Here is a 65,726-nt window from a genome sequence, read left to right as displayed (position 1 = left end):
AGCGGGCGGGTTAGGGTAGGATGTGTGGGTTGAGGGGGTCAGTGACCGCCATTTGAAAGCTGGAAAAAGTCAGAAAAAGAAAGCAAATAATTAAAAAACTATAACAAATAACAAATGTTGCTAAGAGTAGGGCATTCTATAATATCCTGAAAATTAACCACCCTTTTTAAAGGAACAGTAACACCAAAAAATAAAAGTGTATAAAAGTAACTAAAATATAATGTGCTGCTGCCCTGCACTGGTAAAAGTTGTGTGTTTACTTCAGAAAGTCTACTATAATTTATATAAATAAGCTGCTGTGTAGCCATGGGGGCAGCCATTCAAAGGAGAAAAGGCACAGGCACATAGCAGATAACAGATAAAACACTATTGTATTCTACAGAACTTATCTGTTATCTGCTATGTAACCTGTGCCTTTTCTCCTTTTTTCCAGCTTGAATGGCTGCCCCCATGGCTACACAGCAGCTTATTATATCAATTATAGTAGAGTTACTGTAGCAAACACACCAGTTTTACCAGTGCAGGGCAACAGTGCATTATATTTTTATTACTTTAAAGCTCTTTCATTTTTTGGTGTAACTGTTCCTTTAAGGGAGCTGAAGAAAGAATGTTTGGGCAAAGTGGAACATGCCCAGCTGCATTCTCATTCCCTCCCACAAGGGGCTCAGTACCAACATCTATTTGTTTTTTAGAAAGTGAATAAAGTTTGTTTTATCCCTTTATCCATTCCAGTCCAGACTGAGATATAAAATAGGCCCTGGCATTTCAAGTACACAGAGGCCCAAACAGCCCCCCAGCAGCCCAATAAATAGTGAGTGTCTATGGCATCTTACAGCAGCCCCTCTGGCATTTGCCAGAAGCCACAGATTGCCAGTCCGTGCCTAAATCCAACCAATGAATGGCACACTGCATCATCCCCATACTGTATGGTTTTGTCAGCTGCACTGAATCTGAACATGCGATGTGGGGGTTGGATTTGATGCATTACCTTTACCCCTTTTGTATGTTTTAATCATGTAACAAATAAAAATAAAGACCTGTTTTAAATAATCTTAAAATGATCATTGGCATTAAAGACCACTTATTTAGGGAAACTGCCTAAAATAGCCAGCCAAGTGGTTGGTCCAACTGGGCTGATCCAGTTTTTGGCCTGTGCATAGGGCCACATTCATTCACCCAACAGGATTCTCCAGTCGGTCCAACTGATAGATATCACTTTGGAATATCTACATCTTTATATTGCCATTGTCATGGTAACACATCCCATAGGTATTTCAGAATATAATGTATTCCTTCCTAGCCTGTCAGTGTAAGTATTGAGTTGTATGCTGGTGCCCAGCACATACACATACAGTATACAGAGCAGGCAGAGCTCTCCGGCTCAGAGTGGAGCCACAATAGAAGTGTTGACTCTCACAGAGGCCTGGGCTGGCAATCTGTGGGTCCTGGCAAATGCCAGAGGGGCTGCTGTAAGATGCCATAGAGGGTCACTATTAAGGGGGCTGTCGGACCTTTGGGTACCTCACGTGCCAGGGCCTATTTTGTATCCCAACCGATGCCTCTCTCACAGGGGCTTTTTTGACAGTCACTGCTTTCTACTGGGTGACAGTGCTGGTCAAAAGGCCCACGTGCCATAGACCTTAGGGTTTCCACAACCATCAGAAAAGATCAAAAGATATATAAAATAGTATACCCACTCAGCCCATCTCCCAGCAGCCTCTGGGGGAGCTTGTATAATAGACAACAGCTGGAGGGCTTCAAGTCTGGCACGTGACTACGGCCCCATGCTCCTAATATATATCAAGTATTGTCTCCCCACAGTCGTCGGCTATAGTAGTGAGTTTTTTATTAATATAAATTACATACTAGGAGTGAGAAATTATAACCATTGATTGTAAATAGGATTCATCTTAAATGTCATTTTCCCACCTGTCCACTGAAGGGAAACCAGTTGTGGCTCTTGGAATAAATTCACAATATCTCATTGTTCTGCCAGGGCCATAGGTAATACCTGTGCTCCCCATAGCAACATGGTATAATAGAAGTCAGTGTCCCTGCTCTTCTTTCACTCTACAGGGTTCTGTTAGCTCTGTCGGAAATCCGGGCAGCTCTTGTTTGCAATGGCTTCTGGCTGCAGTGGGTAAGAGAAGTACTGACTTGACACCAGGAATGTGGAGGATGGGTTTAAATGGATGGAGTGTGCTGAGGAGTAAGGGGGAGGTGGGGATGAAACCAGGTAGCCGGGGTCGGCTCGGGAGGAGGACAGTCTCCGCACAGAGCCACCAGTGGAGGTGGAGCTGGTCGCCGTGCTGGATTGCCTGGATGGAGTTCGCAGGTTGCCACTGGTTAGAATCATAGGGAGAGTCTCTGGTGGGTAACTGCGCAAGGTGAACCTCATTGGTTGCTGGGAAGTCTGCTTAGGCCTGAGGCACGTGCAACAGTAAATGGCCACCAATGATCCCACGATGATAAACGCAATAAATATGGAGCCCACGATGAGAAATGGAACATAAATAGGCTCTGCAGGAAGAACAGGCACAGAATCAAAGTCATTGTAACCTTTATACCAACCCTCCATTCATCTCACACTCTTGTGGCTCTGTACCCAGTCTAAGCCTTACTAACTGTCAGTAAGCCATGCTGCCACTTACCTGATAAACTTCTTAATGCTAATATTAAACCCACCATGCTTGTCTACTATGTTCCTTGGCATCAGACCAGGCAGTGAGTTGAGGTGGATAACCCTACACTCTGACATGGCTAGAGATATAGGCTAGGGATAGGCTAGAGATAAAGGCTAGGGATAGACTAAGGATAGGCTAGAGATATAGGCTAGTGATAGGTTAGGGATAGGCTAGTGATATAGGTTAGGAATAGGCTAGAGATATAGGCTAGGGATAGGTTAGGGATAGGCTAGTGATATAGGTTAGGGATAGGCTAGAGATATAGGCTAGGGATAGACTAAGCATAGGCTAGAGATATAGGCTAGTGATATAGGCTAGGGATAGGTTAGGGATAGGCTAGTGATATAGGTTAGGGATAGGCTAGGGATAGGCTAGAGATATAGGCTAGTGATATAGGCTAGGGATAGACTAAGGATAGGCTAGAGATATAGGCTAGTGATATAGGCTAGGGATAGGTTAGGGATAGGCTAGAGATATAGGCTAGGGATAGACTAAGGATAGGCTAGAGATATAGGCTAGTGATATAGGCTAGGGATAGGTTAGGGATAGGCTAGAGATATAGGCTAGGGGTAGGCTAGAGATATAGGCTAGGGATAGACTAAGGATAGGCTAGAGATATAGGCTAGGGATAGGTTAGGGATAGGCTAGTGATATAGGTTAGGGATAGGCTAGAGATATAGGCTAGGGATAGGTTAGGGATAGGCTAGTGATATAGGTTAGGGATAGGCTAGAGATATAGGCTAGGGATAGACTAAGTATAGGCTAGAGATATAGGCTAGTGATATAGGCTAGGGATAGGCTAGTGATATAGGTTAGGGATAGGCTAGAGATATAGGCTAGAGATATAGGCTAGGGATAGGTTAGGGATAGGCTAGAGATATAGGCTAGGGATAGACTAAGGATAGGCTAGTGATATAGGCTAGGGATAGGTTAGGGATAGGCTAGTGATATAGGTTAGGGATAGGCTAAGGATAGGCTAGAGATATAGGCTAGTGATATAGGCTAGGGATAGGTTAGGGATAGGCTAGTGATATAGGTTAGGGATAGGCTAGAGATATAGGCTAGGGATAGACTAAGGATAGGCTAGTGATATAGGCTAGGGATAGGTTAGGGATAGGCTAGTGATATAGGTTAGGGATAGGCTAAGGATAGGCTAGAGATATAGGCTAGTGATATAGGCTAGGGATAGGTTAGGGATAGGCTAGTGATATAGGTTAGGGATAGGCTAGAGATATAGGCTAGGGATAGACTAAGGATAGGCTAGAGATATAGGCTAGTGATATAGGCTAGGGATAGGTTAGGGATAGGCTAGTGATATAGGTTAGGGATAGGCTAGAGATATAGGCTAGGGATAGGGTAGAGATATAGGCTAGGGATAGACTAAGGATAGGCTAGAGATATAGGCTAGTGATATAGGCTAGGGATAGGTTAGGGATAGGCTAGTGATATAGGTTAGGGATAGGCTAGAGATATAGGCTAGGGATAGACTAAGGATAGGCTAGAGATATAGGCTAGTGATATAGGCTAGGGATAGGTTAGGGATAGGCTAGTGATATAGGTTAGGGATAGGCTAGAGATATAGGCTAGGGATAGGCTAGAGATATAGGCTAGGGATAGACTAAGGATTGGCTAGAGATATAGGCTAGTGATATAGGCTAGGGATAGGTTAGGGATAGGCTAGTGATATAGGTTAGGGATAGGCTAGAGATATAGGCTAGGGATAGACTAAGGATAGGCTAGAGATATAGGCTAGTGATATAGGCTAGGGATAGGTTAGGGATAGGCTAGTGATATAGGTTAGGGATAGGCTAGAGATATAGGCTAGGGATAGGCTAGAGATATAGGCTAGGGATAGACTAAGGATAGGCTAGAGATATAGGCTAGTGATATAGGCTAGGGATAGGCTAGTGATATAGGTTAGGGATAGGCTAGAGATATAGGCTAGGGATAGACTAAGGATAGGCTAGAGATATAGGCTAGGGATAGGCTAGTGATATAGGTTAGGGATAGGCTAGAGATATAGGCTAGGGATAGACTAAGGATAGGGTAGGGGTAGGTTAGGGGTAGGCTAGGGATAGGCTAGTAATATAGGCTAGGGATAGGTTAGGGATAGGCTAGAGATATAGGCTAGAGATATACAGTAGGCTAGGGATAGGTTAGGGGTAGGCTAGGGATAGGCTAGAGATATAGGCTAGTGATATAGGCTAGGGATATAGGCTAGGGATAGGCTAGAGATATAGGCTAGAGATATAGGCTAGTGATATAGGCTAGGGATAGGCTAGAGATATAGGTTAGGGATAGGCTAGAGATATAGGCTAGTGATATAGGCTAGGGCAGGGGTAGGGAACCTATGGCTCGGGAGCCAGATGTGGCTCTTTTGATGGCTGCATCTGACTCGCTGCCAAATCTTTAATAAAAAAAATAACGGGGGGCATGGCCTGTGCTCGGCTGATAGAAGACGTGTTCTAAGCCTTAGAACATGTGTTCTATCCGCTGAGCGCAGGCCACGCCCTCCTCTGCATCGCATCCGGCATCCTTGGGACCCACCCTACCTTGCCCCGCAGTATCAGCGGCCAAACATATTGTATGGCTCTCACGGAATTACATTTTAAAATATGTGGTGTTTATGGCTCTCTCAGCCAAAAAGGTTCCTGACCCCTGGGCTAGGGGTAGGCTAGAGATATAGGCTAGTGATATAGGCTAGGGTTAGGCTAGGGATATAGGCTAGGGATAGGTTAGGTCTAGGCTAGAGATATATGCTAGGGATATAGGCTAGGAATAGGCTAGAGATATAAGCTAGGGATATAGGCTAGGAATAGGCTAGAGATATAAGCTAGGGGTAGGCTACAGATATAGGCTAGGGATAGGCTAGCAATAAGCTAGGGATAGGATAGAGATATAGGCTAGGGATAGGTTAGGGTTATAGACTAGATAAAGGATAGGGTAGGGTTAGGGATAGGTTAGGGATCGGCTAGAGATAGGTTAGGGATAGGCTAGAGATATAGGCTAGTGGTATAGGCTAGGGATAGGTTAGGGATATAGGCTACGGAAAGGCTAGGGATAGGTTAGGGATATAGACTAGAGAAAGGATAGGGTAGGGTTAGGTATAGGCTAGGAATAGGCCAGGGATAGGCTAACCCCACCATATCACTGCCAACACAGAGTGTCATGAAAGCCTTGGATGGAAATGCAGAAGAGCATTCACCAGTGGTAAATATATGTTCTACTAATAATAATGTGAGTATATTTAAGGCAGGTTTGGTGCTACTGCTCAGGGCCCAGTGAATGTAACATGGGGCTGAGTGGGTAAGAGTGTCATTAACCCCTTCCTTGGTGAGAGCACTGCACTCTACAGAGACAGCTGGAATAGGTTACAATGTGAGTGCAACTCCTAGCGCCAGACTTTCCGGTAAAGGAAACAGTCCCATTCCGCATCCATGGGATGAGCCTAAATGTAAGGCTGAAAGGTGAAGAGCAGAGAGCGCCGGGGCTAATAGTGCGCCGCTCAATTCCCGCACAAATGTGCTGAGAGACTGGCACCCCCGGCACCCTGACTCGCCCATACACCCCCGGCACCCTGACTCACCCATACACCCCAGCACCCTGACTCACCCATACACCCCCGGCACCCTGACTCACCCATACACCCCAGCACCCTGACTCACCCATACACCCCAGCACCCTGACTCGCCCATACACCCCAGCACCCTGACTCGCCCATACACCCCCGGCACCCTGACTCGCCCATACACCCCCGGCAACCTGACTCGCCCATACACCCCCGGCAACCTGACTCGCCCATACACCCCCGGCACCCTGACTCGCCCATACACCCCCGGCACCCTGACTCGCCCATACACCCCCGGCACCCTGACTCGCCCATACACCCCCGGCAACCTAACTCGCCCATACACCCCCAGCACCCTGACTCGCCCATACACCCCCGGCACCCTGACTCACCCATACACCCAGATGCTAATCCCCCGGCACCCTGACTCACCCATACACCCAGATGCTAATCCCCCGGCACCCTGACTCACCCATACACCCAGATGCTAATCCCCCGGCACCCTGACTCACCCATACACCCCCGGCACCCTGACTCACCCATACACCCCCGGCACCCTGACTCACCCATACACCCAGCTGCTAATCCCCCGGCACCCTGACTCACCCATACACCCAGATGCTAATCCCCCGGCACCCTGACTCACCCATACACCCCCGGCACCCTGACTCACCCATACACCCAGATGCTAATCCCCCGGCACCCATACACCCAGATGCTAATCCCCCGGCACCCTGACTCACCCATACACCCAGATGCTAATCCCCCGGCACCCTGACTCACCCATACACCCAGATGCTAATCCCCCGGCACCCTGACTCACCCATACACCCAGCTGCTAATCCCCCGGCACCCTGACTCACCCATACACCCCCGGCACCCGGACTCACCCATACACCCCCGGCACCCTGACTCGCCCATACACCCCCGGCACCCTGACTCGCCCATACACCCCCGGCACCCTGACTCACCCATACACCCAGCTGCTAATCCCCCGGCACCCTGACTCACCCAGATGCTAATCCCCCGGCACCCTGACTCACCCATACACCCAGATGCTAATCCCCCGGCACCCTGACTCACCCATACACCCAGATGCTAATCCCCCGGCACCCTGACTCACCCATACACCCAGATGCTAATCCCCCGGCACCCTGACTCACCCATACACCCAGATGCTAATCCCCCGGCACCCTGACTCACCCATACACCCAGATGCTAATCCCCTGCAGCCTGAGAGCAGGAAGCGAACCCTCTCACTCCATAAATACTGAGCCGCGGCGCCTTCCAACATCAACACTACAGGGCGAGCGGGAGGGGAACGGCATGGGGGGGGGCATGGAGACAGGGGGGGGCATGGGGGGGGCATGGATACAGGGGGGGCATGGATACATAAGGGGGGGGGCATGGATACATAAGGGGGGCATGGATACATAAGGGGGGGCATGGATACATAAGGGGGGTATGGATACATAAGGGGGGGCATGGATACATAAGGGGGGGGCATGGATACATAAGGGGGGGCATGGATACATAAGGGGGGGCATGGATACATAAGGGGGGGCATGGATACATAAGGGGGGGCATGGATACATAAGGGGGGGCATGGATACAGGGGGGGCATGGATACATAAGGGGGGGCATGGATACATAAGGGGGGGCATGGATACAGGGGGGGCATGGATACATAAGGGGGGGCATGGATACATAAGGGGGGGCATGGATACAGGGGGGGCATGGATACATAAGGGGGGGCATGGATACAGGGGGGGCATGGATACATAAGGGGGGGCATGGATACATAAGGGGGGGGCATGGATACATAAGGGGGGGCATGGATACAGGGGGGGCATGGATACATAAGGGGGGGCATGGATACAGGGGGGGCATGGATACATAAGGGGGGGGCATGGATACATAAGGGGGGGGCATGGATACAGGGGGGACCGAATCTGAGTGGCCACACAAGAACCAACTGTTTTCTCATATCTCTCCTCCTTTCCGTTCTCTTGCTTACCCCCCTGCCCCTGATAAACCCGCCTTGTAATAAAGAGTAGCATTATTAAGGGACATAATATTTATTGTCCAGCCATTATCTGGCGCTGCACTACAACTCCCAGCATCCCCTTCAGCTCCAGGGAACTGGCCGAAATGACCGCCGTTTAATATAATACTTTATTCATTCTCTGTTCCATTCCGGTTACAGCCGGCACCGCGGCAGAACATAGTGCGCTCCTCCTGCCCGGCTCCCGCCTCAACTGGCCGCTTGGCTACAAAATGGCCTTTGCCAAACTACATCATATTATTCCACTACGGAACAAGTGTTGGATGGATTTTGTATTCACCACCCAGCAGCCCCCAGTTCCCTTACAGCTGGAAGGAGGGGTGATAGCTGTACAGCCTTCCTGCACTCCGTGCTCATTTACTAAATGGCGCAATATGCAACATTCTTTTCCCCGAAATCCCATCACAGTAGCAGGAGCACCAGTATCCATCTCTCTCTAGTTGGCAATAGGATTGGAATAAAAGCTTGTTCCATTATTAAGATGGTGCCAGGTCCGGTTGGACTCATCATGTGGTACTGCCTGTCTGCCTAAACTATGCACCGATATTTTAGAGAAAAGTGTTAATAATTCAGTATTTAAGCCGCACACTGGGAGCCCCTGCCCGATTTCACTCACCCCCAACAGTTATGAAGCCAATGATAATGCGCATCCCGATCTAGAAATGAGTGAGCGCAGCCCCCTATGTACAGCCTTATGGGTCTGCGGCCCAGTCTGCGGGTCCATTAATGGGGCACAGGGCACTAAGTGGGTAATGCGCCAACTGTAGCACTTGTACCCACTCAGTACAGGAGCCTCCCCCTGCAATCATGTATTATTCCAGCACAACGCAAAGCCCTGCCAGGGAGCTTCCATCGGTACCAGGGAGCTTCCATCAGTACCAGGGAGCTTCCATCGGTACCAGGGAGCTTCCATCGGTACCAGGGAGCTTCCATCAGTACCAGGGAGCTTCCATCAGTACCAGGGAGCTTCCATCGGTACCAGGGAGCTTCCATCAGTACCAGGGAGCTTCCATCGGTACCAGGGAGCTTCCATCAGTACCAGGGAGCTTCCATCGGTACCAGGGAGCTTCCATCAGTACCAGGGAGCATCCATCAGTACCAGGGAGCTTCCATCGGTACCAGGGAGCATCCATCAGTACCAGGTGGCTTCCATCGGTACCAGGGAGCATCCATCAGTACCAGGTGGCTTCCATCGGTACCAGGGAGCTTCCATCATTACCAGGGAGCTTCCATCGGTACCAGGGAGCTTCCATCGGTACCAGGTGGCTTCCATCGGTACCAGGGAGCTTCCATCGGTACCAGGTGGCTTCCATCGGTACCAGGGAGCTTCCATCGGTACCAGGGAGCTTCCATCGGTACCAGCTGGCCAGTTCATCAGAATGGACACAGCAGATATCATTAGTGCTCCCACAGGTATTTAAACTTTAAATCTGACATTCTTGGGTGCCTACAAATGATATCTGTGACTTGTCACTATAACGCATAGGTAACACCCCTCTCTCCCCCACCCAGGTTACTGGTATTACCTGCCTGCTGTGCCCCCCCCCCCCACTGGTTTATAACGTGACACGCAGAGAATGCGCCCTAATCTGACAACTCAGTAATTGCACCAGTGCAGTGAATTTCAGTAACCAATCAGCAGTTAGCTTTCACTCTCTAATTTGCAATAGGCTGCTCAAAGTGAATTGCTGATTAGTTGCTAGGGGTTAACAAGTTGTGTAAATTCAATACTTCCCAGTGGCTTCCAAAATGTACCCAATACCTGCCCCTGGGCAAAGGAGTTATTGTGCAAGATGGCAGGGCACCATGTACATAAGCTCACATAATAAAGCTGACCAACTGCAGGAGCGCACAGGTTTGCAGAGACCGACTGTAGGGAAACTTTCTGTCATCCAGTCTCCTGGAAGTATGGAACCAAGTAAGTGGCCCTTTAAAGTGGCCCTAAATAAGAATCCTTTATGCCAAGTAGGGTAAATACAGGGTAAGTCCTAATGCTGTGCCCTTGCATTCTGCCCTACCCCCCCCCCCCCCCACACACACACATTCACTGGGATGAGACTTACGAGCACTGACTCCAGATTTCTCCAATTCGCGATCGTTGGTGCAGCTGCCCTGTTCCAGCCGAGCGTCCGCGGCCGCGCAACAGTAGCGCAGGGCGCAAGATCCGCAGCAAATCGTGGCGTCTACAGTGTCAAAGTCCTCCGGGCACTGGAATCCGGCTTGGTAGTTCCCTGCAGCGTCCAGCCAGCCGTGGCAATACTCTCCCTGCGCCCTGGCGCTACTCCATGTCAGAAAGCCGAGCAAAAAGTAACTAATGACCCCCATTGTCGCTTCTCTGTGTTCCGTCTGTCGCAGGTTATGCCTCCGTCCTTAGGGATCCCAATAGGATGTGCCAGCCATGGTGTGCCTGACCCAACCACCCATACACCTGGCAGGAGTTGGCTCCTAGGGCAGTGGGAGAAGTAGAAGGGAAGCCATTGGGCACTGAGGCGCCTCCGCTACAGCCCTGCACACCGCCTCAGGCTAAGCTGCCTCCGTATCAGTGCCAGGCTGTGCCAATTAGCGCCTTATTCGCTGCCTCCGTATCAGTGCCAGGCTGTGCCAATTAGCGCCTTATTCGCTGCCTCCGTATCAGTGCCAGGCTGTGCCAATTAGCGCCTTATTCGCTGCCTCCGTATCAGTGCCAGGCTGTGCCAATTAGCGCCTTATTCGCTGCCTCCGTATCAGTGCCAGGCTGTGCCAATTAGCGCCTTATTCGCTGCCTCCGTATCAGTGCCAGGCTGTGCCAATTAGCGCCTTATTCGCTGCCTCCGTATCAGTGCCAGGCTGTGCCAATTAGCGCTTTATTCGCTGCCTCCGTATCAGTGCCAGGCTGTGCCAATTAGCGCCTTATTCGTTGCCTTCGTATCAGTGCCAGGCTGTGCCAATTAGCGCCTTATTCGCTGCCTCCGTATCAGTGCCAGGCTGTGCCAATTAGCGCTTTATTCGCTGCCTCCGTATCAGTGCCAGGCTGTGCCAATTAGCGCCTTATTCGCTGCCTCCGTATCAGTGCCAGGCTGTGCCAATTAGCGCCTTATTCGCTGCCTCCGTTTCAGTGCCAGGCTGTGCCAATTAGCGCCTTATTCGCAGTCCTTCATAATAAGCCACATGTGTTCCCCCAGCCAGGGATGCTTTGAGCCGCGCTATAATGATCCCACGGAGTCCCCCGATGTGCTGCGCTTCTCTGTGCGCTGATACGGTGCTGCTGCCTCAGGGGCTGCGCTTTATGTGAGTCGGTCAGACACTGGCACTGCCCTGTAGCTCCCCCTTGTGTAGGCTGCAGCCTGTCAGGGGCAAACGCACGATTCCCAGGGAGGGGGCTCACTATGGGGAATTTCAGCTTCCAGCCCTGCAGCCTCTAATCATACATTCAAGTCTTGCCCGATGCACAAGCGCAAACACACGGGCCATTAATATCGCACATAGCGCGTATGTATCACAGGGCAGGGCACTCCCGCTGTGTATCAGGGCTGTCTGAGCCGATGTGCGAGTCGGATTTCAGTCCCAGCAGGAGGGCCCCGGGGCCCCGATATCTCTCTCCATATAATGCGCCTATTTCCCCCACACTGGGGCATATTGATATTAGCCTTTGATAATTGTGCCCCTAAAATTCCTATACAAGTAGCTGTGGGGATCGGTACTTATTTGTCAAACGAGTTTAATTTCCCCCTTTTGCCATTGGGGGCAGTCATTGCTGGGGTTTAGGGAAAAGGAATTTGTACTTCTGTACAGTAAGGTATTGGGGGGCCCATGCCCTACACTTGTATTGGGCCCTACTAGATAAAAATGGTTCCTTATGGTGGCCCTACACTTCTCCTGGGCTCATATTTAGATTGTACCATTCAGGTATCATTTGGGCGCCCAGGGACTGGCAGTGAGATATAAAATGCATCTCAGGGTCACATCTGGCTTGTGGGACAATCAGTTCATAAACTTGATTTGGAGCATCTGACTTTAACTGTGGCTCCCAAGTCCCAACACTGAACTACAACCTTCTGTTCCCCTATCGGATAAAGGATGCCCTTCAGCAGGATCTGGGGGTGGGAGAAGACAATATATCAGAACTACAGCTGCCCTATTGATTGTAGCACATGGGACTGCCTGTGAAGTGCCACCTGCTGGTAAAACATGGTATAGCGGCAAATTTCCTCCCCTCACTTTGTTACCAGCCCTAGAGCTGTTTTTGCCCCCCTCTGTGCCTCTGGTGGTCTTGCCTTGTCCATATCTGGCAGCCTTTCTAGAGCCTGCGGCTGTCACTCCCAGCCCCTGGGGTCACAAGGCAGCTAATGAGGGGAGCTCCCTGCCACTCACTGCTCTCCATTGTCCCCAGCACAGAGGCAGCTCAGAGCCTCCCCAGGGAGCAGGCACACAAGGGACTCCAGCACACAAGCCCCCTCTCATTAGTCACTATTTATTTTTAAAATCAGGCTAATTGGAAGTGGATTTTCCTGCTGCAGAGCCAGGCTTATTCATCACCAGCAGCAGGCTTTTTCCATACGGTTTCACAGGCATTTGAATATCTATTTCTGGCCTTGCTCTCATCAGAATTGGATAGTGATGTCAGCCGAGCCCCCTGCTATGAATGTTTAGCTAATCCCCTCAATGCAGTTACTATGCACCCTCCTAAATGAAGCAGCGAGTTGATATTGGGGCTAAATAATTAATGCCCCCTTGGAATTATAGTTTGAGTGACCACCTGGTGTCAGATTAGCAGCAGGGGCCTGCCAGCTTGGATTTTATGCTTTTCAATCCATGTATCCCCCCTGTTAGGAAACAGCCAGTTTGCACCTACATTGCCTGGCCGAGTGCTGGAACTGCACCAATTGAATTGGTTGGGGAGCAGGAGGTCATTATCATGATGCTCAAGTGCGCGTTGTCCCTATAATAAATGAGCCCCTTTGCATTGCTAATCCCCCCCTCTTTGGAAAGGAGGCTATGAATTCCCCTCCGTATTCCATCATTGCGGAAGCTCGGTGACATTTCCAGCGCACAAGAGGTGCCTTGAAGCCTGGAGTACGGAGTGTGCTTTCTGCCTGGCCCAGCTGAGCAAAAGTCAATATGATAGATTCAGATGGGAAACTCGGTCACGCCATGTCTTTGCATTTCATTAATAACCCTATTTAGCCATAACTGGCAGCGTTATGTTGGCTTGCATAACATTATGGGCTGGCTCATACGCCTCAGAGCAAAATGTCATAGAAAGTGCAAACATTTTCCCAGGTGCAGTAACATAACAACCAATCCACCATTTGCTTTGTAATAATTGACCAATAAAAGATTCATGATGATTGGTTGCTGTAGGTGACTAGACCAATAGCAAATTTTGCACCTTTTATTACATTACTCCCTTACTGACACGTCTGGACTGAGATTTAAAATAGGCCCTGGCATTTTAAGTAAACAGAGGCCCAAACAGCCCCTCACAGCCTACTGAACAGTGACTGTCTATGGCATCTTACAGCAGCCCCTCTGGCATTTGCCAGAACCCACAGATTGGCAGTCCAGGCCCACTGGCTTGTGTATAACATTCTAATGTCCCACACCAGTCCCAGTCACTTGGCCAATACTTATCAGTGGGCCTTAGTGGGTGACAAAACTTTTTCATGCACTGTTCCTTCCCATAATTCCATGTGTTCTCCTGGCAAGTCACATACTGTAGGTATGTTAGTAGGGGGTGAGCAAAACAGTACTAGCTGATAACCAGGATAACCGGAACATAGGGACTGTGTGTGTCAGAAAAAACAAAGGACAAAGTGGAACTGTCAAAAATCATTAGAGGGAATGTCCACGTACTGTTTGTCATGTAGCGTGTGTATTGAGTATGGCAGGGGCAGTACTGTGGGGCTTTTCTTGGAAGGGGTTGTTGGGGGGTGAAGGAAACATGGATCCAGAATATGTAGCACCAGGTGGAAGGAAGGTGTTTTCTGGGTAAGTTACAAGTAGGTTACTGGAGATCTATTTGCCAACTAGAAAAGAGTTTCTCTAAGAGATTTATGGAATGGAATGCACCCCCTTGGAACACACCCACATATGCTATGCCATTTAATGTCAACAGTTGAAGGGTCATTATTTCTATAAATATATGATTTCTATTTATCAGAGTGATCCTTCTTTTACACTATACTATAATAATGTATCTTTACATTTTTCTCCATTTCCTCCAGCTTAATTACACATATTACTGGTTTAACTGCACTTTAGCCTTGTCTAATCAACCTTTATCTTACTGTCAGGCTGGCTCCAAGCTTTATACCACATTGCAGTGGGGGGTGTGGCCTAGACATTTGGGGCATCTCTCGTGATATCATTTGGGGGTGTAACCTGCTGAATGGACTATACAAAGCACTCTCCATGGTAGTTTTTCTGTATAATCTGTAATCTGGGACACCGGAATCCTATGTATACCCCTGTAGTATAGACAGTTATACTGGGAAATGGCTAAGGGTAAGATGGATATTTAAAGGCCACTATCCCAAGCCACAGACCTGACACAATGGGTGAATGGTGGTGTGTTGTGCAGTGAGCCCAGAAGATGTTTTGGGAATGATTTAGTGTAACATTAGTGAGTTATAGTGAGTTATGAGGACTTGTTTAACATTACACATGTTCCTGTTTTAGGTTCTGAGGTTGAAAAGAGGGTTTATCAGCAGCATATGTCCCACCTGTGACCCTGTAACTGTTCAACCACAGCATCCAGCACGTTCCATAACAGATGGAAAGCTTTACATCAGGATGGTTCTGCCCCTTCTCACTTCTCAAAAAAGGACCACATATTTATTATACAAGGGTTGTTGTATCTACAGCCCTACAAACATTTTGAACTACAGTCCATAGCCAGCGGGATGTGGAACCAGCGTTGCCTGGCTGCTCCACACCTCAACACTACCTAGCTGTTTGGACCAACCAAACCACTTCTAAAGATGGTTAAGACTGAGGGGAAATTTTCTCGCCCTCCTAAAGTAGTGAGAACCAAACTTCTTGCTTGAGCTGAAGCCACTCATGTCTTTTGGCTCCCTTCCAGCAGTACCTCTTGAGGCTTGAGGACTGGTTTATGGCTAAAATGAATCTGCTCACAAAGTGTCCAGAAAAAGCTTTCTGCTGCTTGGATTTCAGGGCCCAGGAGCTACAAGACCTTTGCATTCATGCATTGTACCATTCCAGCATTGTAGACAATTCCAATAAAGCTGAACACTAGGCAGCGCCCTGTTGCTTATTGAATCAGCTGGTGGTCCCAGTGTCCCATCAGAGTAATGGCATCTCTACTTCTTCAGCAGCGAATATAAGCTACACTAATGGTGATCAAATAAAGCCCCCCCTAACAAAGGACTCTGTTTGGCCAATGAATGTTCCATTCCGCTTCTTGGAATTACTTTGGAATGAGCCCACTGAGCAGTTCTGACTTCTGACATCCCTAAGCTCTCTGAAGGACACTCCAGGCCTGAGTGCAGGGAAAGGTTAACTATTATTATTTTGTATGTTATTGCAAATCAGTTTTCCCATGCATGTAAGCATGAGTGTAGCCTTTGTATGCAGCCCCACTAATGAGCCATTCCTTCGACTTAGAGGCTCGCTATTATCCTGCTGCAGAGAATGGGTCACAAAGCGCATGGGAACAAATGTCACATTTTCTCCGGCCTCTCCTCCCACACGAGCTGCAGGCTGTAGGTAACTCGCCATGGGCCCAGCTATCTAAATGTTTCATGTTAAAGTGCCAAAAACACAACAATTGTGTAAACTTTTAATGTTTGGAAAACAAACTGAAAATTGTTTATGCATTAAAAACTGCCATACGCTTCCATATACCCTCCCATCCATATACCCTCCCTTATAACCTTCAATATACCCACCAATATACCCTTCCATATACCCACCCATATACCCTTCCATATACCTATCTATGTACTCTCCCATATACCCTTCCATATACCCTTCTTATACCCCTCCACATACCCACCCATATACCTTTCCATATACCCACCCATATACCCACCCATATACCCTTCCATATACCCACCCATATACCATTCCATATACCCTTCTATGTACCTTCCCATATACCATTCCATATACCCTCCCTTATACCCTTCCATATACCCACCCTTATACCATTCCATATACCCTTCTTATACCCCTCCATATACCATTCCATATACCTACCCTTATACTATTCCATATACCATTCCATATACCCTTCTTATACCCCTCCATATACCATTCCATATACCCACCCATATACCATTCCATATACCCTTCTTATACCCTTCCATATACCATTCCATATACCCACCCATATACCATTCCATATACCCACCCATATACCATTCCATATACCCTTCTTATACCCCTCCATATACCATTCCATATACCCCCCCCATATACCATTCCATATACCCTTCTTATACCCTTCCATATACCATTCCATATACCCACCCATATATCCTTCCATATACCATTCCATATACCCACCCATATATCCTTCCATATACCATTCCATATACCCACCCATATACCATTCCATATACCCACCCATATACCATTCCATATACCCTTCTTATACCCCTCCATATACCATTCTATATACCCACCCATATACCATTCCATATACCCTTCTTATACCCTTCCATATACCATTCCATATACCCACCCATATACCATTCCATATACCCATGCATATACCATTCCATATACCATTCCATATACCCTTCTTATACCCTTCCGTATACCATTCCATATACCCACCCATATACCCATCCATATACCATTCCATATACCCTTCTTATACCCTTCCGTATACCATTCCATATACCCACCCATATACCCTTCCAAATACCCACCCATATATCCTTCCATATACCATTCCATATACCCTTCCATGTACCCTTTAATATGCCCTTCCATATGCCAAGGGCATATTAAAGGGTACCAGAGTAGCAAACTTACCCGGCCCCCTGCCTTCCCATCACCCTGCCCACTCACATATAAATCCCTGCTCCCTGTCCTACCTTGGAGCCAGCATGGACTGGGGGTTTACATGTAAAATGGAGACCCCAGAGTCTGAGCCCCCCTGTGCCCCAGGTCCCCCCGCGACTGCTCTGAAATTCCTAGCCACCCTGCAGTAGCAGCTCCTGCTTCCCCATGGTCATGCCCCGTAAGAGAAGCTACTAATTCCAGCTTCCATTTAAATACAAGTAAAAGCAAAGCAAAAGAAGGAAGAGAGAATTCTTTTATAACTACATCAACCAATATATATTTATATATATATGTAAGTGATAATGGAATTCCTTTGAGCCCTGGTGTGTTTGCTCTCAGCATCCCTGCAGCCTCCTGTCATACACTGCAACAATGTCCAGCACCTGCCCTTCTGCCCCGATCAAGCCCTTTCCTAAATCTGCCCCCACTGCTTAGCACTGACTGCCTTTTGAAGCGAGGCGTCATAAATCATAACACTATGTGCTGGGAATGACAGGAATGCAGAGCAGATTCATGGACCTCTCCTGCATTCTTCCCTGTTCTTGTCTGTGCAGATATACCTTATCTCAATATATGTTCCTCTCAGTGTCTGCTGTAGCCATACAAATAAGTTACTGCCTAAAGCAAGGGAAAGTGTCTGTCACAAGAGAGGGGCTAAGTGCTGGCAGCAGATATTATTATTGTAATATATACACGGTGCAGCACTGTTATTATAACAGAATTTCGACAAAGGAAATGATGCAGATAAGTCTGCGTCAAATGATCAGGCCATTGGAGTGCAACATGTGGTGCACAGGGATCCTAATCTTCCCCTTTAATTGGGTCTTTTGTACATCTACCAAGTCCATTTTATAGCCAGAGGGCCCTTGTGCCTCTGTGAAGCAGTAGTGTCACATCTTTCTCTAACACATGGAAACCCTCTGTCTCGGGAGGAATGACATTGTTCTGTATGGAGCCAGAGGAACAACATTGCCTCCTGTAACAGTGAGATGCTAATGGCAGTGCTTATGAAGTGCAGTGAGAATGGAAATGCAAAATCTGGCTCCTTTGTCAGCTTTGACCACTTAATTCAATCATTTCCTCTGTCGAAATTCTGTTATAATAACAGTGCAGCACCGTGTATATATTACAACAATAATATTTGCTGCCAGCACTTAGCCCCTCTCATGTGACAGTTACACTTTCCCTTACTTTAGCCATTATTTAGCCAGCTTATTCATAGTAACCCAATTCTAGAACTGCGCCTGCCGTGCGGGATTAACCTACACCGCATGTATGAGTTTCTCTCCTTGGTGTCATTGATAGATAATTATGCTGATATTTCACTTTCCAGTAAATTCTATGTCCTTAAAGGGGTAGCTCTCGTGTAAAGGTCCCCATACAGGGGCCGACTATAGCTGCCGATATGGGTCCCTTGGACCGATTCACCAGCTAATCGGCCCGTGTATGGGCAGAACAGAGCTGCCTGGCCGACCGATATCTGGCCTGAAATTGGCCAGATCTTGATCGGCCAGGTTAGAAAATCCGGTCGGATCGGGGACCGCATCGGCTCGTTGATGAGGTCCCCGAACTGACTGCCCCATAAGCTCAAATGTAATCCAATCGTTTGGCCCCAGGGCCAAACGATCGGATTATTTTTTTTTAAGTCCCTTGCTACCCGATATCGCCCACCCGTAGGTGGGGGATATCGGGTGAAGATCCGCTCGCTTGGCGACATCGCCAAGCGAGCGGATCTTATAGTGTATGGGCACCTTAAGTTAACTTTTAGGGCAAAGACACACGGGGCGATTAGTTGCTGTGACTTTTTGCGTCAGTCGCAATGACCAATCACAGCGATTTAGCTGCTATAGGTTAATATACGTGACCAATCCTGCACCCAGTTGCGGTGTGGCAATTTTTTAAAAAGACGCACCGGCTGTGTTTTTGCCGTTAGGGGCAAATTTATAAAAATATCAGATAAGAGGTTACTACGGAAAAGCTCACCCATTCATTTTATTCATCCGCCAGTAATTAAAAGTGTATTTATCAGTGGGTTAAAGTTAAAGTTCACCATTTGATAAAGACGCTTCTAAAAATCCCATAGGAATTAGGAGTAGAACTTGGGTGAGTTATTCTGTAGCTAGCACTTATCTTACATTTTAATAAATCTGCCCCTAAGTATATTATAGAATGCCCTATTCTTGGTTACTTTTCAGGTTAATTTTTTGCTTTCTGTATTATTTGCCTTGCCATGTTCTGTCTCTGTTCAGCTTTTATATGGGGGTCACTGACCCCAGCAGTCAAAACACAACTGCTTTTTGTGTCTACAATTTTATTGTTATTATTACTTCATATTACGTATTTTTCTATTCAGGCCTTTCCTATTCATCTTCCAGTCTCTCATTCAAACTACTATCTGGTTGCTAGGGTAAATGTAACTCTAACAACAAGAGAGCTGCTTAAATTCCCAAAAAAAGCTAAATAATTAAAAAGCCACAAAATATTCAACTGAAAATTGTCTCCAAATATCAGTCTACATCATACTGAGGGATAAAGGAGAACTATCCCTTCCTATCTCCTGGATATGTTTTACTGTATGGTAGGAAGTTCTAGAATGTTCAACCAAAATATTATAAATTGTTTTATTAATATAAAGAAACTGGGTGAGCAGCAGCCAGGGACAGCAGCGGCCAGTTACACATTGGTCAGATCAGGCCTTTCAGTATTTGCCCATATGATCAGGGCAGGCAGGGAAGTTCTACGATCATTTACAGGGATTTACAACATGGACAGTGCAATTCTAAGTGGATTTTAATTGGAGAATCTCTTAAGGTCCCCATACACGGTAGTTTATCGGCCCTTGTAGGGGCAGAACGGAGGGGTCTGGCCTGAAATTGGCCAGATATCGATCGGCCAGGTTAGAAAATGCAGTCGTTGATGCGGTCCCCGAACCGACTGCCCCATTGCCGTGTGCAGAATTCGATCGTTTGGCCACAGGGCCAAACGATCGAATTCCCCTACATGCCTCCCCGATATCGCCACCCGTAGGTGGGGATATCGGTCGCCAAGCGAGCGGATCTGCCGTGTATGGCCAGCTTTAAAAACTACAAGTCCCAGACTCCTCTGCCAGCCAAAAATATATACTGTTTTATGCATAGGTAAATATGTATATGTTAGTAGAAGCAGCAATCAATAATCAGTGCTGAATATAAACTGCAGTCTGGGTCTCATTATCATGCATGTAACAGGACACTGGGGCACCCCTGGAAAGAAAATATCCAGACCTCGCTTTAACAAGACTTTACTGTTAAATTAAAATTCCCATATTTAGACTCAGTTCCATTTAATGTAACAAATCCATTTAGATGTACCAAGCATTGTGGAATGTTCCAAGGAGCTCCAGAGACACATCTCCATGGGAAGTTTGCTCCATCCGCATAGAATTCCCTGGTAGCATCTGGAGGGTGGGCAGTTGCCTTGATGTATAGAAAGGAAGGAGCAGAGAACATGATTGAAGAAACAGAGAGGGCCCCCATAATGATAACAGATGATCATATCTCCATGATGTAAGTGTCTGCTTAAAGCATGTGCGTGAATAGAAGCTTCGTACATTAGTGAAACATTAAATCATTTTCCCATAAGAAAAAGCACATGTTTGCCAAAAACAAGGCAGATCCCAGAAAGCCATTCATGTTAGTGAACTCGATAATCACTGTCTGTGTGTAAATAGCATAGGGGATGATACACAGCTGCCCATGGCAGGTTACACAGCGGGTGGGCTGCCATAAGGATTACAGTCACATGTTTACATCTGCACTCAGGTTCTCTCATTGGGGGGAGCCACGTCCTTTCCAGGGTCCTGTCTATCAGCAACCTGATTGGTCAGGGAATTGATTATCAAGTAAGTCTACCAAGTTGCTAAATCAGGAGTCTAGAAACAGATGCAACGTTGCCAGACACAATGTTCCCAACTGCAACTTATTCCAATCACTGACCCCCAAACACAAGTTAGTTTCACCTACACTCACATAATCAGTGGAACCCTGGATGGAACAACTCTTTAAGGCAATGCTTCATTTCATGGCTTCCCTGTAACCTACACAGTTATGCAGAGTTCTTAAAGAGACTTTTATCATGACCCCCAACTAGAGTTGCACCTTTACCAGTGACTAAACCCCAACAAAGGGCTGATGGTATCAGGGGAGGTGCAGTGATGCTGGGGGTGGGATTAAGACATCAGGGGCGGGCACCATCTCAGCTGGGGTTATAACGATGGGGCGGGGTTATTGCATCACTTGGATGCAACTGCCTGGATTTATGTCCAGTTTTCTCTATACTATTCTCTATATTCTGTCTGATAAGTAAGTAAAATCATTTAATTAAAAATATGGGCTCTATTACTCAGAAACCAGTTATCCAAAGCTCTGAAATAGAACAATTCTAATTAAAAAAACAAAATTCCACATTTTTCATTAATTGCTTCTTTTTCTGTAATAATAAGGAATTAACTGTGCTTGATGATAACTAAGCCGGGTTGATAGAAAAAAATCATGGTGAATATAAATATATTTTTAATTTATTGGCTCAATAATTGTTTGGGTCAAAGCTGAACAGGTGGCAACCCTACTCCCAACAGCTCCAGGTTTAGTAAAATCTGAAATGAGTGTTTGGCTTCCCTTCATGTTTCATGCTAGATTTCTACAGCAGTATAGTATAGATATTTATCAGTAAGGCCTTACAACTATGATACACATATCTTTTTAACTCAGGTAGGTCAGCCAGCAGCCTTAGTTCTCTAACACCCACTAGAACGTGTTTTCAAACCACAACAGCAGGTGCCAAGTGACCCACGGTGCTTTCTATTCATTCCCATATCAGGCTTCGCTATTCATGTCCCAGGCTCTCTGCTCCATTATTTTTAAATATAAGAATGGAAGTCCAAGAAAGCAACTACCTGGAGCCCTATGCCTATCTGCCAGTAGGGGAAGTGTCTACCAAACCAACTACCTGGAGCCCTATGCCTATCTGCCAGTAGGGGAAGTGTCTACCAAACCAACTACCTGCAGCCCTATGCCTATCTGCCAGTAGGGGAAGTGTCTACCAAACCAACTACCTGCAGCCCTATCCCTATCTGCCAGTAGGGGAAGTGTCTACCAAACCAACTACCTGCAGCCCTATGCCTATCTGCCAGTCGGGGAAGTGTCTACCAAACCAACTACCTGCAGTCCTATCCCTATCTGCCAGTTGGGGAAGTGTCTACCAAACCAACTACCTGCAGCCCTATGCCTATCTGCCAATAGGGGAAGTGTCTACCAAACCAACTACCTGCAGCCCTATGCCTATCTGCCAGTAGGGGAAGTGTCTACCAAACCAACTACCTGGAGCCCTATCCCTATCTGCCAGTAGGGGAAGTGTCTACCAAACCAACTACCTGCAGCCCTATGCCTATCTGCCAGTAGGGGAAGTGTCTACCAAACCAACTACCTGCAGCCCTATCCCTATCTGCCAGTAGGGGAAGTGTCTACCAAACCAACTAGCTGCAGCCCTATCCCTATCTGCCAGTCGGGGAAGTGTCTACCAAACCAACTACCTGCAGCCCTATCCCTATCTGCCAGTAGGGGAAGTGTCTACCAAACCAACTACCTGCAGCCCTATCCCTATCTGCCAGTAGGGGAAGTGTCTACCAAACCAACTACCTGCAGCCCTATCCCTATCTGCCAGTAGGGGAAGTGTCTACCAAACCAACTACCTGCAGCCCTATCCCTATCTGCCAGTAGGGGAAGTGTCTACCAAACCAACTACCTTCAGCCCTATCCCTATCTGCCAGTAGGGGAAGTGTCTACCAAACCAACTACCTGCAGCCCTATCTGCCAGTAGGGGAAGTATCTACCAAACCAACTACCTTCAGCCCTATCCCTATCTGCCAGTAGGGGAAGTGTCTACCAAACCAACTACCTGCAGCCCTATCCCTATCTGCCAGTAGGGGAAGTGTCTACCAAACCAACTACCTGCAGCCCTATCCCTATCTGCCAGTAGGGGAAGTGTCTACCAAACCAACTACCTGCAGCCCTATCCCTATCTGCCAGTAGGGGAAGTGTCTACCAAACCAACTACCTTCAGCCCTATCCTTATCTGCCAGTAGGGGAAGTGTCTACCAAACCAACTACCTTCAGCCCTATCCCTATCTGCCAGTAGGGGAAGTGTCTACCAAACCAACTACCTGCAGCCCTATCCCTATCTGCCAGTAGGGGAAGTGTCTACCAAACCAACTACCTGCAGCCCTATCCCTATCTGCCAGTAGGGGAAGTGTCTACCAAACCAACTACCTTCAGCCCTATCCCTATCTGCCAGTAGGGGAAGTGTCTACCAAACCAACTACCTGCAGCCCTATCCCTATCTGCCAGTAGGGGAAGTGTCTACCAAACCAACTACTTGCAGCCCTATCCCTATCTGTCGACACACTCGTGGCCACAGGAAAATCCCAAAGTCCAGCCACTCATTCAGCCTCAGTAAAACATGATCATAAGAAGTTCCACAAAGAGAAAACAGCAGGCAGGCACTTCTGGTATCCACAAAGTATCAAAAAGTCATAAGAAGCAGCTAAATGTATTCATAAAAAAGTCAAAATTTATTTAATCCATAAAAACAGACAGAAGCCTTACGCGTTTCGTACCTAGGGGTACTTAATCATAGCCTATGATTAAGTACCCCTAGTACCCCTAGGTACGAAACGCATAAGGCTTCTGTCTGTTTTTATGGATTAAATAAATTTTGACTTTTTTATGAATACATTTAGCTGCTTCTTATGACTTTTTGATACTTTGTGGATACCAGAAGTGCCTGCCTGCTGTTTTCTCTTTGTGTACTCCTGTATGGCTCCCTAAGCTGAAGGTCTGGGGCATGAGCACTTGGACCCACCTGATTTGGGGGTAAGACTCTACAATCAATTGCTATATCTGTGATAAAAATTTGTATATTCAGCATAAGAAGTTCCAGCCTTGCTCGCTCAAGGTTGTTCATTTGCTACATCCCTGCAAAATCTCGTTTGGACCCCTTAGATTGAAAGCTGTATGGGCAAGGAGCTCTTTCCTACTGTATCACTTAACACTTATGCTCTGATATTTAGATATTTTATTTCCTGTTTATTGCATCGTCTGTAATTCAATATTCTATTTGACTTTAGAGCAGTTTGGATAATTCACTTATTCACTGATTCAACCTCTTCGACCAAAACATCTCTGGAATGAATTCACCAGCAGTAACCTGCAAAACTGCACTATTTCCAGTGGGAGGATAATAAACTAAGAAAGGGATTTTCCCAACATTTTGCTACTCTGACTTAATAAAAATAACCGTTACTACACTAACAACTACTGCAACTTCAACAGGAACCAACAAAGTGTGTAGTTATATATTTTACTGGATTTTGTATTTGCCATAATCTACATCCAAGTTGGCAGGCTGCACATAGTGACATAGTGACTATTTCTCATAGTTTCTCATATTTCTTATACTTATTGGAAACCAGAATACATTTAATGATGTCATAAAATGAAGTTTATGGAGGCATTGAGCAGACTGTGGGTCTTGAAAATCCCTTTGAGGGACACATTTGTCCCTGGAGGCCCAGTTTAGCTGGTCTGCTCTAGACTTTGGTCTTTTTATTGACAAATAGCTCAGGTGGATCTTTAATTAAAGGCATAATATCATGATTTTTATGGTGTACTTTTTATTTCTATATTATATTGTTTCCATTGCAAATTATTCACTTTACCATTTAAACTTTTATTCTTGAACCAACAAATGTATTTTTTTAGCTGTAATATTGGTGTGTAGGCAGCCATCGTGCCTGATTGTGAGCTTTCAGAAGGAGCCAGCACTACACATTAGAACTGCTGTCATGCTCCCATGTAACTGGAGGAGTCCCAAGCCGGACTTGGATTTCTTACTATTGAGTGCTATTGTGATACCTACTGGGAGCTGCTATCTTGCTGCCTTGCCATTGTTCTGCTGATCGGCTGCTGGGAGGGGGAGGGGTATCACTCCAACTTGCAGCTCAGCAGTAAAGTGTGACTGAAGTTTATCAGAGCAAAAACAATCTGGAAAAGCACCACTTTTGCCGATGGGAAGTGGCCATTGGGGAACCTGCACTATTCCAGAACAGAAACAAGGTGTTGTGCTGACTACTATCTATAAATTTTATCAGAGCACAGGTCACATGGCTGTGGCACCCTGGGAAATGAAGAATATGGCTAGCCCCGTGTGAAATTTCACAATTAAATATAAAGAAAATCTGTTTGCACTTTTGAAAAACAGATTTCAATGCAGGATTCTGCTGGAGAAGCTCTATTAACTGAACATGTTTTCCCATTACAGTATTCCTTTAAGGTTTAAAAAACAAAAGTTATTGCGACCTCAGAATGCCAGTAGCATATGACATGTATGTTCTGCAAGTATAGTCCATGTCTATATACAGGTAAATAAACCATAGATATACCTTTGTATAATCATATAAAACTCATTGCAGAATGGACCAGTAACTCAGGAGTTGTACGAGGAGGCCCCAGGCCCCAGGCAGAGTTGCTCCATGACATCTCCATGATTGAACTAACAAGTTGCCCCAATGTAGGGGCCCTCCAGCTGGTAACATACAATTAGTTTGCATTGGTTCTCCTATGTATTCTTTTCTTCTTTTTCCTATTGTTCAATTTAATTCATTTTTGCTTTTCAACCCTTGGCCCAGAAGAGCTAAAGAAACAACACAAAAACATGAATGCCGCAGTGCTCCCTCTTTGCTTCTGCTGCTTTCTTGAGTGATTTTATAAATACTGATGGGATGCATTGACTTTCGCTGGGGGGAACGGCAGCCATTGTCTCAGGCTCAGCCTTCAATACTTCAATAACTATCAGAAGTCACAGATGAGCGAATACACGGGAAACGCCTTCTATTTGAACCTTTTGAATATAGTCTGAAAAGCCTGCCTCCCCCCAGCCTTGCTACATACATCCCCTTGCCCATTGCATCTGAATAATTGCACATCGTGGCGACTGCTTCCTATTGATAGCGTGATGGCATAGTAACACTTACTAGGCTTCTCAGGGATAGAAAGCCCTTTTCTTTTCTGCAAAAATACACACTTTAACTGACGATCTCCTTTTCTTTCCCCAAAAGTGGAACGATTAGAAAGGCCTTTTGGGCAGCACACATTTATTTTTTGTCTGTATATAGAACGTTTAGCACATAATTAGCTAAACATTAGGGACATGCTGATTTATAGGAGCGGAGTGGGTAAGTCAAACAGCTGATGTCATGGAGCAAGAAATTAATATTTATATATTAAGTCAGATTTTGCTTAAGTAGCAGAAAATTACTTCAGTCATATGTGCATTGAATGCTTAAATATTGACCAGCAGAAATGGCAATATAATGTACAAGTGCCCTGAATAATCAGTATAATATCAAAAATGATGTACCCTGAGTTCCACAACCTGCATAACAGCCTTTATGACCTATAAATAGTCAAGGAACTCTAATATCAATAAAGGGTGCATTACTGCCTATATAAATAGTGCTAATTTATGACATAAAATGAATCTGTATTTAGAGGTATTATTGAGACTAACAATATTAGAAGTCATCACAGAGTTCCATATCCTTTTCTAGATACCTTGGCCTGTAGTTCATGCCTTTATATAATCATGGAACTCTTCAAGATGACTAAAATCTTTATGTTTTACAGTCTGATTACATTATTCTATCTCCCTCTCTCTAAGATGGAAATGCTTGAAGCCTTGGTCTCCCATCTGTTGAGGGGAAAATTATACAAATCCTACCTGTGGCTGAGAGTTGCAGTACAGGTATGGGACCTGTTATCCAGAATTCTTGGGACCTAGGGTTTTCCGGATAAGATATCTTTCTGTAATTTGGATCTCCACAACTTAAGTCTGCTAAGAATCATTTAAATATTGAATAAACCCAATAGGCTTGTTTTGCCTCCAATAAGGATTAATTATATCTTAGTTGGGATCAAGTATACAGGCCACCCCCGTGCTGTGCTCCCCTACTCCTCCCCCCCTGCCAGCGCGCATGCGCGAACATTTAAAATTCCATAAGGAGCAGTAGGGAGAGGTCCCGATTGCTCCGTATGGGAGCAAAATTTCGCTGCGACGGGACAGCATGTTGCCCCTAAGTTTGTGCCGCTCTAGTGCCGGGCCTTTGTGGCAGGGTGCTGATATTTTGTGTCTCTCAGCCCTATACTGCATTTTCTTATTCAACTTTGCAAAAAGGGTCTCCTTCTTATACCAGTATTTTCAAGTCCATAATACACTCTGAATGTTCCAGTTACTGACATTGTGCTTCTAGCTCTGCCTTGCCAACCTCAGGATGGTAAATGTCTGTGTATGTAACGATCATACCCCATAATTCAAACAGTGAGGATTTTAAGGTGTGATGGAGTTGGTTTAGGTTTTATGAAGCTTTCTGGAGCCCCCTAGTGTCAGCTTGGACCAAAACTCAGCAACAGTTTTGAGCAGTGTTTACATAATTCTTTTTTTGTTGTCATTAAATGATAGTAAAATTTGAAGGCAAAGAACAGATCCCAATAATATTTATTAGGATGTAGATGTGCGTTCAACTTTCTTTCATACTGAGTATCCAGTATAATTATGATGCCATTCACAGTTATTATAACTTGTGGGCAAAGTGTGGGATATAACAGACTGTTGGAAGGCAGCACATTGCCCAGGGGTTTACAGGTGGGCATTCCTGATTAAAAGACATTTAAATACATGGAAGTGGCACAGTGGTATGTAATGTAAAATTGTGCGTGTTTAAAATTTAAATATGTTTTTAAAAAGCCATATAAATCCCACCTGAACCATTCAAACTAGTTCAATAAGCTATTGGTTTCTGTATGTAACCTATACCTTCCATATATACACCCATTTATTGTACTGCACTACCAAATATGTTGGTGCTTAATGGATAATAGCAATATTGTCAGCAGACACTTGTGAAATACACTGAGCAGTGTAACCAGAGGCCCATGGGCCCCCAGCACAATATACAGCCTCCCAGTGCCCCAGGATTTGCCGAATTTCCAATTCCACCTTTTTAATCCAACCATTTACCTTAGACTCCAGTCTGGGGGCCTTTGTGTAGTCCCAGTGCCCAGTTTCATTACACCCCTGGGCACAGCAATGTGTACTCATATGAGAGTGGGAATTTACATTAATGTGAGTGCATTGCTGAATAAATGCTGTTCTTTATCCATGGATCATAGAGTTAAATAAAAAATTCACTCAATATCCTTTTCTAAAGTTGCTTAATAGCCTTCCCCTGGGACCTTTACACAACTACATATCATTTGCTTCTATTAAGGAGCCCCTTCAAATAGGGGATGTGTGGTTAAAAGTGAATTATGTAAGCGTCAGATCTGCTCCTTTCAGCCAAAAGCATTTGAACTGATTTTCTGTCCACTTGCAGCAGTAATCTATATTTCACCAAATATATATATATATTATGCATTCAATTTCAAATACTAATAAACCCAAACAGGAAGCTGTAAGTCAGTCTATTTAATAAAAAATCCAGGCAGTGGCCCCCAGTACTGAGGCGCTGAATGTCTGTGGTTATTCGTCATGTTTTCATGAACAGCGCAGCAGATGGATGGGAAGGGGTCCTTACCGCCACTTTCAGGCAAGTACTTAACCCTCTCAGCGAGGGTCAGTATTTTATCCTGGATCTTAATGAACAATGTGAAACAATATACTAAACAATAATATGACTCTGATTGTACTTTCCTACATTGCACATGTACAAAATGAAATATTACAAAGAGGATATAGAGATATAAAGTTACAAACAGTAACAGAAAGGCGAAAGAACACTCAGAAACCCTATCCATACATTACTGGTTAGGAATTCCCTCTGTGTTCCCCGATGGAGGTCTTCACTCAAATGAGGGCTACAGAGACAGAAAAGTATGGATCCAACTCCTGGTATGGCCGGAACAGCTAAAATACCATTATCCATATTCCCAATAAAATATCATGTTTCCTCAAGCTGCTGATGATTTTTCTCCATTAACATTTCTGTCCTGGTTTAGAATAAGACATGGGCCCTAATCTGAGTGTGTGTGTGGGAAATTGCATAAATAATGAATATCTAATTGCAATCCTCTTGCTGTGTATATATATATATATATATATATATATATACACAAGCACAGGAAGCCATCTCCCATAGCCTCCATAATAATAAAACAGTGCCTTGTACTTGATCCCAACTAAGATATAATGAATCCTTATTGGAGGCAAAATAATCCTATTGGGTTTATTTAATGTTTAAATTATTTTTTTTAAAAGCCTTAAAGTATGGAGATCCAAATTACAGAAAGACCCCTTATCTGGTAAACCCCAGGACCCTAGCATTCTGGATAACAGGTCCCACACCTGTACTGAAAATATCTTAAAAAAGTATTACAAAGTGCACTTGTAATGCTGGGGGCCGGGCGCTATGCCCCTAATGCTGGTCCTGTTATTAACTCTGGACTGTACCAGCTGATCTCTGAATGATGCCAGTCTGTCTCTGGGCATATCGCTGATGAAGAAAAGCTTATGAAGCTCTTGGAGATGGTGAGTAATGAGCTTACATATGTGGATCTCTGCTCTGTACATCAGGCTGTATGATTACTGTACTGGCATATTAAAAGGAACGATGTACAGATAAGGAAAGGGCCTTCCTTTGCATGATGTGCTGGATGAAGAGATACAGAGCTGAAGAAATTAGTTACAGATGGACAGAATGGCTAAAGCACTGCAAGCTTTAGAAATGAAAACTCACTTTGTGTATAATTGCTTTCTGAGTTCCAATAACTACATTGTGCTGATAAGCTTATTGTGCTCAGGGATGTTCCTTTTCATTCATACTTAGGGCTGAAAATTCCCTTTTTTATTTACCTTATTGAAAGGATGTTTATCTTAGGAGCTGGTTTGGTGTTTTTTAGTTTTCATAACACCCTCTATTCAGTGGGCCAACTACCTGTAACATGTCGGACAGCACTATGCAGTGTCGGACTGGCCCACGGGGATACCAGGGAAACTCCCGGTGGGCCCAGGTGTCAGTGGGCCCTCCTGCTTCTAACCATTTAGTCTAATTCAGTGCTGTCCAACTTCTGTGGTACAGAGGGCCGGAATTTTTCCGACCTACGTGGTAGAGGGATGCCAGTTTTGACCACTCCCCTTTTTGAAACTGCACCCACTTGAAACCACACCCATGTTATCACATGACCATACCCATATTAATGGTTGTAGTACAGCAAAAACCTGCCATACTCTGCCTTCCCTACCCTGCCTGTGTGTGCCATACTCTGCCTTCCCTACCCTGCCTGTGTGTGCCATACTCTGCCTTCCCTACCCATCCTGTGTGTGCCATACTCTGCCTGCCCTACCCTGCCTGTGTGTGCCATACTCTGCCTTCCCTACCCTGCCTGTGTGTGCCATACTCTGCCTTCCCTACCCATCCTGTGTGTGCCATACTTTGCCTTCCCTACCCTGCCTGTGTGTGCCATACTCTGCCTGCCCTACCATGCCTGTGTGTGCCATACTCTGCCTTCCCTACCCTGCCTGTGTGTGCCATACTCTGCCTTCCCTACCCATCCTGTGTGTGCCATACTCTGCCTTCCCTACCCATCCTGTGTGTGCCATACTCTGCCTACCCTACCCTGCCTGCGTGTGCCATACTTTGACTGTGTGTGCCATTCTTGGCTGGTTTGTGCCATACTTGGCCCATGTGTGCCATACTCTGCCTGTGTGTACCATACTCTGCCTGCCCTACCCTGCCTGTGTGTGCCATACTCTGCCTGCTCTATGCTACCTGTGTGTGCCATGCTCTGCCTGCCCTACCCTGCCTGTGTGTGCCATACTCTCTCTGCCCTATGCTGCCTGTGTGTATTGCAGTGACACAATGTTGGCACTGCTCCTACAGTCTGCACAATAACTATATATTAAAAAAAAAAAAAAAAAACTTTTTAATTGCAGTACCTCAGTATATGTTCTTTTTGTAGTGTGCAGGGTTTATTTGTGGGTTTCTACTGCTGTCTGAGGTGTGAACAGGGGAACAATGGGGGTGATTACAGCCTGAGCCTGAGGTGTGAACACTGCAGGGGTTGAACAATGCAGGGATTGAAAGGTGTGAACAACACAGGGGATTACATATTTAAACAATACAGAGGGATTACAGCCTGAATCTGAGGTGAGAACCATGCATGGGGCCAGTTAATCACAGTACTGATACCATTCAAAGCTTTCACAAGAGTAAGCCATCAAAGCAGCCAGACAGGTGGGGGGCCACACAGAGGGGGGTCACGGCCGCATGCGGCCCGCGGGCCGCCAGTTGGACAGCACTGGTCTAATTTATAGTTATTCCCTATTTCTCTATGGGAACAAAACAACTAAATATACAGAAAAATAGATTATAGTATATAAAGATAAAAAACTAGGAAAATACAGAGCCTGGATGAAAAATAGTTTGGAGAGTGGGCTCCTGGGGTCCCAGTCTGACACTGGCACTATGTTAGTGGATAAAGTAAACACATTTCCATTTAATACACTAGATTAGATGAACATTGTCCACTTTATCCTCTCACAACTGGAAAGTAGACCATCTGTCCTTGAAAAGTCTATACAGTAAAGCCTCAGCATTCCCGGTTGGTCAAATATTAGTACAGTGTGGGCATGAGTAGCACTGTGTGAATGGGAGCCTTCTCTTGTGATACTCCCCCAATTATCTTATGACTTGGCAATCCAATATGATATAGTAGCACATAAATTGCCCCTGAGTTTGTGGGCCACTAGCACAATAGAGAGAAAGTTTTGGGATAACAAAAATAAAAACGTATAAGAAAAATGGCATAAAGTGGGATTTGTATATTATATCAAGAGGGCTGGGTGCACATTACTAGGCATTAGGCAGCCAAGCTTGTGATCTAATCACTCATACAAAGGGAAAGTATATTTCAATGATCTTTATCTGCAAGGTTAAAGCTATCCCATAATATCAATGACTCAATAACCTTATGCTTTCTGCTCTGGATCCTATCAGCTTATCAGTTATATGCAGAGAGAGAAATGAATCAGGTTAAAACAGAATAATGCGGATGATCTCCCATACATAAATATGATGGATATACACATAGAGCAGCCATTGCTAATGATAAATCTGTTTGGCAGATGCTTAGGGCCTGTACCCCAGAGGCTTTGGGGTAAATGAAACGTAAGTCGTGAGGGTCTCATGTACTTCTGTGTTCAGTGCATGTATCCTCTAATGATATGTTTCTAAGGCCATTTAACCCTTTCACTTCCAAGCAAATTGTATAGTTCATTTGTGTTAACTACCAGACAATTGTTCAATATTTTGTGGTGAGTTTAGGAGCATTTCCTAGGGGCACTTTTAGTTTACCAAGTAAAACCATATTGTATTTTATAGCTCAACCTTTTAGAAAATGAAAATTTTCATAAACCTGTGAAATATTTCGGAACTATTATATGCGTAAACGTGAAGCAGATTCGACAAACCCAGTCTCTTCTAAGCGCCTCGGGAACCAAATATGCTTATATTTGTGGAAATTCCTGACTTTTTCAGAAAATATTTAAAGCACCAATTCAGAAATAAGCATACCACTAACAGTAAGCGTACCCCAGAAAATCACATCATTTAGTATATTCTGATAAATTCAAAATGGGTTGAAGAAATTGACTCAAAACTTCTATTTTACTACATCTAAGGGCTCATTTACAAGTTTAGGGGGTGCAAATGCAAGAGCACTAAGGGGTGCACGAGAGCCTACATAGGGGCAAAGAGAAGGGCCTACGTTCCACCCCCCCCTCCCTATTAAATCCAGCATGGCTTAACACAGGCTGCACTATATTCAAACAACAGTCCCCAGGTCTCTATGCTGCAGTTAGACTGTTGAACACTAGCCCTGGCTCTGACCCTCCCCTATACAAGTGCAGGTGTGCCCCCCATGACCCGTCCCAAGTGAAGGTAGCAACCCTAGAGTCAGTGGTGCTGTACAGCAGACCCCCTTACTTATTTATATGGCTGACACTTTATCTACAGCAAAAACAATACCTGCTTTTAAGGATTCAGATTTGGTTTGGCCAGGAGCGTGGATTTGGCTGAATCAGAATCCTGCCGAAACTTGGCTGAATCCCGAACCGGATCCTGAATTTCAGTGCATCCCTATTTATTTGCTTCCAACAATGTTTGGATATCCCATTTCCTTAAATTTAGTTACCAAAATTTGAGCTCCCTTTTCATATTGTTCCACCAAAATGATTCCCTTTAAACAATTGCTCATCACCATTCCAAATTCAAGTATGAAACTGTTTATGTAGTGGCCAAAGAGGATGAGATTATGCTGTAGGGCACCAGGAACTATCTACTGAATGGTAGTGTGTTGGGGGTATCCTTAATGGAGAAGGATCTGGGGTTTTTTGTAGATAACAAGTTGTCTAATTCCAGTACAATCTCGGGTATACGCTACTGCGCATGCACAAACAGGAATTCGCACAGGGAATGCCCAATTTTTTTTCCAAAGGCTAGTGCAGTTTGCTCCTAACAGAAGCACCAGCCTGGAGAAAAACGTTGCGATCTATTTCACTGGGGAGTGCCTACATTTTGGCACCGCCCAGTGAAATAGACTTTACATGTCCTTTAAAGGAAAACTAAACCCTATCCATTCTCGACCTCCCCTCCACTGCCTCCCATTTAAGCTCCCTCCCTGCAAGAGCTATTGTGTTCAGAAGTCACTCTGTGTGCTCACCTGTAATAAATCTACAAAGTTTAATGGCGCCATCTTCTGTCAGTTCTCCGATACAGATCTTGCAGGAGCATGCAAAGTTGACGCTCCTCCAAGATCCATGTTGGTGCTCTAACAGAAGAGGATCACAAGACAGACAGAAGATGGCCCCTTTGAACTGCGCTGCTCAACTCTACTCTTTTATGGTAGGTCAGGACACAGGGAGAACAGAAAAGAAAAGAAGAGATTCTGTGGGGAGGGAGATTTGAGGGGACAATGGAGGGGTGGGGGGTTGGGGGCTGGGGTTTAATTTAAAGACAGACCTTTAATTCCTTGGCATTGGGTTCAGTTGATCCAATGCACATTTGTAAATTACATTTACAAATACCTATATGGTGTGGACTTATATTATACCTCTATTATTTAACACCAACTAAAAATCTGCAAACACCCACCTGACCACACATATAGCACCTAAATGCACCCTCTATCTCCCAAACCCACAACCTCACAGATTAGACTGTATACTAGGAAAAACTGTTTTTGTTTGCAGTGTGACTATTTATGTGTTTTGTGTTAATAGCACTAATCACACTGTCAGATGAGTTTTTTGTTTTTTTAAATGATTTGTATTAGTGGATTTTTAGTGATTTTATTGCATTTAGAAATAAATAAATAATAAATAAAAGTTCCTGGACTCTCTGTGGCTGTACTGATAACTCAGATAACCCCTTCCTTGCTGGACTCTCTGTGGCTGTACTGTGGCGAACCTATGAAATAAGAAAAGACTTATTAAAATCAGTTTTGCTAAAAGGCTTATCTTCCCGTGACACAGATTACTCTCCTGGAAGTGTTCTACTAAGCAGCACTAACTAACTAGCACTAGCTCTTCTACTAAGCAGCACTCCACTTCTCTTTAGGTGCAATACCTCTTCTGCAGAACTCCACCTGTAAACAAAGTTATACAAAATATAAATCAATGGAGGGCACACTAGTATAGAGCATAAAGGTATATATACATTACAGTAAGGTTCAAAAAGCCCAAAACAAAACAAGGTAGCTTAGAATAGACAATATTCCTATGGTGGGGCTGCACACAAAAAGAAATATATACTTAGCACTATTATGAAAAAAAAAAACTCTTTATAGAGAAGATAAAAATGTGTTCAATATAAATAGTGAATATTAGTTCAATCAATGATATCATTAGAATACATAAAACCCAAATATGATCCAGACAAATACAAAGTATTGAACACTAGCCAAGAAATGAGAATTACCCCAACATTTTGGTGTAAAAAGAGGAACTCTAGAATACAGCTGAGTTTATATTTCTTTTGTGTGCATACCCACCATAGGAATATTGCAATTAACGTTAGACTCATCTACAGTATCAAAACTGAGCACCTTTCTTATCTTGTTACTTATGTAGGGACAATCCTAGTCAGGCCTGGATTTGTGGAGAGGCCACAAAGGCCCGGGCCTAGGGCGGCAGAAATGTAGGGGCGGCATGCCGCCCCGCCGCAACGGAATTTTTAACGTTTTTTTCAATACGGAGCAGTGGGAACTTCTCCCCACTGCTCCGTATGGGGCTTTAAGTGTATGCGCATGCGCGATTGTTCGCGCATGCGCATTGCGGGGGGCGGGGCCGGGCCAATCAACGGGGGTGGCCTAGGGGTGCCCAGAAAACAAATCCGTCCCTGATCCTAGTGCTGCAAAAAGGAAAGTACGCTGTTTTGGGGGGTAGCAGCTCTCCTAACCAATTCTAACAGAAAATTTGGTGGTGTAAAGCTCAAGGCCAGAACTAGGGGTGGGCAGAAGAGGCATGTATCTAGGGTGCCATGGTAGGGGGGCACTAGGATCCTAGGCACTTCTCTCCTCTGCCTCGTCTAACTCCGGCTCTGCATCTCAGTAATGGGCAACTGTGACAGTTGAGTTGTGTGCATGATGGCAATGGAGGTTGCAACTACATGGGAGGGATGCTGCAGATTGAATGGGGGAAGATGCTGAGTATATGGCGGTAACTTGCAAAGTGGGCGGAGAGTTGGAGGGGGGATGACAGAGGGGCATGCTTTGGGCACTGTTCAGCTTTGGCCCGGCTCTGGTACCCCTGGCAGCATTTGACCTATACAAGTCAAAAATCTATACTATAAATCTATACATATTTGGTACCAGCACATCCAGGAGACATGGGAATTTTCAGAGCAGTGGTATTTTCACATGCATAATAAAATATGTTTCTATATTATGAAAAATGTGATTAGAAACAAAGTAAAAAACTGGAGGTTTATGGAGGCAAACAATGTCACAAAGGATTTAAGCAGACACTCCAGCAGATTTGTTTCCAAAGTGTAGGACACACCATAGCCAACATGTTTCATGCACACAGGCACTTAATCATAGGCTTTGCCACCTGTGAGTGTAACCAATTACCAGCCATGTGAAAAAGGGTGAGGGGAAAGAAAAAGGGAGTTTCAAAATACAGTAGATAAAAAGGCAAATTTCACATGACATATTTATAATAACAGAAAATCTATATCTTGTTACAGAACTGCAATTACACAAAAATAGCAGCAGATTATGAATGCTTGGGCTGCCCACACAACACTATACTGAATTATATATATATATATGTCAGAAGCAGATTTTATATTATACGTGAAAATACCATGTTTCCTGAATACACAGTACCAAATACATATAGCTTTATGGAGATTTTACTCCACAGAAGGTTTACCCAAGAAACCATACACTTTAGAAATAACCTATTCTCTTTACTCCAAACTACTAACTACTTCAATGTTTTTCTTAAATTAGCAGTTTTTATAAAGTTCTTAGAAAAATTGATAAAACTTTCTTTTTTTCTTTTTTATAAAAAAAATTTAAAAAATCACATCAAAGATTGCAATTTATAGGATATTATTTCACACATGCCATTAGGTACCAACATAAAGTATTCTAAATATGAATGCCAAGGGTCTACAGAAGAGTTTGATACCCAGTGTGCCTAGGTTTAACTACGTATGTGGCATGTAGGGGCCTAAAAATGAAAACATTGCATATGAATTATCATGGCTGTCATTTCAGCTTCTGGAAAATCAAATGGATTTTAGGATTCTAAGAGGGGCAAAAAAAGTTAACCCTAGAAAAATATATTTTTTGACATTATACATTCTCTTGAAATCAAAATCTGCAAATATATCCACTTGAACATACCAAACTACTTTCCTAAAGCTATTGGTTTTGATCTTATACTCTAAACATCGTGTACTTTGTAAAAGAGGTTTCTTAAGTCCTTGTTTAAAGTCTGTTTCCCTTTGTATGAAGGTGAGTTAAGGGATACTTTTATTAAGCCTGCGCACATCAACATTTTCTCCACCTCTTGTATCTAATATTATCATAATCTATTTTAAATAGTGCTGACAAGTTTATGCAGTGACCACATGCGCTACTAATGTCAGTGCTGAGGTTTTCCAGTAGTTTTTATATTATCCCAATTATCAGAAAACTTTGCTGACAGAAAAGTTTAAAGTAATTAATATATTTATGCAAGCTTTTCTGTAAATGGGGCAATCAGAACTGATTCAATGGCTTTGAGCAGTCAAATACAATGTTTTCCTGTGGGGTGTCAGAGTTCAGCAGTAGCTCTAACTATAACACCCACCTAAAAAATAAGAAGGGGAAGTTGCCAATTGGTACAGATTATTTTCTATGTTACTATGAATATTAGTTATAATGTGGTAAATTATTAGTAAATCAGTCAGCTAGAAGGGTGACTTTGTATTCCACAAAACAATGTTAGCCTTTCTGCAGTTTGGCCCACCACCCACCCTCAACTTCTTGTTCTTCGATTGTACAAAGAGTCCAACTCAATTTTTCTTTACAAATTTTTATTTTATTTTTTTTTTACATCTAGCTTTGCTTAGTTTGGCTCCCGTAATACAACAATCTTTCTTTCTTTTTTTGTCCTTCCTTTCTTCTTGTTTCTTTCTTTGTAGAGCCAAGGAGTTCACACTAAACAGATGTTACCTTTTTTATGTGGTTGGCCCACCACCCACCCTCAACCACATAGATAACATGCTTGGCTCCTGAAGTTTCTTTCTTGACTAGTTGTCTGTTTTCGTTTAAAGAAAATCAAAGGCTACAAGAAAAGAAAAGATGAGGTAATGGCCACGTAAACGAAAAAAAATTACGATTTCTATTTTTCTACTATGAAAAATGATTCAATGTTTTTATAGTTCTCTTTCAGCCCCAATCCCGTTACAATATTTGCCCACTGAGCCATTAAAAAAGGCAAATAACCTCATTACAAACTTATTCAAAATACAAAAGTCAACTCATAAAATAGAAACATTAAAAAAAGAATAACTTACCAGTATATATCTAGTATAAATAAATCTAAAGCAACTGGACTTGTTAAGAAATTATTGAAGACGTTTCACTACTCATCCGAGCAGCTTCTTCAGTTCAACTAGATTTATTTATACTAGATATACCATGACCTGGATGAATGAAAATCTTCATAGACTTACCAGTATATACATCACAAAGAAGAGGATGAATAATTTCTTCTTGTTTCTTTCTTTATAGAGCCAAGGAGTTTACACTAAACAGATGTTACCTTTTTATGTGGTTGGCCCACCACCCACCCTCAACCACATAGGTAACATGTTTAGCTCCTGAAGTTTCTTTCTTGACTAGTTGTCTGTTTTCGCTCAAAGTTTAAAGAAAATCAAAGGCTACAAGAAAAGAAAAGATGAGTTAATGGCCACGTAAACGAAAAAAATTTACGATTTCTATTTTTCTACTATGAAAAATGATTCAATGTTTTTATAGTTCTCTTTCAGCCCCAATCCCGTTACAATATTTGCCCACTGAGCCATTAAAAAAGGCAAATAACCCTATTACAAACTTATTCAAAATACAAAAGTCAACTCATAAAACAGAAACATTAAAAAAAGAATAACTTACCAGTATATACATCACAAAGAAGAGGATGAACAATATCATAAACACAATGACAATTGACACATCCTCTACTTTTGCATAATTTGCCGATTCTTTGCCATGCAATAAATTTGAGTGATTTAGAGATGTTCTGGAACCAGAGGAATGAAGTTTCTGGACGTCTGCAATTGGAAAGAAACAATACTCAATTTAAAAGGAAATATTACGAGCGGTCATCACTGAAACAAAACGGATTTAATTATAATGAATGGGTTTATAGAAAAAATAATAGTTACAAAAAAATGAAAATTAATTAAGAGGGGGGTTTAAGCTCCCTTATTAACAATGCACAAAGGACTAAATACACAGAGATAACGAAATGTTGGGTTTTCAAGATGCTTACATTGGTTCACTCAGCGTTGGGTTTGTATTTGGGGGATCTCTCCCCTTCCCAGCTGGCTTTTCCTCTGCTTCTTTTTCTGTAAGTACTTCCAATCTCAGCTCAACTTTGCCCTTTGATAGATAAAAAAGTCACAATATTACTTAACATAATACTTTTAGCTTTTGCATAAAATGTATAAAGAAGAACAAACTATAACATTCAGTAAAGGGCTCTCATTTATATAGTAGAATAGGAAACGGGTTTCATATGTGATAGATCCTTACTGTTAGAATGTACTTTTCTTCGTCCTCTGTATAGCATGGCCACCATCCTCTCATGGATTTCTTCTTGAACAAAGAAGCTGTCTCTGTAGGCGTGCCCATTAACTTTAATGAACACTTTTCTGGTTCTGTTGCTGGCATTATAACTTTGTTCAAATCCAGCTCAATACATCCTATAAAATAAACAATAATATTAACATTTAATGTGTTCCTTACAGAAAATAACCATCTAGAAATATTTTACCGCAAACTGTTAATATGAATGTACCTCAGATTTACATTTAGAAAATAGAATTTACCATACTTGTTAATGTAAATATTGCATGTAAATAATGTACAAAGACAAGACAAACCCCTTTAGTGTGTTTTATATTAAAATAAATGCCATAACTCATAATCCAGTAACAAATTAGTATTAAATTCTAAAAAATCCATACCTATGTAATCATCTCTGGAGAACTTATCGTTATCCCAGATCTGAATATTAAGTTTTGGTGGCAGTTTTATCTCTGTTTCATCGAGACTCCATACATGTTCCTGAAATCAATAAAAGTATATTTAACAGCAAAGCAAAGGAAAGAGCCATTGTTAACCTGGTACAACCATGAATTACGGTTCATTTTATGTTGTAAAATCAGTGGACTGACAGTAGAGGTCAATGAACCCACCTTTTTAGAAACGATGCACTGTTGCTCAGTTGAGAGGTAATCAAATGGGAAGACAAATCTCCAGTTAAAGTTGCCTTCTCCATCCAGAGATCTGTAATGTACATCTGCTCTCTGTTTATCATCTTCATTGCCGAGAAGCCACCTTAAAGAAATATGCATATATTAGGGTTTTATATTATCTATAGTCATGCCTGAAAACTGAATTACTTCTAGGAATTTAATCCATATCAGAACAATGACTGTACATTTATTTACATCTTTCAATTCCTATTGGTTGGACTGGCTGTAATTTTAACTAAAGCAGTAAATATGCACAGAATAATGATTAAAATACTTTGATATCTTACCCTTTGACATAAATATCACTCATTTCCTCTCCCAAGACATTAACATCATCAAGCTTCACGTCTTTGGTGTTCCAGACAATCACCCGTAGAACAAACCTAAGGTACAAATGAAATAAATGGAACTTTAATGATACAATAAAGCACAAAAATGACCACACCCCTGTCTATTGTCAGGTAGAACAACTGGCTACTACTATATAACAATACACCATTAACATCAAGATTCAATCTTTGTGGATTTAAGAATACTTACCGCTTAGGTTTGCGGGGTGTAATATTGATAGCAGGACCTGGAGGTCCTAAGCTCTTTGGGAAAATGTCCACCCACATTTCCACTTTTCCCTATGCAATAAAACAAAAACATGTTAGAAACCACCACTAACTGGTAAATCTTTAGCTCAAAGCGCAACATGTTCAGCAGAAGAACTTTGGATTTTACGACATACTCACTTGTGGAATGTTGGGTTGGCAAGTGCTGTACAATGTCCTTGTCTCTACATGTTCCGGAACTAGCCCCTGATTCCGGAGGGCTTGTAGAGCAACACGTTCACTTGCTGGTCCAAGAAATTCATGATCTTTTTCTGAAACATTAAAGGAATAATAAAAATCAGAATATAATACAATTAGAAAAACGGCAGACTATGATTAAGGCAAAATAAAAAGCCCCTCTATAGTCAAAACCATTACCCTGATCTAAACAGCAAAACAATATTATTTATGTAGCAAGATTATGGAAGATAATATTTTATTAAATGAAATGGTATGTATTGGTTTAAGAAAGGCTAAAGATGTGTATTAAAAGTTACTATGATTTAATAGGGATAGAGGCTGATGGAGACAGGAGTGGCACATTATTATATAGTCAACACCATGCCAAAATGTTAACTCAAACAGGTATCTAACAAGCATGTACTACACAAAATTGTCTTTTCTCTTACAATGCAGGAAATTGGGAAACTTACCAGAACTTGCTAAAGTATACCGCAACCCTGAAAATATCACGGTTCTTCCTTCATTTTCATACACGGGAGGCGGTATTGCTCTGCATTTGGCCAAGTTCTCTAGGATCTCTGAAGGTTTAAGCTGATCTCGCCATTGGTTTACTCCAGATCTGATAAGAAAATACATGTTTTTTAAAAACAAACAGTGGAGAAAGGGTGTGCCACAGTAACAGGCCTGAGTAGGCAGGAAGAAATATAAGGCCACATTTCCATTTATGTGAGTCTGTGGTTCACAGGCCTGAATTAACTGCAGGATTATAGGTCAGAAGGGCCAAACAAGTGGCCATACATGCCCAAACAGTTGGGCAGCAGGATCAAAATCAGCCAAACTACCTGACCAGATCCCAGCATCCCAGCTTAACTTTATTTATTATCAGTATAGTGTTGTGACAACAACACATAAACACATGTTTAAAAATACTATTTTAAATGACTCATTTAGAATACAAAATCATCCATTCCATATTGCAAAATACGGATTCAATTAGATTATTAATACTTACAGGCAATAGCTTTCTCGTAGTCCACAATGGCTTCTAAATCGAGAAAGGAGCCTGTTCTCAAGATCTATGACTGTTTCCCCAACTTTGTCATCTCCTGATAGGGCGTCATAGTCATACACAGCGATCTTGAGGTCTTTCTCTTGTGGTAAAGTGCAGCTCAGTTCATACATTCTGCAAATATAAAGATTAATGATTTATGAAAAGATATTTTACTTTATTATAAGCAAAAATCACAAAGCAGCACAATATTCTTACATATTATGACTAATATAAAGTATCATTCAAAAAAACAAATATATTACCTGCCAAACATTGGATTTAATGTGTTCGGAATGTAGTTCTCCCTATCTGCTACCACTTGCTTTTTCACGCTGAATTTGATGTAAGGATCACACTAGAAAGAAAATAAAACTCATTAAGCACAAGTACATGACTATTAAGCTACTATTTGTTCCTGTATAAAATATAAACTTCTGCACTACACAAAAATATAGTTAAAAAATTAATTCTTACCAGTCCATTGTTGTCCTTTGGCTGCAGGTCTATGCCCTTCACTATATACACTCGCACAATGCACTCCTGAGGGCCACTATCAGGCAACTCTCGGAAGTGCTGTGAAGGTAGAGGGGCATCTGGATCCTCTGGGAGCTGATAAATACAGAAGGATCCCTGCAAAACAAAGATTATAGAGAGAGTCAAATTTTACCTTCCGCTCTTGTTAAAAAAATAAATCAACTTTGGCCTATCATTATCTATTCGTGGGGTACATAAGCCAGCGTGAACATTGAGGCACTTTGGAATAAATTGTATTACATATTGAAATTGCTCAAATGTGATCCTTGAATGCCATATATAGCAAGGGGTGCTCTAACATGATTTGGTTTGGCAAAACTGTAGATAAGTTCTATAATAGATATATATTTATATATATATGTAATATAGCTTCTACATTCTGAAACATCTTTGTGGTTAATAAATATACAGTATAGGGAATAGTCACATACCTTGAACTCTTCTGCAACAGTTGGCTCTTCATCGTGTTTAGCCTTTCCTGTATATAGCTTGAATGTCTGACAAAAGTCTGTAAGTCCAAGGAAGTCTGGGACTCTCTCTAACTCACAGTTGTACACCTATTAAAAAAAAGAATATTTTTTTTTTCCCAAACATAGAACCAATGCATAAGAGCCATCAAACATCAATAGTAGAAATATTAACAATTATTTCAGACATTATTTTACACTATGTGAAATACTGACTTAAAATAAAACATGTCATAAGACTGGGAGCACAGTGACATATTTTGCCAACCCCAAAATAACAAGGCTGTCAGTAAGTATAAATGTATAATAGTTACCATTAGGGTTTCAAAGTATCTCTGAGTGTACACGTCAGACTTGTCATGTTCACCTATAGAGGCAAAGTACTTTGTCCACCAATCAGTATCATCTTCCTCCAGTGAAAACGTGACATTAAGGGTTAAACAAATGAGCATATTGAAGGTAGAGCAAAATAGCATTATCTGAACAAATGAATCATAGTAGATTAGCAACCATATCACAATAATCCATTACTAATCATATGACCATGACTAAATTATTGACACAAACAGATGTATTATGTGCAAATATATACATTACCTTTTCAGCCAGTAGAGTTTCCTTTGCACATTCCAAGTCTATCACTTCATTAGGGTATGTAGTGATAGGTGCAACTAAAATAGAAAAGGAACAAATAGAACATGGTCAATTCAGCTTTCCCATAATAAGTTAACTGATGATATTAAGGTTTATAAGGGACCTTGATTGCCTTACCTCTAAGGTCTCGAGGCTCATCTTGACTGGTGGTGTAGGGATCACATTGGAACTCTTCCAGCTCCTCAATTGTGCATTGCCCTACAACTTCTTTTCTTCCAAAATGCCTATTGGCTATAACTTTAATAATTATGGGTGGAGTATATATCTCTTCTTGAGGTAGATACTACAGGAAAAATAGACATCCGTTTAGAAAACTGAATGCTCGATAAGTCAGTAATTATAAGAATACTGAGAATAAAAGCCTTACCACTTTCATGAAGAGAACTGCACTGTGGAAGCTTGGATTCCTTCCCAATATTCCAGTTATTGCAGTTTCAACCATTTGTCCACCACATTCCACAACAAGTGTTGAAGATCTTACGGATTCTAACTGACTTATGTTCCTTAGGCCCCAAGTAAGTATCTGTAAAGGTGAAGGGAAAAGTCTTTCGTTAGACTGGGCATCAGCAGTAATGAAACAAGTAATTGTACATTCAAATATCATATTTACCTCTATACCAGATAGCTGAAGCACAGGCCGAATTCCTTCTGGTACCATGTAAATATTTGGCAGAATCCATCCATCCTGTTTAAAGAATATTCACATGTTACATTTACTTATAAGAAAGATTTTTCTTTGCTTTCCCTGCTTTTGAGGCTCAAGTTTGTACTTAGGCAGTTGTCACCTAAATTACAGTTTAACTATAAAAAGTGAAATAATATATGACAAACTGCCTGTTGGGACAAGTTATATGAGAAAAATAACTTACGTGTTCTTGAAGGAAGAGTTCTGCGGCCACAAGGATGTCGCCACAGTGTTTATTTCCATTGGTAATTGGACACCAGAAAAGTTTTGGCACTTCATTTATATTTGGGTCCAGCTTCACCATTGGGAAAAATAAACTTCGGCCCAGGAAATCATCTTTCCCCTGTACGTGACAGCACAAAAGAAAAATTAGCTCATCAAAATCCTCATGCAACTCTTAAGGGGAAGGTAAATAAAATATAAATTGTACTCATACTCACCCTTGGGTCGCTGTCATATATTTCAATAACAACGTTTGGGGGTTCCTGCTCTATTTCACGGGGCTCTCCACAAATTTCAAGCTCACTGAAGACAAGTGTTTGGTCCCACGTCGGATTAAGGGTAGTATTAATTATTTCTGTCCTCTTACTTTGGTAAAGGAAAGAGACATGAGCATAGGGATCTGCAAGATAAAAAGAACAGGGTGGTTAATAATGTGGATGCCCATGTCCCACATTCATGCTTTTCTTCATATGGCAAATCTTTGAATATTCAGCATTCTGTGCAGACTAAGCTAATGATATCTGAATGCTGGTTTCCTAGGCCTAAATAATACTTCTATACACAGGACCTCTGTGAATTCTCAATTCAGATAAATGCTATGTATACCTTATGCCAATCAGGACTTAACTTTACTATGGTCCTCATTTCATAGGCACTTTTTCAAATACACTATAAAATTATTTTACCAAACATTTTACGTTTCACTTATGAAAAGCAACCATGTGTCTTTGCCTTACCTGAAAAGCTGTCTCTATCCATTGGTGTGAGACCACGAGCCTGATACAGGTAACATCTTAGATGATACGTGTATACTCCTTGGGAAAAGAAAAAGATTTTTATGTTTCTTAGGAAAACCATTTAGAAAATTACGACAGCATTGCTATGTTTAAGACATCACACTTTCCACCACCATACAAGTAATTTTGAAGATGTTGGAAGTCTTTATGATATTAAGCGGGGAGTAAATATTGTAGGGAACAGGTAGCAGAATTAATGAAATACTTACTGTCGAATGTACAGGAAACAAAAGGAACATGTTCCCTGTACAAGTTTCTTGACTTTTCTTCATCGTCATTTTGGTCATCTCCCTAAAACAGATAAATACATTTCTTATATCACAGGCAACACAATGTAAAACTGAATAACATGACAAACAGCTTATTTCCGCACAGACACAGCTGTATTTGAAATGTAAGTTCCAATAAGCATACTTATACTGAAATGGCTTTATGTTTACTTACAGGTACAAGATTTCCTTCCAGCTTAAATATAGAAGAGGAATCCTGTTGACCACAAGAGACCAAATTCCTAATCCAACGCCTTCTGCGGAAAGTGTCAGTGGTGCATTTCTTCTTATGAAAGAAGCATACTCCCATCCTTTGTCTTTGGTTGGAGACTTAGCCTCCTGTATTCCAAAAGCAAAATGTAAAGTTAATAGTGGCACAAAATAAAAATGTGTAAAGTACCCCACGAAGATTAAATATTATGCAAAAATAAAACACATTTTTTATGTATGCATAGAAAAGCGTAGTGCGGCTTACAAATATTTTAGTTTTTTGTTACTATTTATTAGATTTTTTTTTGGACATCTGAGTAATTTGTATTTTTAGAAATCTATTTGTAGAGGTTTGCCAAATGGGTGATTGACCTGCCATGTTTTTTACCTGTGTATAAAACCAGCATCAGCCCACCCAAATTTCCCTTCATTTACTATGAAAGTGCAAACAGTAGCGATTATGAGGTACTTTTTGCCTTATTTAACAATAAGATTACCAGAATGGTATCTTTTCAACCCAACCACCAGTCTTATGTTTTATTTTACCTCTTTGGGAGTAGAGGCCTTAGATCTCCTGCGCACCAGTCTTCGGCGTCGGTGGGTGTGATACATCTTCTCCGATGAAACCCAATGCTGTGGCTGGTCGTTGGGAGAAGTAGAATTTCCATATTCCCAACCTAAACAATAGGGAAATATTAGCAAGTTGTCTTATTCATTTATATTTATAAATCCATGTAAAAAGACAAGTGCCCTCCAAATTGCCTTAAAAATGAGTGCTTGGGTGAAAATAAACAAGCTTAAAATAGTAGTAACCAGTACTGCACTCAACAGGACAAGTTTAAAAAGATTTATTGTGTAAAAATAAGTGGGCCAATGTTTTGGTTACAAAGCACATATGTACACACACACACACACATATATATATATATACACACATTTACATTTAATAGTTACTTAATAGAATCTACTTACCATTTTCATCCACAGCTCGGTTTACATCGCATTTCCAGGTATCATCATCCCAGATCCATCCATGAGGGCAGGCAATCTTATCTGGCGAAGCAGATTTTTCACCGTTCTAAAAACAATAAAAACATTATTCAGTGAGACATAGGTTGTGTCAGGAATATTTAGACTTACAATACAAAAAAACATGCAGTGTAAATTAGGGCACAATAACCACTGATCTATAACACTAATTTAATCTTTCCTTATTCTGCATAGATATACAGAATATGCTTTTAAATTTGGCATTATTCTATCTAACTGATAAAATCTATGCCCATGCTTATGATTATGGCATCATTTCCACAAAAACATTATGTATATAAATAGCTTTGTCTTTGCCACAGTTATTATGGGTGTGTTTGGGCATGGATGATGCTATCATACAAAGGAAAGTACTTACAGCATTAGTGTACGCTTCTTTTGTCTGCTGCCATTTTCCATTTGAAAGCCGCCTCTCATTTTCATATACTTCCTCAGTAATTTCTAGGTGCTCATTATAGTCTTCATTTGGTAAGCTGCATAAAAGAGAGAGAAGTTAAATGAGCTGAAATAGAACACAAGAAACAAATACATTTAAAAAAACTGCAAGTGTAGTGTTTGGCGGTGTTGTGCTATACTAAATAAAGCAAATCTCATACTGTATCTTTAGTGTATTGTGTAAATCTTGATCTATGCAAATAATACTCACCTCCTTTCATTGTCCAGCTGCCAATCACTTTCCCATTTCCAGCCTCCGGGAACCACAAAGCTGTTCTTTCTCAGCTTAACTGTGCCCATGGCATCAGAGAATTTGTGGTGGTTCAGCAGGAACCTGGAGCTCCATTTACCCGATATTCGAGACTGATTTTCATACTAGTCAGAAGAAGAAGAAAATATGCTGTTATTGGATGCATCATTTTAACTACTTTCATAACTGTGTTGGAGTAAGTGCGGTATCTAGTCAGTCAGTAGGTTTCTATGTTCCACCAGTTTCCCAGTAGCTATATCATTTACACAAGCAGCCAAAATAAGCTGCATAAAGAGATCCATAATTACCTGCTTTAAGGTTTTAGTATATTATACATTTATAGCAACGATGACTGTTACGTTCTATCTGGTTCTATTCTTTAATGGAAATTATTCCCCATCAACTAATTGTACCAAGGCTATATTTTAATATAAAGACGAAGTGCAAAAATAATAAACCCTATAAGGATATATAAATGAAGAGTGCACAAAGCTTACCATCTCTGCATGAACTGTAAAGTTCCCTAGCATAGAATTATTGAATTCACTCTCTGCTTCAGACAGTCCCAGCCAGAGGTTCACACGCAGCTGAACTGGAACATGTCTGCCTTCACTTCCATCGAGAGGGAACTGAAAGAAAATTTCAAGAAAAATAATTTATTTTTAAGAATACTACAAACAGGAACAGATTTACAAGACAGCCTTAGACCAATCAGTTCATGGCACCTAACTCTGCTTTACAGACAAAAAACTGTTCAAAAGATGAGCTAACATCAGCTAACCTACATTTTTACCACTACTATGGGATCTCTTATCTGTTTATATGGATCTCCATCAATGGGCACAGTCTACAGTGGTGTGAAAAACTATTTGCCCCCTTCCTGATTTCTTATTCTTTTGCATGTTTGTCACACTTAAATGTTTCTGCTCATCAAAAACCGTTAACTGTTAGTCAAAGATAACATAATTGAACACAAAATGCAGTTTTTAAATGAAGGTTTACGTTATTAAGGGAGAAAAAAAACTCCAAATCTACATGGCCCTGTGTGAAAAAGTGATTGTTAAAAATAACTGTGGTTTATCAATTTCAATTTTCAATTTCAATATCAATTTCTGTAGTCACCCCCAGGCCTGATTACTGCCACACCTGTTTCAATCAAGAAATCACTTAAATAGGAGCTACCTGACACAGAGAAGTAGACCAAAAGCACCTCAAAAGCTAGACATCATGCCAAGATCCAAAGAAATTGAGGAACAAATGAGAACAAAAGTAATTGAGATCTATCAGTCTGGTAAAGGTTATAAAGCCATTTCTAAAGCTTTGGGACTCCAGCGAACCACAGTGAGAGCCATTATCCACAAATGGCAAAAACATGGAACAGTGGTGAACCTTCCCAGGAGTGGCCGGCCAGCCAAAATTACCCCAAGAGCGCAGAGACAACTCATCCGAGAGGCCACAAAAGACCCCAGGACAACATCTAAAGAACTGCAGGCCTCACTTGCCTCAATTAAGGTCAGTGTTCACGACTCCACCATAAGAAAGAGACTGGGCAAAAACGGCCTGCATGGCAGATTTCCAAGGCGCAAACCACTTTTAAGCAAAAAGAACATTATGGCTCGTCTCAATTTTGCTAAAAAACATCTCAATGATTGCCAAGACTTTTGGGAAAATATTTTGTGGACCGATGAGACAAAAGTTGAACTTTTTGGAAGGTGCGTGTCCCGTTACATCTGGCGTAAAAGTAACACAGCATTTCAGAAAAAGAACATCATACCAACAGTAAAATATGGTGGCGGTAGTGTGATGGTCTGGGGTTGTTTTGCTGCTTCAGGACCTGGAAGGCTTGCTGTCATAGATGGAACCATGAATTCTACTGTCTACCAAAAAATCCTGAAGGAGAATGTCCGGCCATCTGTTCGTCAACTCAAGCTGAAGCGATCTTGGGTGCTGCAGCAGGGCAATGACCCAAAACACACCAGCAAATCCACCTCTGAATGGCTGAAGAAAAACAAAATGAAGACTTTGGAGTGGCCTAGTCAAAGTCCTGTCCTGAATCCTATTGAGATGTTGTGGCATGACCTTAAAAAGGCGGTTCATGCTAGAAAACCCTCAAATAAAGCTGAATTACAACAATTCTGCAAAGATGAGTGGGCCAAAATTCCTCCAGAGCGCTGTAAAAGTTTGATTGCAGTTATTGCTGCTTAGGGTGGCCCAACCAGTTATTAGGTTCAGGGGGCAATTACTTTTTCACACAGGGCCATGTAGGTTTGGATTTTTTTTCTCCCTAAATAATAAAAACCCTCATTTAAAAACTGCATTTTGTGTTTACTTGTGTTATCTTTGACTAATAGTTAACGGTTTTTGATGAGCAGAAACATTTAAGTGTGACAAACATGCAAAAGAATAAGAAATCAGGAAGGGGGCAAATAGTTTTTCACACCACTGTATCTATGTATCTACTATGCACTGTTCTAAAGGCAAGCCATACTCCAAAATATTCAAGTTGTATAAACTATATGTATTACGTTTATCTTATAACCAAAAACCATAAATACCTTTAGAAATACAGTCTGTATCTTCCCACAGAATTTGCCACATGCCTCTTTACCGGTCTTGGAAAAGAGGATCTGATGGGCAGGGATCCGGGCGTAGGCCACTCTCTTTTCTGCCGTTATCATCCAGATGATGATGTCTGGCATACTGTTTTGTGGCTGTAGGAGAAAAAGAAAGGGGTTATAGTTATTAATTAGGCCCTAGTATAAAACTCACACACTCTACAAGGGTTTAAACATGTTTATTTGAGGTTATATTATGTGATAGACAAAAAAAGAATAAAGTATCATTTATATAGATATAATAAGTGGATAATTTGGCAAAATAGGCTTGTGCGATTTCTTGTTTAGTAATTCTTTTTGTGTTTAATAAACTTATATTTTAGTTTTACTGTTAGAGTGTTTGGATGCCTTTTTAATTTAAGTGTGGCTGAAAATATATATAGTTCTACCTAGAAGTGCTTTATCACCAAAGATCTCTATGTAGCAATCAGGCCAGGTTACATTTAATTAAGAGTTACCCATAGCAATAATGTCCAGCCTCAAATATTATAAAATACAATGTGAATGTAATAGGCCGGTATGCGCTTGAAAAAGCAAGCAGCATGGTACTGTCTTTACATAGGGATACATATTAATATGTCAGCAATGAAAATGTATTTATAATAACTTTATGCCCCTTGTTTTGTTTTCCAGAGGGATAAAGTATCCCTATAGTGCCCATTACTAACCTCTTCAGACAGTTGTTGTAATCTGTCTATCCATTCCTCAATCGTAGGTAGAGTTGATTCGACATCGGTGCCTTCCTTCCTTATTCTAGCAGCTGCCTCCTTTATGTGGCTCAGGGCAGACTGCTGAAGGTGTCGCCGATGCCTGTCTAACTCGTTTATATTTAACTTTCTTTCCATGGAAGGCAGTGGTTTCCTTTAAATTATAAATCAGCATGTTATCACATCTGAGCAATGTATTCAATTATTTGAATTTATACTTGCGTGCAATATGTTCTTTTACTCTGTAACTATATATGGGTACATGTGATTTTCATATACTCTTGCATGCAATTTTATTTTATCTCATATCCATATCTATGTATATATATCAAATTAGAAAAATGTACTTTTGACTTACTAATGCACCACAAATGCTATTCAGAGGTTTAAAGAAATGCTTATTTCAATGCATGCATATATTACAATTATGCTATGTTTAAGTAAATTAGACTTACCCAGCATCTTCAATAAGCTGGTCCAATAAATTCTGCCATATTGAAACTGCCTCAGTAGGATTTGCTTGTAGTGCTGATTTCAAGGAAGATAATCCAGTTTGCTGCAAAACAAATGTTTAATTGTCACACACTTTTCTAAGCAAAATTCAGTTAAATTGCTGAAACATAGAATCGGGGAAGGCAAAATATTAAAAAAAAACATTATATTTGTATTGTTTTAGTTGAAACGAATTCAGCACACAATTTTCAACACTATGGGGCAGATTTATCAAAACACGAGTTCAAATCCCGAATGGGAAAAATTCGGATTGGAAACGAAAATTTCTGAAGATCGCAAATATCACGAAAATGCTTACAAAAAATCATATTAGTCACGATAATATCATATTGGCGATCCGAAAGTCATGAAATTTTCATACCAAACGATTGTAAACAGCTGCAAAACCGATCCGATTTTTTGCGCTAAAAATACGAAAAAGTCGCTCAAGCCTTGGAAAAGTCACGAAGCGTTGAAAAAGTCACGAAGCGTTGAAAAAGTCACGCAAGCATCAAAAAAGCCGATTGGACCGATCGAACGAACGCTCGGAGTGTTCGTGGATAAGTAAATGGGCCCCTATATATATATATCCTGCTGGTGGTGCAGCAATCTCTTATATACTAGGGATAACCAAACATTCTCTTAGACTCTAAGACATGGAATAATGAGTACTTACCAGCCGATCCATCAGGGCAATAAGAATATTAACAACATCCAGACGGTGGCTTATATCTTCCCAGTAAGATGTTAATGCTACTACAGGCTTTGAGGCAGACCATGGTAGGTAATAGTAGAAGTTGCCTGAATTAAATTAAAGCAAGATTTTAATTAAATCACGTGTTAATGAACAGCAATTACACATTGTCAAAAATCATACAATCTCATATTCATACAAATGAATATTCATATTAATAGAATACAATGATATCACTAATTCCCACATATAGAACTCTGTACTTTGGCTCTGGGCATTATGCCTTTAGGACTATTTGCTTCCCATATTGTTAAAAAACATAATATATGTAAAAAGAAGCTGCTTAAAATAAGAGATTTTTTGCTATTACTGTATAATATTACATTTTCTGACAGCACAGTCCTGCGTTTGCCATGCAATGCAAAGACGTGACTTTAGTGTTTATATTGAGCCACATAAAGCAATTTCACAAACATTGCTAAAAGCCTATCGTTACACTTACCATCAAACAGAGGTTGTCTGTATTGTGTTGTTGATGGCAGAGCCTTACACGTGCAGTCGAATTTGTTTCCATAGTTGCCAATGCTGACTTCAAACTGTACAGCTTCACTGGCATCTTGCAGCATAGTAGCTGAATGGAATACTGCACACAGGCTGAATTTCCTCTTGAACTGGTAATTCTGTATATGGAACAAATGTTACTTTTTATTGACAGTGGTATAACACACTCAAACTAAACAGTTTGATTAGTAAACAGCAGATTAGTAAAGGTAAAGCTGCATTTAAATTATGTTATAGAAATTTGTAGATGGTGAGGATATCTGGTTTATGCAATCACTTTTATGTGATTTGTATATCATTTTGCTTGTTTTTTTCTCCTCTCCAATATGTCATTTTAACTGCTATCTGGTTTCTTGTCTTTCTGAACCTACAGAATTTGATGTTGTCAAACATAATCTTGCCTTATATTGTCTTAATGTAGCAAACAGATAGCAGCTGAAATTCCAGGTTAGAGAAAGGGTCAGACCCAAAATGAAAGTAATTTTCTACATGTAAAATTAGAAATGTAAACTAGGACTTTTTCATATTTATTCCATAATAGAGAGTTAAAAACAATTCTGGCTGGTGCTCAGAGCTAAATCAGAATCATTGATTAATTTACCTCAACAGCAAGAACATCCTGTGTAGAGAGGTCTTCAATCTTCTTTGTGGAGTCATCCATAGTAGTAGTGAGCTCCACTAAGATTCTGCCTCTGTACGCTATTCCTTCTCCCTGGAAAGCAACATTTCAAATTCAGTTACCATGGGGGAGTCTGCCAGGGGAATAATGTCCACAAAAATCTAACACAGTGGTAACAAAAGAATTTAGACTGCCATATGTACCAGTCATACTTACCATTCCATAATTCAGGTCATCATAGTGATCAGGATAGCGTTTGAATTCCCTTGGACTTCCGTACAGGTTTATATAGTTTGGTCCAAAGGTTGGCAAATTGCCATCTTTTAGCCCAGTCCCTGATTATAAGAAACATAACATTATTATAGTAAGGCAGAAAAGCTTTTACTTGTTTTTTTATTAATATCAAATGATACCAAAAGATATTTTAACAAGTTGATACTATATATATATATATGCATTATGTATAAAATTTTCAATATTTTTAGTTAAAAATATAGCTGTCTTACCTTCTAAAGCAGTAACAGGTAAAGAAATCTTGGAAAGGGCCAAGTTGGCTGTTGGCTGTTGTATCATTCTGGTTTGCTCTGTCCCTGTATAACATAATTAACGTATTAATATATAATGTACAGTATTAACAGATACTATTTCAGTTTGTAAACCATATGTCTATCCATAGGGGATGTATAACTATTGACTATTTGAGATTGAGACTGTTGAGATTTTTTAGAACATTTCTTGGACATTCAGATTTAAACTGTTTTATGGCCCAAAGTATCAGGGGTGGAACTATGGGCAGGCAGAAGGGGCATGTCCAGGCCCTTAAATCCTGCTTATGATTGGGGCAGGCAGGGTTGCCAGACAGGTCGCCCTGTCACAGCAAAGAAACATGTTTAAAAAAAATGTAATTAGGAGACAGCCAGCATAATTATAAACATTTATAAGTACAGATAAGATATTGTGTGTGTATATATATATATCACTTTTTTTACCTTCATAGGTAGAGTGATGGCTTGATTCCATATGGGACTACAATTGTCTTTGATTATTTTCGTAAGTACCTTTAAAAATAAATGTATCAGAGGTCAGTGATCAATTCCTAATAATATTTTTCTATATTTGTCTGAAAAGAAAAAAAACGTTGTTACCTTCTCCCCAGCAAATGCAACCTCTACGAAGGGATCTGCTAAAGTCTTCTTGTCAACATGTGATCTGAAGAGTCCCTTCATGCTTCTCAGAAATGTATCATCCACTAAAGAGAGGAAATGTAAATTGTCATCACTTTAGGAAGAACATTCATCTACATTGACTATTACTTTTATTTCTGGGACTTTCTGCTGTTAATGAACTAAACCTCCCACAACCCAATACTTCAATGAGTTGATAATATTACAATGGCACACACTATTTTAATTGGTGTCAAACATGCTGAGAAATAAACTTACTTTGGGGGATATCATTAGCTCTGTAGATTTTTACAACAGACGTTACAGTCTGCCGAGCTACTCCACTTGGTAGAAGTAGATTATTTTCTACATCGTCATCTTCGTGTTGTCCTTTGGTTTCAACCTGTAAACAAACAATATATATTATATTTCTATGCTCCTCAAAAGTTCTTGTTATAATAAAAAAACTTTGGCAAAGAGGCCAATGAGCATCATAATGTCGAGGTGATTTGTACATACAACAGACTTTCACCCATACAAACATTTTCATTATGCTCTTATTCAACCTACCGGTAGCTGATCTCCTCTTCCAAGAATAAAGAGGCTAATCTTCAGGTAGCCCCTTGGAGATAAGCTTGAGTCTTTAGGACAATTCAGGACAATCCACTTTCTCATAACTGCATGACCTGCAAGAGAAGAAAAAGACCATTTTGGTTTATAAAATAATTCTCAAATATTCATAACGCATGAAATCTCCAAATTATATTCAGGTTTAATTACACAGCTTGTGTAAATATGAAAGAACTCATACCTGGTTCATCGTATATGAATCCAGCATCAAGCTGCAACGAGAAACAAAATATAATTACCAAATGAATTCAATTAAACATTTGCCTCCGATAAAGATTCATTATATCTTAGGATCAAGTACAAGGTACTGTTTTATTATTAAAGGGAAAAAACAAAATCATTTTTAAAATTTGAATTATTTGATTAAAATGGAGTCTATGAGATAGCCTTCCTGTAATTTAGAGCTTTCTGGATAGCAGGTTTCCAGATAACAGATCCTACAACTGTATTTGCTTTTTGGGTTCCCATGCTGCACTATAATAAATAACTCCAAAACAAAAATAATCCAAGAAACATAATGTAAGGTGATATAAGGTATCATAATAAATTCATTTTGTATCTTACCTTAAACTCCCCAATCAGGCTGTCTGCTCTGAAGGCGCGAGACTTAAGTGCCTAAAAGGAAAATAAAAGTCATTTATGAACATTTTATAATATGAACATAAACTTTGTGATTCTAAAACCATGTGTAAGCTCTTGAAAGAATATAAGCATTCTTTAATATTTTTGGGGAATATTAGTTGGGGAATGCTTGGGAGGCTGAGCTCCCACAATTACTGGGGACTTTAAAAGAATCAATGGGTTTGAGAATAAAAATGTGGCATTAGTTGTCTCTTACCTGAATGGTAATGCCCTCCATACGCAGATCTGATAGTGATCGCCGCATGTCGTAAGTCAGCATCTGGTGGTTGAAAGAAAGACAAATATTATACGTTAATAAATGAATTTATTGGCTATAAACTGAATAACCATTTTGTTTTAACTGAACATTAAACATGTAAAATGTAATAGTTATATAATAATAATTAAGAGCAATACAGTGTTACAATATTCTTACCTGATTAAAATAAGGATTATTGCCAGACCCTATCCTGGTATGTTGGGTCTGGTGTCCAATTTTGACATTTACAACTGGCTTAATATTGTTGCCAGTCAGCTGACGTCCTTCCATTATCCAAACCTGAATCTGTGGCAGCAAAATATTTCAATTAGTAGAAGATTTATGGTTTATTAACGGGTTGTTTCAACCTTATTCTATTGATTGTGAGATAACTTATTCCAACTCAGCTCTATATTTACTTTTCTGGTTATATAGCTACGACCCTGACCATTGTCAATAGGGTTACCACCCGGCCATTATTTGACCAGCCCAATCAGTAAATCACTAGCTAGAGCCAGGGCCATAATGACGATAATTACCGGCAATGTAAATTTGCCCTCTTTTCTCCCAACCTAAAGGCCAGTATATCAGTAAAAAAGGTGGAAACCTTGTCAACAATAAGGCATTGTTTATGTAAGCCCAAGGCATCTGAGCAGGGGTAATTTGCAATAAACTGCTATAATAACACAATTGTTTTATATGAACAAAGCAGTAAAAACTATGTAGCTAAATTGTAATGTTTACAAAAAACTAAAGTGATCGGTGACCTTGATACTGCTGGGCCCCTTCACAGAAGATCTTTGAGGGGGCCCAGTGCACATATAGAAGGCAAATGCTCCCTCCCTCTTCCACCCACATGTTCGCTTGTTAGCTGCTGGCGCTAATAAGTGAGCGGACAGCAAAGATTATCCTATAAAGAGACCCAGGAGGGGGTAATAGGGTACGGCAAACCCTTTAGTCAGGGTCCCCCCAAAACTGTGGGGTCTGCTATATGCCACTGAACAGAATACTAGAAACATAATGATATATAGATGCCACTATTATAATTTACAAATTGGATGTTTTTATATTTATTATTCCTGCCTCTATAAGAAAAAACTTCTAGTACCTTAAAGTCTTGTGTCTTCTCATTCCTCTCCACCTGGGAGGGAATGTAAGTAGGCTGTTGGGTTTGGTGAAGTGTCTGCTGCTTGGGAACAAGAGCAGTTTCACTCAGTCCAATTCTTCCTTCCTCAGCCACAATTTCATTAACCTCATGAATTTCACGAGCTTCTTCATGTATTGGTTTGTAGTGGAATTCTGAGGGAAAAGAGCACATTAATTACCAGTTAGTTTGTATTTAACAAATACCCTGCAGTATTGGCACATTCAAAACCATGCAGATTTCTAATTCAGTTGCATTTCCTCATATAAAATAGAACATTTTTGTGATATATATCCCTATATTATGCAAAATAGCAATTTCTTTTTTTTTTTTTAGTATTTAGACCCATAAATCTTGTTACAGAAGTGGAATTACACAAACTAAAATTCCCCTTCAGGAAATGCCCCTAAAGTGAAATGACAAATGGCAAATGAAATGCAAAATCCTGCTGGTAAAATCATTATCCCAGGGCTCATGTATATGTGGGACTGGGTTTGATGGCACACTGACAGATTTAATAAGAGCTAAAAACAAGTTCCTAAAACATGTCAGTAAAATGTCATCTAAAAAACAAAATCTAAAAACTGTCTGTTTAAAAGACAAATTCACAAAAGTGGAGGTAGAAGTTTGTAAATAAGGTGAAAATCCCAAAATCTCCACTTCTCCACTTTTATTTTGCCTCCATATCACCACTTTTGTGAATTCCCCCCTGTAAGTCATAATTTTGTGATGCATTTTTGCTTGCTGAGTTACTACAAATTCACTATAACATGATTTTGTTTTCTAGTTCCAGGCATTCATTATTTTAACCCCATGTTTTACTGACAGGTTTAGCATGCACTTCCCCATTTACCTTCTAAATCCTTAAGTTTCTTTGACTTTTTTTGGAATAACTTTCCAATCATGCGAAAAGGTTTAAAAAATCTTTGAAAAAATTTGGTTGTTTTGGAGACCTGTAGAAAAGAGAGAGGCGGAAATATAGATCAGTCAGTTATTCTAAACTATAAGATTTAGAGCAGGAATATACAACATGTTTCCAGCCAGTGACATGGATAAGGGGCCTGTAACAATAGTTACTTCTCACTAAAACTTCAGAATTTCACAATGAATTTCCCATACTGCAGTAAAATAATTGGTTGCATTGAATACAGGGCGCACACAAGTGTTCTGAACACTAAGCACTACCATGAAGTGGATGGAACCAGACCAAGGACAGTGCAGTGCTGCTAATAGGTTTTCAAAAGTATGAAAATTTACTGTAACATTCAATTGACAACATCTGAACTTTTTGGATGTTGCTTTAAGTATCAATGAACATGGCCTAACAGAATCAAGTTTATAGTGCAAGAAGACAGGTTTTAAATAGGGATCCCCCAATTAGATATATGATAGATCAGCCCTGATAAAGGTTTTATATAGGGATCCCCCAATTAGATATATGATAGATCAGCCCTGATAAAGGTTTTATATAGGGATCCCCCAATTAGATATTTGATAGATCAGCCCTCAGGAGTGGTTTCTTAAAAGTCAGACTGGGGACCCACAATGTGCCTGCAAGAATCTAGTTCAACAGATGATGTTTGTGGTTTAGCAGTATCAAAGATAAATCTGAATGAACTGTCAAAGCAATGACACACAGTAGTAATGGTACCCTGTGCTAAATCACTCAAAAATGCATTAGTATGCTGGCCGGGGGAGGGGATAGAAGGTCCCTTGCTGGCTATAGGCTGCCCAATTGTACCCCAGTGTGCTTATTACCCTTCTATCCCCATCCCACTACACCATGTGTTTTGGTAAAATAAAAGCTACAGTATAAGACATGGGAAAAATCCTTGTAGGCAACGTTGCAAATAGTCTTCCTTAAAAAGTAAATTTAAAAAGCAGAGCAGCACCATGTCAACCAAGGTGCCTGTAAGAATTACCCATTAAACCAAGAACTGGAGTACATAAAAAGGCCAACACAATATTAATAACCATTATAAAACCCCCAATCACAAACTAAACTCATTTTTACATTATGGATTGGTCAGATGCATACACTTATCTACATATTGGCTGGTGTCCTTTATTCAGTACAGCTGTCCAATCAAATGTCTACTCTGTAGATTTAGTTATAGGGTTTGGTGTAAATGTGATGGTTTCACTGGACCTGCACAGAGAAAATAAATGAAACCAATAAAATCCAATAATTTTAAATAAAAAATAGTAATATGATTTAAATTGGGCCTTAAAAATGGTTTTATTTTGGAGCATTATTATTTCTTTCCTGAGGCTTGTGCCTATAGACAGACTAGGGGTACTATTGTGGGAATTGCCTTTGTACCCAGCTATGTAGATGGTATTTTCATGATTAGGCCTGGCTCAGATGAACTTTTTGAGTATGTTGTGTGTTCTCTTAATAATAATTGTAGGAATATCAATGGTATTGTCAGCAAAAGAGAGAGAACTTGTATTTACAGATCTGGTAAACAGATTTAATAATGAAGAATTCGCTATTTCTATACATTTTATCAGGCCAGAAATCAGTTACTATCTCTCGCTAATATAACAGTGCATAGATACGGGGTACAGGGCCAGAACTAGGGGTAGGCAGAGTAGGCACCTGTCCCTCCCGGCCTGTCCCTTATCCAACGCTCCCTGTCCCTGGTTGGCACGTGCGCTGCTGGTGTGGCATACACCAAAAAGAAATTTCAAGTGGCTGGGAAGAAAAGTTTTGATGTTAAAGCTGAATTTAAAGCTACACTACAGTCAGTGTGTGACAGATACACCTAACATTTATCAGCATCAGGCACTCAGTAACTTGGTGGGTTTTGGTGTAACTGTGCTGGGAATATTTGGTGAGGTTTGCTGTGTAGTGACAGTTTGACTGAAGGGTGTGGGCATGGGGTAAGTCTGCCAACTTACCCCTTTAATACCAGGCACATGTTGAACCCACATCCTGCATAGCCAGTTACCAATGACTTTAGATGCATGGTGCATGGCTGCACATAAATTAGTTCAGTCTGCAGCACACATCTAAATTAATTGCTAATTAGCCATGCAGGGTGTGGATTCAATATGTGGCCTGTATTAAAGGGGTTAGGTGGCAACCCTATCTGGAGGGCTGCTGTGCTAGGAATGTTTGGTGGGGTTTGGTCTGTAGTAACAGTTTGACTGAAGGTTAAGAGCCTGGGGGGCTGCTGTGCTGGGAATGTGTGGTGAGGTTTGGTCTGTAGTGACAGCTTGACTGAAGGGTTAGAGCCTGGGGGGCTGCTGTGCTGGGATTGTTTGGTGGGGTTTGGTCTGTAGTGACAGTTTGACTGAGGGGTGGGGGCCTGGGGGTAAGGCTGCCACCTCACCCCTTTCATACGGGGCACATATTGAACCCACATCCTGCATAGCCAGTTACCAATTACTTTAGATGCATGGTGCATGGCTGCATAAAAATAAGTTTAGTCTGCAGCATACTTCTAAATGAATTGCTAATTAGCCATGCAGGATGTGAAATCAATTTGTGGCCTGTATTAAAGGGGTAAAGTGGCAACCCTACCTGTTGGGGGGCCCCACCCTGACAAGGTATACCCCTAACTCAAATTTTTCAGTTAAAGAATGTGTCCCCCTGTGTAAGATCTTTCAATATAATGCAATTTTCTGTCAGTCTTTGCTCTGTGAATGTGGAATTTAAAGAAAGCAAAATGCACTGTTAAGACAATGGTGAATGGACATTTCAATCTAAAAAAGGACTGTGTAGAAAAAGGGGTTTTCTTAAGTTACGTAATTGATTTTAAAAGTAATTTTGCAAATGTTAGCACATTAACTCTGCACTGCCCAAACCTTGTCATTAACACAGAAAAGTACTGAATTTCAAAGAAAAACTAACTTAAAATTATATCCCTGAAGTACCTGAAGCTTAAGTTACTTTAACACAGTTGCCTGATTTTGCATTTTCTCACATTTGGGGATTTTTGTGGACAACAAGCTGTTTAGCTGTGTAATCTTAGGCAGTGTCACTTAGTGGCTACTATAATGAATAAAGTGCTGTCTTGTATAACAAAAAGAGCATTGACTCAAGGGATGAAAACATAATTTTGCCTCCTTATAGGTCCCTGGTAAGGCCTCACCTTGAGTATGTGGTGCAGTTTTGGGCTCCAGTCCTTAAGGGTAAGTGCGCACAGGACAGGTTTTGTCACCCATAATAAATATTTGCTTGTCCTTTGTTTCCTTCCTACCAGCTAATATGCAGATTGCCGGTGGGGAAATATGGTGCTAAATTGTGTAATAATTTGGGCTACTTCGGAAAGCCAGATTCTACATACAGTATGTTGCTCCAATGGGAAGGAAACATTTTGATGCCTGCAGCAGCGGGCTACAAAATGCCCTGTGTACCTTTACCCTAAAAAGGATATTAGTGAGCTGGAGAGAGTGCAGAGACTGCAATTAAACTGGTAAAAGGGGTGGAAAATGAGATTAGACTGTCAAGGTTGGGGTTGTTTTCTCTGGAAAAAGGGTGCTTGAGGGGATTATAGGCACCCCATTAGATTAGAGGAACGGAGCTTCCATTTGAAGCAGTGTAGGTGGTTTTTCACAGTGAGGACAGTGAGGTTGGGGAATGCCCCTCCTATTGATGTTGTAATGACAGATTCTGTTAATGCCTTTAAGAGGGGCCTGGATGATTTCTTTAACAAGCACAGAGTGGGTAAAGAGATGGTCTTTTTCAACCCAACTTAACTAAAAAACTATGTAACTGAATTTCCCACCTTTCCATATTATCTCCCTTGAACATCCTTTCCTCTCAGCCAACACAAAATATATAATATCATTAGTCCTGATCGTTTGCACGCTGGATTAATTGAATGCATACCTAAAACATGTGTATTCATAGATACTGCTTAAATACTGTACAGTTTAGACTCACATTATGTATACATACTTTCTTGGAGTTTTGCCGGAATATACCACAGAGGGAGACATTTGACCCATGACAACAGTCTTTAGTGCAAATGAAGCTTATATAAATGAATATGCCTTCTGTGGAATGACCTACTCAACTAAGCCCTGTGGTCATTTACACCTGATTTATACTGCACCAGTTCTTAGGTTAAAGTAAAAATGTCACAATTAATACATGTACAGGCTAAAATTAATGCTCCCACTGACACTTTAAAGTGTGGCTGATGAAGAGGTTTTAAGTGTGGATTTTCTGTTGACCTGGGTTTCCTACAGCACAGGCTCGCCTTTATTAAAAGACTGTGTATGAAAAAGTCTGATATATTTCTGTGGTTCGGTTTGGTGTAGTTATTGCTGCTGGTGTAGCATTTCAAAGCCACTGTCCCCAAACAGAGACAACTACAGTACAGTTCTACCCCAAGGGAAGGTGCACGCTTGGATACGTTTAGCTGTTGGAGTCTTTTGTTATTGGTAAGGATGATGGATGGCATGATGGATGCAGTAAGTAAAGTTGATGAACATATTTCTTCTTGGTTTGAATTGCTGCTGCCGCTGATGGATTCAACTTCACAGCAACTTCAGCTATATGATATGTGTTTATGTCTCCCAAAGTAAAAACTGTGACCCCAAATGAATGGACAAACACCTAGGCACATAACTTTTCTTTGTTTCTCAGAGCCAAAACTTAAACCATGATTTATAGGAACAAATGCTACCTGGAGTCGATTGGTCTGCACTTCTGTATGTATGGTCCTGCAAGGCACAATATATTACTTGTTCATAGGATCCTCTATATTAAAGTTCCCAGTATACAGGAGAAATATTACTTGATATAACAGCAGAACCCTTGCTTTCCCCAAAACTGACCCACTGGGCTGGCTGGTCAAGACAGATCACCGACTGAACTGCACTTCTATCATTTTGGAGAGAGACCCAGTATATATTGATTAATAACATTATTTGGCTTAAAAAGAGTTGCTGCATAGGCAGGGTTGCCACCTGTTCAGTTTTAACCTGAACTGTCCCGTTTTTGTAAGGGCTGTCTGGGTAAAAACTACCTGCCTGGTTTTACAAATTAGGAAATCCAGACATGGCAATCAGCCAATCATAATAACCATGCACCACCCCTGATGTCACCCACACCCTGACATCACCTGCCCCGATGTTACTATCCCTTCCCTTTTCTGATTTTGTGAATTGAACCTCTTTTGTATTCCCACATGCAGTCAAGCCCCCGTTAGCTCACAGCAATGCTAAAAAGAATCTGGAATAGCGAATAAACATTTGCACTCATTTTTTCCCTAACTGATCCTGAGGCTGGGCCTTTCGATGTATTGCAAGGGCTGGAATGCATATAAAGGCTCCATGGAGTGCCATATTGAGTACCTACCCAAAGTGCAGTGCAAGCTGCTCCCTGAGTTTGCTTGAAAAACTGAGGTAGGCACAATGTCCAGTGCTCGGTGGAACAAGGGACCCCTGTATGTACAGTGACTGAGCAGGCAGTAAGTACTGGGCACCTAAGTGGCTTTCTATCCTGCAGTGACTCCTTCTTACGCACCTTCATCTGCTGATGAAAATATCAGCAAGTCTTTCTTTGTTCCCTGTCCATTAAAAAAGACTCCTGTGTTGACATCCATGTCCTGCCCTCATACAAAGGTCTTAAATAGCACCGAATATACTGTCAGAAACAACTCTTTGTGCACCATATTGTAGGCATGAAAGCATGAGGCTCTGTGGGTATGGAGCTTTGCACCTGTTCTGTGCACCTTTCTCCTTCCCAGATGAATGACTCCATGTGAGTTTGTGTTGTCCCTTGACCTGCCCCATTAGCAATGTGTGTAGGGTCCTACGTGAACATAATACTGTAGACCAGCGTTTTTCAACCGCTGTTCCGGTGTGCCTGGTGTGCCGCCCCTGGTCCGCCCCTCCACACTTTGCCAGCCTCTCATTTCCGTGCTTCTGCCCACACTTGCCTTGCCGCCTCCCTCACGTCACTCTATCTGGAAGTAAGTTTATCCCTGTCTCCGTAGCGGGGGGGTGGGGTTCTTTTCAAGTCCCGCCTCCCTGTTTGTGGACTTTGACAGTGACACATGGAGGCTGACGGCGGCTCCCGCTTGGTGCTGGGGATTGATGTAGGCACCAGTTCTGTGAAAGCCGTGCTGCTAGATGTGCGCTCCGGGGATGTAGTTGATAGCCAGAGCCGGGACACCCGGGCTGCAGTACAGAGTGAGTGCGGCCCACAGGTGAGAGGGACAGGAGCCCACCCTCGTACCCCATGCGAATCACATCTAACTTGCCCAACTAACAGTGTTGAGTGGAGGAATGTGTAGAGAACCCAGGTAGTGTGTAGGTAGAGCAATTGGATAAAATAGTCAGTGAGGGCAGCCAATATATTTCAGTTCATTTGCCTACAATAAAATGATGTGAATTTCTACATTTAAGGTTTGCTTCCTAGATGGCCTGATTCCCCAATAGATGTAGAATGGGATGGTGCAGTTCATTCAAGCACTCATTGCTTAGGGGGGCACTGCTCTTGGCACCAATGTACTAGGGGGGCACTGCTGCTGGGCACCAATGTACTAGGGGGGCACTGCTCTTGGCACCAATGTACTAGGGGGGCACTGCTCTTGGCACCAATGTACTAGGGGGGCACTGCTGCTGGGCACCAATGTACTAGGGGGGCACTGCTCTTGGCACCAATGTACTAGGGGGGCACTGCTCTTGGCACCAATGTACTAGGGGGGCACTGCTGCTGGGCACCAATGTACTAGGGGGGCACTGCTCTTGGCACCAATGTACTAGGGGGGCACTGCTGCTGGGCACCAGTGTACTAGGGGGGCACTGCTGCTGGGCACAGAGTTAAATTTTTTAACATTTTCTAATGGTGGTGTGTCTCGTGATTTTTTTCATGAAACAAGTGTGCCTTTGCCCAAAAAAGGTTGAAAAACACTGCTGTAGACAACAACAATCTATAGATGATGGATTGGTTGCCTAGGAATCATACACAGGGAAACCAATGAACCTAAGCATGTGCCATTGGCTTCTACTACATCAGTATACACGGACTCTCTGCACTTCAAGCTAAAGTTACTGTTCTAGCCAGCACATATTTACTAACCTCCTCTTTAAAGAAAGCGCTCAACAGAGCCTACAAAAACATAGAAAAGAAGTTGCCCTGATTGCTTCAAAAGTATCTTAATGCAGTTCATAAAATGCAATATGAGCATATAGTATATAGGTATAGTATATAGGATGTCACACTGTAGTAGAAACATGCTGCACAAAGTGATGAAACAAACTGCCATCAGTGTTTAACATCTGCCATTTTCTCTCTGTAACTATAGAGGCTGGAGTCAGACAAGTGGAAAGCTGAGGCCCCATCCTAAAGGAAAACATTAACTCTTTGGCATTTGTTGATCTAAAACTCCTAATAAAAATACCTTCCGC

General features: G+C 41.8%; 1 protein-coding gene and 1 pseudogene across 1 annotated transcript; both read right to left on the bottom strand.

The window, feature by feature from the left end:
* Positions 1–1,824: 1,824 nt before the first annotated feature.
* Positions 1,825–11,790, bottom strand: shisa3 (shisa family member 3). The gene is made up of 2 exons (XM_002933451.5): positions 10,381–11,790; positions 1,825–2,520 (listed from the first exon to the last, which is right to left on the bottom strand). The coding sequence occupies exons 1-2, from the start codon at positions 10,640–10,642 to the stop codon at positions 2,084–2,086; spliced, it is 699 nt and encodes a 232-aa protein (XP_002933497.3). The 5' UTR covers positions 10,643–11,790; the 3' UTR covers positions 1,825–2,083.
* A 26,965-nt stretch (positions 11,791–38,755) lies between these two features.
* Positions 38,756–63,916, bottom strand: LOC100492989 (annotated as a pseudogene).
* Between the last annotated feature and the right edge of the window lie 1,810 nt (positions 63,917–65,726).

The sequence above is a fragment of the Xenopus tropicalis genome, chromosome 1 (assembly GCF_000004195.4).
Source record: "Xenopus tropicalis strain Nigerian chromosome 1, UCB_Xtro_10.0, whole genome shotgun sequence".
NCBI classification, from domain to species: Eukaryota; Metazoa; Chordata; class Amphibia; order Anura; family Pipidae; genus Xenopus; species Xenopus tropicalis.
Note: the sequence above shows the minus strand (reverse complement) of the source record. Positions and strands in the feature narration are given on the sequence as shown.

Coding starts and splice junctions, on each gene's coding strand:
- shisa3 (XM_002933451.5), bottom strand. CDS start 10,642: ATGGGGGTCATTAGTTACTTTTTGCTCGGCTTTCTGACATGGAGTAGC. Junction 2,521..10,380: donor GAAATCTGGAGTCAGTGCTC/GTAAGTCTCATC, acceptor TTCTTCCTGCAG/AGCCTATTTATGTTCCATTT.